Source organism: Mixophyes fleayi, chromosome 3, assembly GCF_038048845.1.
Source record: "Mixophyes fleayi isolate aMixFle1 chromosome 3, aMixFle1.hap1, whole genome shotgun sequence".
Classification (NCBI taxonomy): domain Eukaryota; kingdom Metazoa; phylum Chordata; class Amphibia; order Anura; family Limnodynastidae; genus Mixophyes; species Mixophyes fleayi.
The window spans coordinates 320,063,145-320,135,233 of record NC_134404.1 but is presented as its reverse complement, the minus strand read 5'-3'; the positions used below and the strand labels follow the sequence as shown (position 1 = coordinate 320,135,233).

General features: G+C 41.1%; 1 protein-coding gene across 2 annotated transcripts; it reads left to right on the top strand.

The window, feature by feature from the left end:
- Positions 1–31,068: 31,068 nt before the first annotated feature.
- SOCS5 (suppressor of cytokine signaling 5) lies at positions 31,069–53,558 on the top strand. Of its 2 annotated transcripts, XM_075204118.1 has the most exons (3): positions 31,069–31,327; positions 37,875–38,108; positions 51,674–53,558. In XM_075204118.1, the coding sequence occupies exon 3, from the start codon at positions 51,686–51,688 to the stop codon at positions 53,291–53,293; it is 1,608 nt and encodes a 535-aa protein (XP_075060219.1). In that variant the 5' UTR covers positions 31,069–31,327; positions 37,875–38,108; positions 51,674–51,685; the 3' UTR covers positions 53,294–53,558. The 2 variants fall into 2 exon arrangements, with proteins under 2 accessions (XP_075060219.1, XP_075060220.1); XM_075204119.1 differs by lacking the exon at positions 37,875–38,108.
- The last annotated feature ends 18,531 nt before the right edge of the window (positions 53,559–72,089 follow it).

Below are 72,089 nucleotides of genomic sequence, written 5' to 3'. Positions count from 1 at the left end.
GAATAGCAAATTATAGAGCGTTTTCCCTATAATCAGTGCGATAGGATAAACTTCTTCTTTCTCCCTCTGCAGGTGAATGCTAAGTAGACCTAGACAAGATTGTATCCAATACATATGAGAGTCAATTAGAGATATGGGACTTGTAGTTCAGTGTTATCAAATTTCTGCTTGATCAACTTTTTAGTGGATGTATAGCTTATTTTTTTTGCTCTATGTAGGAGAAATGTCTCTTTATACTATTGATTTTATATATACTATTTTTATGTTAAAGAGTAATAACATTGTATTTGTATTTTTAAGTAATCTTCTTTTTATTAAAGTTTTGAAGATATTTATTTTTTGTATCTAATTTTATCTATTTTTTTTATTATTTAGGCTTTAATACTTGATACACCTATTTAGTGCTCTTTGTTTCTTATCCCTCACTAGACAGCTGATTTCCTTGTATAATTATTTATATAGAGCAAACCTATGTTAATTAGCTGAGACCCATTCAGCGTCTGACTCATCGTTTCTCATGCTCAGTAGTGTGTTCATCCGTCTTACACTCCCAATCAGGGCCGTCTCTTCCATTGGGCACGGTGGGCAGGTGCCCGGGGGCTCTGCAGGCAAGGGGGGCCCATCCGAATCCTAAAAAAAAAATATTTTTTTTTTAAATACTTACCTTGCGGTCACATCAGGGGTGATCCGGCTCCCTCCCTGGTCCCCTCTTCTGTGCTGTGCTCGCAGTCAATGCTTGGCGTGATGTCACGCCCAGCATTCACTGCAACCACAGCACGGAAGAGGGCAGAAGAGACTCAGCGGCGCGGAAAAAAGAAGAGGATCGGACTTAAGGTAAGTTAAGGGGGCCCCTATATATATATATATATATATATATATATGTAAAAAAAAAAGTGATTTTATATATATATATATATATATATATATATAAAATCATGTTTTTTTTTACATACATATATATTTTTTTTACACACACACCCTATTTATATATATATATACATATATATATATATATATATATATATATATATATATTTTAATTATTTTTTTTTAGGGGCCCGGTACACTGCATTGCCCGGGGGCCCATAAAGTAGTTAAGGTGGCCCTGCTCCCAATCAATGAACAGATCTTTATCTTTTACAATAACAGTAACAGCAACAATGCGTATGTGTGAAACGTGCCTCAATATGACACATCTCTACATGTTCAACTTGTTAAGCAAGTTCCACAGATATTTATTCAAAATAAAATGTGTGACAGCAGAGACACGTGATAGCACCGCTGTTCCGTCAGCTTTAAAATAACGAGATATACAACAAACCACTGGTAACCTTAAAACAAAATATTAAACTGATAACTAAAGATTGGCAAATCGATTCGGTCTAGTGATTCACGGACATTTGTATATTGAGCTTGTGATTAACTGATATAAGAAAAGACCAGAAAATAAGTAGTCTATTTGTGATTGATAATATATGATATATTAATGTCGTATTCATAGAGAAGATAGCAAAGTAGTATAAGAATTAGAGATACATTTATAGTTATGCTTGAACAGTTATTGTGAGTCTCTACTTTTCTAAACTTTTCCCTTTGCCACTCCAAATAAAACATAATTTCTCTGTGTTCTGTCTATTGAGTCTCGTCTGATTTGGGGTCTCACGTCTCTCTGAATCAGGGTTGGTTTTATACTCTTTCTGAAGACAGTAGCTGAGAAGCCGCCATCCATGACATTCAAACAATATTGCTACGCAACTCAAATTACAATTAAGTATCAGTGACCAATCACAGGCTATTTACCAACATCTACACAACCTACAGGGGTTTACCAAACAAAGATAAACCAGGGAGGGCATCATTGCAAAATAGTTAATAGAAACAATGAAATCTATTTTTTTCCTGACATTTTATCACCATGCACTGAATATCAGATGTATTCTGCAATACTTGGGTGACTCTCCTAGCAGCTAAAGGTCTGAATTTGTATCTGATTCTGAAATGCTCATCCAGTCTGTCGTATAAAGGATTTCTGCATTACGCAGCAGATCTAATTGTATGATAACTCATGCATCATGTTGGAGGCTGCAGACAGTTCTCATAATTTCAGCCTAGCTTTTGTCACATGCCAATTAGCTGTAATCACCTGCTCTGCAAAAGCTTTCAGCCTGTGAACAGCAAATATAACGAAAAAGTCAATTTTTAAATGTTTAAAACGTGCATGTATTAAGTAAATTATTTCTCTGTCTTAAAATAAATTGCCTTCATTATTCCTACGTAGTAAAGCCTGTTCTGGAGCAGAGGAAACAATTTGCTGACCTGCACCATTTTGTTGCTATTAGCACTCTTGTATTCTGTATAAATACTGGATTTCAATGTAGCGCAAATAATATTGATATTTCATACAGAAGGTGTTTGCCATATCCTACAGAAAAATACATATTTGAAAATAAATGATTTGAAATACATTGTGCAAATATTATTACTTTTTAATGCTGAACGAATATTCTATTGTTCATGATCATGTTACCGCTGGGTAGCACTGGTCTGTTGTAGTCTATGGATGTTATCTAATTTTTCTCAAGCTGAACATGGGTTATAAATAGAGATGTTCACTTACCCCCATGTTCTGGTTTTGGTTTTGGATCTGTATTAACTTCGTGTTTTGGTTTTAGTTTTGGCAAAACCACCCTTGCGTGTTTTGTTTTTGTATCCCTATTTTTTTGCTAAAATCACATAATTTTGCTCTTTTTTCCCCTACATTATTATTAACCTCAATAACACTAATTTCAAGTCATTTGCAGTCTGTTTTGACCACCTCACAGGTCACAATATTATTTTCATACACTTTAAAACAAAGACTGCAGCGACCTGGCTGGATGCTAAGCGACAGAGCAATGACACAAACACACGGCAGTTCCTTGCACATCTAAGAAACATTTCCACACAGCAGTGGCAGAAAAGAAAAGTGGTGCAAGGTGGAATTGACCTTGGGCCCTCCCACTAACCCTTATGTAAGATATTGAAAAGGATATATACAGTTTAACAAAGCAAGCACTCCAGTGACAAGCAGTGCCACTTTTGTGGCTGAAGTGCTTGGTTTGTTTGGGCCTCCACACAGGGCTGGATTAAGGGAATGGAGGCCCCTGGGCTAAGGGGACCTCCATTCCCCCGTGAGGGCCCCCCCCCCCCCTCCGGCACTTACCTCCTTCCCCGGCGCGCAGTACGCTCTTTACTGAGGAGATCTCATGAGAGTGAGACTCACGAGATCTCCTCAGTAAGGAGACTACAGCTCGCCGGGGAAGGACCGTAGTGAAAGTGCTCAGCAGCACTGATCGCGCCGGGGGCGCCCCCGCCCCATCAATACTGCTGCTGAGCACTTTCAAGGGCCCCCTGGATGCCATAGGCCCCTGGGCTGTAGCCCAGTTAGCCCTATGGTTAATCCGGCCCTGCCTCCACAAAATAAGCAGACAATGAGCTAAAGGCACCTAAGGTAACAGTGGTGTTAATGAACTCTACTGTGGAAAGATGTTGTTGTCATCATCCTCAGCCTCATCCTCACCCTCATCAATTTGTACATCATCCTCTCGCATTATTAATTCATCACAGCTGGAATCCACCATTAGAGAAGTCTCAGTATTTCGATGTAATTGGCGGGAAAGGCCGATCGCTGACAAGGGTCCCGACTGTGTTGAAAACTCTTTCCGAGTACACACTGGAGGGTGGGCAGCTTAGGCAGTGCAAAGCGAGTTGGTACATGGGTCTCCAAATTCCTTTTTTTTTTTTCCCCCAATATGTAAAGGGACTGTCTGATGAGTCTATTTCTATGCTGTCATGAAAATAATCCTCCACCATGCTTTGGATGTTGATAGTAGGATCAGGTGGAGTTACGGCAGAGGTGTCATGCTTTTTGGTCAATTCTTTTAGACCAGATCAGATGTCAAAATGTTGTGCTGAGTCATCTGCATCATCCCTGGGTCTCTTGGGAAAGCTAAGTTTTTTCCTATCAGCAGTTGACTGAGAAACTGAAGAAGGAGACGCCGTCCTGTCACGTAACATTTGAGCTGTCATCTTGCTCATCAGGAGCTCCTTGCATCTCTTCAGATCTGGGTCAGTTGGAAACAAAGAGAAGACATAACTCTTAAATCTCTTAAACAGTCACCAAAATGTAGTGATTCAATTTCAAGATTTTGATAACTCTTTGATCCTGGCGAAGCGAATAAAGTGCTTGATCTACAAGTCCAACATACTTGGCGTAATTGCTTTGTTTCATCTCCTCCTTTAGTTTTTCAAGCTGCTTTTCCTAATTAAGGCAATCACTTGGCTCAAGCTAGCAGTGTCTGAACTCACTTCACAAGTGACTACTTCGAAAAGGCTTCAGCACCTTGCACAACATGGAAAGTATTCTCCACTGCGCTTGAGTGAAATACATCCCCCCTCCGTTCCCAGTGTCATGGTTTGTGGAGTAAGTGTGGATGGCTTTTCGCTGTTCCTCCATTCTCAGAATCATATATAGGGTGGAATAATACCTTGTTACCACCTCTTGATTCAGTTGGTGGCAGGGCAAATTAAATTGCTCTTGTAACTGCTGCAATCTCCTACATGCTGTTGCCGAATACCGAAAATGTCCAGATATTTTACAAGCCACAGACAACATCTTCTGCACACATCCCTGTCATTTTTTTGAAAAGCTCTGCACCACCAAGCTTATTGTGTGAGCAAAACAGGGAATGTGATGGAATTTACCCAGCTGTAATGCTCTCGCAATATTTGTGGCGTAGTCAGAAATTACATATCCTGAGGAGAGTCCAAGTGGGATAAGCCATGTTGCAATGACATCCCTTAGATTTTGTAACAGATTGGCAGCTGTATGCCTCTTAGTGAAGCCGGTGATACACAGAGTAGCTGCCTCTGAAAAATGTGACGTACTTGAGTACATGCTGCTGCTGTTCCTGCTGGTGAAGGTGAATCACCAACCCAGTGAGCTTTCACAGTCATATAATCTTTAGTTTGCCCCCTTCCGCTTGTCCACATATCTGTGGTTAAGTGTACAGTGGGTAGAATGGCATTTTGTAGCCCAATACTTACATATTTACGAACCTTCTGGTAGAGGTGAGGAATAGCTTTTGTAGTAAAACGGTGTCGTGATGGAATTTGGTAATTGTCAGGCGCCGTCTCCACTGATCCCCTGTCAGCCGGAGACGGACGCCTTCCTTTCTCCCGGACCGCAGCGCTGGTTGCTAAGCAACACTCGCGCTGCAGCTTCCGTTGTCTGGCCTGGCGGGCGCATGCGCCCTGTCTCGTCCCGTTGCCTAGCAGCAGGACGCTTCTTACCTCGCTGTCTCCCTCCGCCTCTGGCTCCTCCAATCATTAGCCTGCTGACCCTATTTAAACCTGGCTCTGGCGCCATTAGGGTGCCAGAGTAACAGGTTAAACCTGGTGTTCCTGGTTCCTGATCCTGATTGTGCTCCCTGTGTTCCTGCTATATTGTTGTGACCCGGCTTGGCGACTTCTCCTTCATTTTGTGACCCTTTTGTACTGCGACCTCGGCCTGTTGACTACTCTCTTGGATTCTCCCTGGTTCTGTTTATTCCTGTTTGGCTCGACCCGGACCGTCTGACCCTTCTACACTACACCGGTGACTCGCTAATAGGACCGTGACCTGCGTACCCTGTGCAGCAAAGTCAAAACCTCCTTGCGGGGGTCCCTGGTGAATACCAGGGGTACGTTAGACTCCGCACCTATTAGTTCAGTAGCGTTAATACCGGTTAGTGCCCTGCTATTGTTATCCTCAAAAGGCTAATGGCCTGACAGTAATTGAACACAAGACCTCAAGTAACTGTCTAAAACCAGCTTCATTATTAGTGGATATTGGACGCAGAACTAATACTAGCATAGTCGCCATGGCTTCTGTGATCCGCTTTGCGACTGGGTGACAGCTTTCATACTTGCAAAGGATTGTTTTCAACAGTCAATTGTAGTCTTCTTTTTGGTCTGCTTCTGGAATGAAGATTCACCCCCAGCAGCAGTGGGACTAACACTCAAGATTTCTTCTGAGGAATCCAGGATAGTGGAGGAGTCATCTAGCCTTAACAACTTGAATGCAGGACTAAACTCCGATCGCTACTGAGGATATTGATGAGGAAGGTGTTGTGGGTGTAGATTGCAGGTGTTGGAATCTAGCTGAGAGAAGGGACCCAGCTGATGCCGGACTGCTTGATGTTATTTTTTTAACATACGTTTCCGATTTTCCCAACAGCTTGCCATGAACTCGCTTCAAATGGCATAACATGGATGAGGTTCCTAGATGGTTAAGGTACCTACTTCTACTGACTGTGGCTTTACAAACGCTACAAATGGCTAGACAACTGTTGTCAGGATTTGGGTAAAAATAATTCCACACATAAGAGGTGGATTTTTTGGTCTTATGCCCAGGCATGACAAAGGCCTTCTTCTTATCACGTGCAAGAACTGCTTCCACTGGGGCAGGACTTACACAAAAAACATCATCCTAATCAACATCCTCATTAGCGCCCTTATCAGCTACACAAATATCCTCCTCATCCTGTTGCAATTCCAAAGAGGCATCCTCAATTTGTGTATCACCAGCTACACTTGGGCTTTTCAAGCACATATCTGCAGAAATGCTGAAAGGGGCCTTCTTTATGGGTACAATATCAGACAGGTCAGGCTTACACATAGCACTCATGAATAGACTCTCCTCAGGGATTTGTGTCATTTCTGACTCTGAACATACATTTTCCTCTAATGCCCTACTGTTTTCTTCCAGATAGGCTTTTACATGTAAAAGTATTTGGGCACCAATTATTGAGTCAGAATGACAAGGTCTTGCTTGGACATGGCTGACCTTACAAGAAGATGCCTCTGGGACAGTTGTAGAACTAACACTCATAGAGAAAGGCAAAGGCCTCATTCTTTCCTTGCCACTGCGTATGTAGAATGGCATGTTGGCAATTTTATTTTTTTTGCAGATAACTTTGCCTGGATTACAGGTCTTTTTTTCTCTACCAAGGAAAAAGGTGATTTTTTTACATTTTTGTTTTCCTAACTTAAAACACTATGCACTTTAACATAGGCTTTAGCAGATGACGTAGAGGGATTACTATCATCATGACTGGTGCCAGCAGCTGCTTGGTGCTCCTGGTCTCCTTTGTACTGCTGTGAATCCATTTTGATGACACAGTACAATGTGACTGCAGATTAAAACCAACACTGCCAGCCCTATTATTTCTATTTCAGCCAGGGCCTGATTAAGGGTTCCGGTCGCACTAGGCTAATACACTCGTAGCGCCCCTCCATACACCCCCCCCCCCCCCAAACCATTAAAGGAAATTTCAGGAGTATGTTTCAGCAAACAAATTAGACAGATTTTCTTACCTGTTCTTGCTGTTCTTTCTAGCTTGCTCTTGCAGCTTTGTGGGTAGGAGGAGAGGGGAGGAGAGAGCGACACTGTGGATAAGGGGGAGAGGCGGCTTTGAAAATCAATAGTAAAAAAATTTTTTTTTAAAAAAAATACTTGCATTCTGCCAGGATGGCGCCCCCACAGGTCCCAGCGCCCCAGGCTGCAGCCTGATCAGCCTATTGGTTGATCAGGCCCTGATTTCAGCAATGACAATTAGCAATGGAGCAAGGGAGCTCTCCTGTTTGTGTGTGAGCTATATAACACCACAGTACAATGTGATTGCAGATTTAGACCAAGACTGCCAGCCCTATTATTTCAATCTCAACAATGACAATTAGCAATGGAGTAATCGAGCTCTCCTGAATGTCACTGGAGACTTTGAGGAACACTGCTACCCCTCCTCTTTCTTTTCTACCTATGACGTTTCCCAACTGCAATAGAGACTGCCAAGAACCCCTGCTGTGTCCCTCTGTGAAATGGCGTTGGATCGCCGTGGAGGGCGGTACTTATAGAATCCAAATATCGTGAAATCCGACGATGCAACAATGACGTTTTGCCTCGTTTTCAATTCCGAGGGGGCTTGAGGCTCGGTACTCGGATCGCCGAAGTTCGGGTGTGCTTGGTTCTCGAGGAACTGAGCCTGAGCATCTCTGCTCATTATATACATTTATTATTTTCAATAATAAATTATTAATCTGATTATATAGAACCTGATTATTCATTTGCAATTCATAGAGCTTTTTTATATTTATGGTGCTTATAAATGGTGAACTATAGTATTTAGAATTATATTCTTTCATTGTATGTATGAAGTCAGGCACGTCACTTATTTTTACATAACAGTAAACATCATCTGTTATACTTCTATAAATTCAGGGTAAATTGTACAGTTACTTTAATTATATGGAGGCCGGATTGGTGGAAATGCCGCATAAGATTATATAAAGCCAAAATCACAGGATTGTCTTTTTCTCATTTGTTTCATTTGTATCTTCTAATAGGATGGAGAATGTAATTCTATAGGATGGATACTGTAATTCTAATAGGTTGAAAACTGTAATTCTGATATGATGAAGACTGTAATTCTAATAGTGTGTAGACTGTAATTTTAATAGGATGGAGACTGTAATTCTATAATATGGAGACTGTGATTCTAATAGGATAAAAACTGTAATTCTATAGGATGGAGACTGTAATTCTAATAGGTTGGAAACTGTTATTCTGATAGGATGAAGACTGTAATTCTAATAGGATAGAGACTGTAATTCTAATAGGATAAAAACTGTAATTTTAATAGGATGGAGACTGTAATTCTATAATATGGAGACTGTGATTCTAATAGGATAAAAACTGTAATTCTATAGGATGGATACTGTAATTCTAATAGGTTGAAAACTGTAATTCTGATAGGATGAAGACTGTAATTCTAATAGTGTGTAGACTGTAATTTTAATAGGATGGAGACTGTAATTCTATAATATGGAGACTGTAATTCTAATAGGATAAAAACTGTAATTCTATAGGATGGAGACTGTAATTCTAATAGGTTGGAAACTGTTATTCTGATAGGATGAAGACTGTAATTCTAATAGGATAGAGACCGTAATTCTAATAGGATAAAAACTGTAATTTTAATAGGTTGGAGACTGTAATTCTAATAGGTTGGAAACTGTTATTCTGTTAAGATGAAGATTGTAATTCTAATAGGATAGAGACTGTGATTCTATAGGATGGAGACTGTAATTCTATAGGATGGAGACTGTAATTCTATAGGATGGAGACTGTAATTCTAATAGGATGGAGACTGTAATTCTAATAGGATGGAGACTAATTCTATAGGATGGAGACTGTAATTCTAATAGGATGGAGACTGTAATTCTAATAGGATAAAAACTGTAATTTTAATGGGATGGAGACTGTAATTTCTAATAGATTGGAAACTGTTATTCTGTTAGGATGAAGATTGTAATTCTAATAGGATATAGACTGTAATTCTATAGGATGGAGACTGTGATTCTAATAAGATAGACACTGTAATTCTAATAGGCCAGAGACTGTAATTCTAATAGGCTAAAAACTGTAATTCTAATAGGATGGAGACTAATTCTAATAAGTTGGAGACTGTAATTCTAATAAGGTGGAGACTGTAATTTTAATAGGATAGAGACTGTAATTATATAGGATGGAGACTGTGATTCTAATATGATAGAGTCTGTAAATCTAATAGGCCCGAGACTGTAATTCTAATAGTCTAGAAATTGTAATTCTAATAGGTTGGAAAATGTAATTCTGATAGGATTTATAGTATTTATATACATGGAAGGTGGTGGAGATTTGGGCCATGGATCTCTGAGGGGGCATGGGGGGCATAACCTTCCGCCCAGTCATAGACCTGATCTAGCCCTGACATGAATGTGATTTTATGTTTATCTTTTAGGCTTACACCCTCCACCATCTCTGGTTTATACTTTTATCACTTATTAGTAACCTGAGGTCAGAGCCAGTGATGACATCATAGAAGGTGACACAGTTCCCATGGAGATCAGGACATTGTGATGTAATGATCATGATATAAGGACCAGAAGCTGCTCCAGTCAGTCAGTTGGGAGGTTGAATCCCCAGATCACTGACAGGACCAATGGATCTCTACATCTATGGGATTATAACATCTTTAAACGCTGATATAACTGCTACGTCGTGGGATCTGCTGCTCTGTGTTTGCTAATGAAGAGGTAAATGAGAAGATTGTAATTGTATCTGTATAGGCTCCCTTTCCCTTCTGTATAGATAAATCACAGTGTAAGCCCTAGCGGGGCAAGATTCATCTCATTAGATTGTAAGCTCCTACGAGCAGGGCTCCCTCCAGGGCTGCCATCAGAAATTGTGGGGCCCAGTATTAATTAATCTGGCAGGGTCCCCCCGCCCCCATCACAGTAATTGTTCCCCCCCCAAATCACAGTAAATGTTCCCCTCCCCCCAATCACAGTAAATGTTCCCCCCGCCCCAATCACAGTAAATGTTCCCCTCCCCCCAATCACAGTAAATGTTCCCCCTGCCCCATCACATTAAATGATCCCCTCACCCCCAATCACAGTAAATATTCACCTCTGCCCCCCTATCACAGTAAATGTTCCCCTCCCCCCCAATCACAGCAATTGTGCCCCTCTGTCCCCCCAACCTAAATAAATGTCCACACCAATCACAGTATATGTTGCCCTCTCCCCTCCTCCATCATAATAAATGCCCAAATAACTTCATGGAGCTCCCTGTCATAGTGATGATGTCACCGCATTGCGGAGGCAAAGGGGCGGGTCTGTCAGACTAAGGGGCCCAGTCAGTCCAGGGGGCCCGGACAAACAGAGAGGCCCCTTACAGTCGTACTGGCCGTACCACCCTGATGGCAGCCCTCACTCCCTTCCCCCTTCTGTATAGATGAATCAAATTGTAAGCCCTAGTGGGCAAGATTCATCACATTAGATTGTAAGCTCCTACGAGCAGGGCTCCCTCCTCCTTATGTCGTCTCTACAGGGATATACAGCAATATGCAGTTATATATATATCTGTGATCCAGAATGACAATCGATTGCCATATGTGGAGTCAGGAAGGAATTTTTTTCCCCTTTTTGAGAAAAATGAAATATCTCCGGGGGTTTTCTTCGCCTTCCTCTGGGTCAGTAACTCTGAAACCAGCTCCCTGGGAGCCCCAAACATGACCAGAACGATGGCTGCTATTACAGAAATACTGGTGAAATGGTCAAAATGACTGCACCTAGATATTTGGGGTTCCCTGGGCGCTGGCAGTGTTGCTTAATGAATAAAACTTCAGCAATATTTCAATTGCATCTTGCGTATTGTTAAATAAAAAAACATTTCAAAATAAAGTGTGTGTGATTTTTATTTAAATTAAACTGCACACACTGCACACAATGATCACTTTAGGTATAACTAGGTAACTGGTCCGTGTAGATCCACCAGGAGGTGATGATTGGATGAGGATGGATAGGGCTCCGGCTACATCTGCGGCTCCATCATAGTCAGATTGTGGATGGAGGAGAGTGACTGAGAGATCCAATAGCTTCCTACTGGTCTGCATGGTCACCCCCCCCCCCCATAAGCCAAGACTAGGGGATGCCCATAAGAGGCATACCCACTGGGGCCCTGGAATCCTATTGGAGGACCTGAGCACCACAGACACAGACTGACAGCTGATATACAGAGGAGGTTTGTTTATGACCAATCAGTGGATCAGCAGCACACGAGCCGCCCCCATGTCGCAATACTCCTTGGTGCGATCTCATGTTAGGAATTCCAGGAAGGTGGATGATTCTGTGAAATATCAGATGGAGATGGGGGATAGTTATCATTATAAATAAGATATTTTACCTGGAAAACCATTAACCAGATCATTCTGAAAATGAGAAAGGAAGAGTGTAAATAATTGCTGCTATTTGGTGATAATCTCATACACACAGACATGATCACAAAGTGTCGTCAGTTACTGTGAGGAGCACTGCTAAAAACTGTCATGAGGAAAAGAATGTCAGGGGTAGTAACTGGAAAGCCTGGGGTTATTTCTATTTCTATTTCAGTAGATGTATGGATGGATCTCGCAAGTTTTGGATTCCATAAGTACCACGCTCCACGGCGATCTAGCGCCATTTCACAGAGGGGGTAGCACAGTCTGTAGAGCAAGTTGGGCAGCCTCATAGGTAGAATAGAAAGAGGAGGGGTAGCAGTGTTCTTCAAAGTCTACAGTGACATTCAGGAGAGCGCCATTGCTAAATGTCATTGCTGAAATAGAATAATAGGTCTGGCAGGCTTGGTCTTCTAAATCTGCAGTCCCAATGTACAGTGTTATATAGGTAACACACAAAGAGGAGAGTACTGCTACAGGAGAGCTCCATTGCTCCATTGCTAATTGTCATTGCTGAAATTCAAATACTAGGGCTGGTAGGCTTGGTGTAAATCTGCAGTCACATTGTACTGTGTTATATAGGTAACACACAAGGAGGAGAGCTCCATTGCTAATTGTCATTGCTGAAATACAAATACTAGTGCTGGCAGGCTTGGTGTAAATATGCAGTCATATTGTATGGTGTTATATAGGTTACACACAAACAGGAGAGCTTCATTGCTCCATTGCTAATTGTCATTGCTGTAATACAAATACTAGGGCTGACAGGCTTGGTCTTCTGAATTTGCAGTCAAATTGTACGGTGTTATATAGGTTACACACAAAGAGGAGAGCTCCATAGCTAATTGTTATTGCTGAAATACAAATACTAGGGCTGGCAGGCTTGGTATAAATCTGCAGTCAAATTGTACGGTGTTATATAGGTTATACACAAAGAGGAGAGCCTCATTGCTCTATTGCTAATTGTCATTGCTGAAATACAAATACTAGGGCTGGCAGACTTGGTGTAAATCTGCAGTCAAATTGTACGGTGTTATATAGATTACACACAACGAGGAGAGCTCCATTGCTAATTGTCATTGCTGAAATACAAATACTAGGGCTGGCAGGCTTGGTGTAAATCTGCAGTCAAATTGTATGGTGTTATATAGGTTACACACAATGAGGAGAGCTCCATTGCTAATTGTCATTGCTGAAATACAAATACTAGGGCTGGCAGGCCTGCTGTAAATCTGCAGTCAAATTGTACGGTGTTATATAGGTTACACACATCGAGGAGTGCTCCATTGCTAATTGTCATTGCTGAAATACAAATACTAGGGCTGGCAGGCTTGGTGTAAATCTGCAGTCAAATTGTACGGTGTTATATAGGTTACACACAATTGGAGAGCTCCATTGCTAATTTTCATTGCTGAAATACAAATACTAGGGCTGGCAGGCTTGGTGTAAATCTGCAGTTAAATTGTACGGTGTTATATAGGTTACACACAAAGAGGAGAGCCTCATTGCTCCATTGCTAATTGTCATTACTGAAATACAAATGCTAGGGCTGGCAAGCTTGGCGTAAATCTGCAGTCAAATTGTATGGTGTTATATAGGTTACACAATAAGAGAAGCGCTAGATTGCTCAATTGCTAATTGTCATTGCTGAAATAGAAATAATAGGGCTGGCAGGCTTGGTCTTCTAAATCTGCAGTCACATTTTACTATGTTGTCAAAATGGATTCACAGCAGTACACAGAAGAGCAGGAACACCAAGCAGCTGCTGGCACCAGTCATGATTAAAGTGATCCCTCTACATCATCTGGTAAAGCCTGTGCTAAACTGCATAGTGTTTTTAAGTCAGGGAAACAATAATGTAAAAAAACACCTTTTTTACCTTTTGTCACGAAAAAAAGACCTTTAATCCAGGCAAAGTTATCTGCAGATAAAAATAAAATTGCCAACACACCATTTTACACACCCAGTGGCAAGCAAAGAATAAAACCTTCGCCTTTCTCTATGAGTGCTAGTTCTGCAACTGTCACTGAGGCATCTTCTTGTAAGGTCAGTCATGACCAAGCAAGACATTGTCATCCAGACTCCAAAAGTGGTGTTCCTGAGGAAAGTCCATCCACGAGTGCTATGTGTAATCCTGACCTGTCTGATAGTGTACCCATAAAGAAGGCCCCTTTCAGCATTTCTGCAGATGTGTGCATGAACAGCCCAAGTGTAACCAGTGATACACAAATTGAGGATGCCACTTTGGAATTGCAACAGGATGAGGGCGATATTTGGGTAGCTGATGAGGGCGCTAATGAGGATGTTGATGAGGATGATGTTGTTTGTGTAAATCCTGCACCAGTGGAAGCAGTTCTTGCTCGTGATAAGAAGAAGGCCATTGTCATGCCTGGCCATAAGACCAAAAATCCAGCTCTTATGTATGGAATTATTTTTACCCAAATCCTGACAACAGTTGTCTAGCCATTTGTAGCGTTTCTAAAGCCACAGTAATGTAAGCATGGATGTCTAAATAGGCGTGTATATGTATTACCTTCCACTTTGCTGCTGTTTCATCAAGTGTTTGTAATCTGCACTTTACATCAAAGGTACCTAACTATATTATAATTTTGTGGGATTGGCTGATTCGAAGCCCAGTGATGAACTTACTTTTTGCTGGGAATTACAATGGCTCTTTTTACTACATTGTCTGGCACCCTGGATTGGTCTGGGTCTGATAAAAGCACGCATCCCGGGGAGGATTTTTACAAGTGTAATAACTAATTTAGTTAGTATAGTAAGAGATATACAAGAGATGAACAGGAGGGGAACCTTCTACCTGCAAACACTACTACATGAGCACAACATTCCACAATCAGCCTGGGCTCTGATATCCTCCACCATCTGCATTGTCAACTGCCTGGACTCTCCCTGCTGATCTGTTTCTCACACTTATTTTGGCTGCTGCAGTTTTAATAGCACTTGCTGATTCCACTTATGCTGCTTGTTTTCCCACCTTTAAACCGCACTGTTGCCCCACTTAGCTTGTATTTTTAACTGGCTCCCTCTTGTCCTGTGAACTTGCATAACCAGCTCAGTGCACCTTGTAGTATGCCTTATGGTATACTCAGGTTAGCATCTACTCTCAAAGGCTTCAAGCGTGCCCTTAAGACTCATTTCTTTATTAAAGTCTATCTTATAACTCTCTCCCCAAGTTACTACCACCCTATTTGTGTCTCCCCCTTTCCTTTAGGATGTAAGCCCTCATGAGCAGGGCCCTCTTTCCTTGTGTGCTCCTTTTACTATTCCATCACCCTCTTTACCTCTTGGCCAGCTTCCCTAGCCCTATTTTCTTAAACTTCAGCCTACTTCTCGCTGATTTCTACATCACTTTCACTCATTGTCCCAGTAATAATTTGATTTGCATTACCATGTTACCTGTGTCTGTGTATATATTTTTGTTCATTTTTGTTCTTTCTGTATCATGTTGTGTCATGGCTCACTGTGTTTGGTATGTTATGTATGGCGCTGTGGACCTTTTGTGGCGCCTTATAAATTAAAGGTAAAATTAATAATAATTAGCTGTAGAATTACCCCAGTTATCCAAGAAACGGGTGGAGCGATCAAATGAACCATAACTGGTTCCATGATCCAAGGACAATGCCACCTTGCACCACTTTTCTATTCTGCCACTGCTGTGTGCCAATGTTTCCTAGATGTGCTCGGAACTGGCGTGTGTTAGAGTCATTGCTCTGACGCTTAGTATCCAGCTAGGTCGCTGCAGTATATGTCTGAAAGTGTATGAAAATAATAATGTGACCTGTGAGGTGGTCAAAATTGACTGCAAATGACTTGAAATTAGTGTTATTGAGGTTAATAATAATGTAGGAACATAAAAAGAGCAAAATGATGTGATTTTAGCAGCTTTTAGCAATTTTTCTTAAAAAATAAAGATCCAAAACCAAAGCCAAAACACACAAAGGCGGTTTTGCCAAACCAAAACCAAAACACGAAAGTTAATCCAGATCCAAAATCAAAATCAAAACCAGAACACGGGGATAAGTGAACATCTCTAGTTATAATATTTCACACTAATATTAATAAAGGAAAATACGACATGAAAAAGGTTCCATAGTTTTCATTAAATTTAGGTGCCAAAATTGAGAAACAAATGTACAGTCAGTTTCCAATTATACTTTATATCCCAGAAAAAAAAAACATTAGATCCACCGAGCACATTGTATTGTCTGATCCTTTTCCTAACTCCGATGTACAAATGCTATTTTTAAGTCATAATGCTGAGAGCAGGAGTCAGGTGTACAGAGCCAGATTTGCTGTCGTAATCGTCATCTTAATCCATCTCTCTATTGTTCTGAATTGTAAAAATTCCTGCATTTGTGTCAGTCCTTTGGGGGAAGTTGTGCTACATTGGGGCACACACTTTCCACTTTCTACAATGCAGTGGATATACAATGAAAAGAAGTAAGGGTGAGGACAGTCATATCCATATGTCAGTACAGTTTTATTACATACACTACCGTATATATATCCCCATTTTTCTAGTTTTTATTGTAATTTAAGCAATTCAAGACCAATGAATAACCTGAAAAGGTATAAAGGTAAACGCAAACGGTTAGAGGTTCTAATAGAAATAGTTTAGGTTAGCAAAATTTGAAAAATAATATAAGTTTCAGACTATATAAAAAGTAATAGGTTAACAACTGACAGTTATTCTGCAGCAATGGAAGTACATTAAGCCTTGATCGTTGATGCAGACAATTCCTACGGGTTGTTGATTACTTAAATACAAACCCACTTGCTGTATAAAAGCAGTGTAGAAACAGACTATTATTACATCCTTGGAGTCATTATTTAGACAATATTGTAGTGCAGAAATTAGCATATTGCCATCAGAATGTTGAGAAAAAAGCCATTAACAAAGGAATACAGATCGACCATTATAACCCTTAAAAGTGTAGGCCTTTCCTCTAGAGAAATTGCAAAGAAAGCCAAGGGGGTATATCTACTAAACTGCGGGTTTGAAAGTGTGGAGATGTTGCCTATAGCAACCAATCAGATTCTAGCTATCATGTTGTAGAATGTACTAAATAAATGATAACTAAAATCTGATTGGTTGCTATAGGAAACATCTCCACCTTTTCAAACCCGCAGTTTAGTAAATATACACCCATGTGTCAGTGAGTTTCCTGTACCATCAAAAGGCACTTTGGAACTGGAAGAAACATTGACAGGAGGAAGTCTGGGAGAACCAAAGCCACAACAGAATCAGAAGAGAAGTTTCTGAGAATCAACAGCTTGAATAATATGCAGCTCAACAACGTCAAGCACAGCATAACAGAGATCTCACTTTCAACAGTGACGAGAAGACTTACAGAAATAAGAAAAAGAGGATTTCCTGGGCCATCAAGCACCACTAGTGGAATATCGAAGACTGGAATAAGGTCAAATGGACTGATGCAGGGTTTTTGTACGCTGTTGAGTAGGTGTAACGATGGTTCCTTAGTGTGTGACATCAACTGTCAAACATGGAGGTGATGGTCTGGGGCTCTTTTGCTGGATCCACAGTTGGCACCTTGTACAGAGACTGGCGCCCTGAACCAAAAGGGCTACCACACCATTTTGCAGCACCATGCAATACCTGTGGTCTGTATCTAGTGGGTCAGAGTTTAACCCTACAGCAAGATAGTGATGTGTAGGCAGAACTACCTGTGTGGAAAAGAACAAGATTATATGCTTCAATTCATGGAATGGCCAGCAGATTCTCCAGACTTAAACCCCATTGAGTTAGTTTAGGATGAAGTGGACTGAAGGGTGAAAGCAAAGCAACCTACAAGTGCTGCACATTTGTGGGAACTTCTGCAACAATGTTGAAAAGAAATTTCCGAACAATATTTGATGTCCATTGTAGAATGAATGCCAAGTGTGAAAGTGTGTTCAGCCATTATATCTGCAAAAACTGGCTACTTTGTAGAGTCAACATTTAGATTAAACTTGCTGAACAAAACGATTCAATGGATTAATTTTTGTCTCCAATTCTTTATTTGTATTATGCTTTCATTTCAGACTACATTCAGACTGTAAATTTCAATAAGGACAGGAAATATGGGGGTGTTCTACAACTTTTGACTGGTAGTGCAGATCATTACATATTTTCATGCATGAGTAGTGTCAGGCCTGTCCAAACTGGTGGCTTGAGGGTAAACCCACCAGGCCATCCCCTGTAGCCCATGCAATAGCTAATTGCTGTTAACGCTTAGCTTCAATTTTTGCAGACACAGCAACAGGTGGCTTCATTTGTGAACAATTAGGTTGACAAATGGAAGTTGTTTGGTTTCAGTAAGACACCGCTGCGGCTTAACTGCGTGAAATCAGTTATCTCATTGGCTGATGTCCCAATTAATAATAATAATCACGATTAACTTTTTATTTATAAAGCGCTTAAATGCTAAGTAGCTCTATACATTGATGGGATAGTGACGCAAACAAATGACATACTATCAGGGCCATAACTAGGGCTGTGTGACAGGGGCGACCGCAATTTAGGAATACTTTAGGTACATTTGGTTAAAATTGGGGGCTAGGGGGGCGGCATTTGCCTTTCTCACCCCAGGCGCTAGAATTCTAAGTTACGGCTCTGCATACTATGACATGAATCAGAAGGTAACACGGGCCTTGTCCCAATGAGCTCACAATCCAAGAGGTGTGGGGGACACTTGATACATAAGGAAGCAGAATAACAGCTGCTGTTGGTTACTTAATATGAACTACTGTAACACCATGATAATGCAGCAGGGATGTTATATATCATGTTTAGCCTAGTGTAATTAGTCCAGTATCATAAGTGTGTCTTCTTATTCTGAATTTAATCTAGTTTATATGTGTTTTCTGTACAGAGTCAGGGATGGCATGTTGAAGTACTCAGAGAGGAGACTGTAACCCATCAGTCAGTGTGACAGGCAGGCAGTACTGTGATCTAGGTTTGGGGGTCTCCCTGCACAGGGGTCTCACACATACAGTCACAGCCTTCTCTAATGCTACCGGGTTATAGCTTCATCGTCTCTACCAAGCTTAGTGCTGATCCCGCCCTTGTTGCGCGTGGTTGGCAGCCAACAGCCCACCGATTGGCTAATATGCGCAACCCGAGCCACGCTGTCTTGGTCACTTCGGGTCTTGATTGGCTGAGGCTTCCGTGCCGGCTTGTGATTGGCGGTGAGCTGCCGTCAGTCACAGCTGTCTAGTCCCCTTCGTTATTTTCCGTGGCGGTGAGATTGGGGGGATGCTGCGCTGCCTCCATAGTGTGTGCGGAGGAGCCGCCGAGCACCGCTACCCGTAACCACTGCAGGGAGGTGGCTGCATGCGGGCCAGGCCTGGGACTAACCTCGGGGTGGTGGTAAAAGAAGAGCCGCAATTACTTGCTGAGGGCGGAGGAGGAGTGTAATTGGAGGCCGGGGTCCGGGCCTCTGGTCTGCCGGGAATGTGTGTCTGCTGGGACAGTGACAGCATCCATTACATCCACGGTGAGCAAGAACTGCAGCCAGGCTCCATTGTTCTGTCTTACATATAACATGGCTGCCAAACTTTTACCCGCACCTCCTTACTGAGCACACAAGTCACTGGGCCATCACTGCATACCTGTGTATTGTACCTAATCCCTGTGCAGCCCCCATCACTGCATACCTGTGTACTGTACCTAATCCCTGTGCACCCCCATCACTGCATACCTGTGTATTGTACCTAATCCCTGTGCACCCCCATCACTGCATACCTGTGTATTGTACCTAATCCCTGTGCAGCCCCCATCACTGCATACCTGTGTACTGTACCTAATCCCTGTGCACCCCCATCACTGCATACCTGTGTATTGTACCTAATCCCTGTGCACCCCCATCACTGCATACCTGTGTATTGTACCTAATCCCTGTGCAGCCCCCATCACTGCATACCTGTGTACTGTACCTAATCCCTGTGCACCCCCATCACTGCATACCTGTGTATTGTACCCCATCACTGCATACCTGTATATTGTACCTAATCCATGTGCAGCCCCCATCATTGCATACCTGTGTATTGTACCTAATCCCTGTGTATTGTACCCCATCACTGCATACCTGTGTATTGTACCCCATCACTGCATACCTGTGTATTGTACCCCATCACTGCATACCTGTGTATTGTACCTAATCCCTATGCACCCCCATCACTGCATACTGTACGTGTGTGTGGTACCCACATCTCTGCATACTGTACGTGTGTGTGGTACCCACATCACTGCATGCATGTGGGATGCACAGGGATTAGGTACAACACACATCATTGCATACATGTGTATTGTACCCCCATCACTGCATACAGTCATGGCCAAAAGTTTTGAGAATAACACAAATATTATTTTTCACAAAGTCTGCTGTCTGTTTTTGTGATGACAATTTGCATATACCAGAATGTCATGAAGAGTGATCAGATGAATTGCAATTATTTTCAAAGTCCTGCTTTGCCATGACAATGAACTTTATCCCAAAACAACATTTCCACTGCATTTTAGCCCTGCCACAAAAGGACCAGCTGACATCAGGTCTAGTGATATGTATGAACGATCAGTTCAAATTGAACTAATTTTCAAAGTGAACTAACTCATTCAGTTCTCCGCTCTTGCAAAGATTAGTTCATCAGAAACTAAAACAAGTAGGAGGAGTTAAACACTAGATAGTAATTTAAAGCACAGCAGCTGCAGCAGGCTCACTCATACTGGCTTTTAAGTTCCTAACTGTAAAAGGAAAGTAGAAAGAACAACACAGTTCATAAAATACAAATCTAATTAAAAAAATCTGAAATTGCACTGACTAGCTAAAGCCAATGTGTGTGTGTGCGCGAGCGTGCTCCTGTTACTCACCTTTCTGTGCTAAAATCACTGTCCTATTAGTCTTGAGTCTGGCTTTGGTACTGGACTCTGACCCCCCCCCAATCTGTGCTAAATGTGCAGTGATGCTACTACACCATCACTGCTCTTCAACTCTATCATGTAATACTCATGAGTCAGTACCTCTAAACTACCACAGGTGGCGCTGCTATGCTCAGACATTGTGTGGGGCTCTGGAGCTGATCATTGAACTATATAGTTAGGAGTCATTCTCCTGGCTAAATAGTTCATCTACTTCATTTGGCTCTTTTGAGTCATTTGAATCATTTAGTTCACAAGTCACAGGATACCTTCCCTGTCATCTCAACACACAGAGCTGGGTGCTGTATGTTATATACTGTAGTTATGTTCACACCACCATATATAGGGGAGATGCATTAAAGCTTCAAGAGAGATGAAGTGGAACAGTAAAGTTTATTTTTTTTTCTAATGACTGTATTTTAAATGCAAAAAAGTGACACTTTATAATAAACTGAATTTGGGTATTTCTCATTTGCTTTTTATGGAAGTAAAAAATAATAATGAAAATTTAATTAACTTTGCAGAGCTCAACATGTCACTGCTAGTGTGTTGCATAAGTGATTGCTCTTTTTAAAATATTAAACATGATCAGACATATTAAACATATCTGATCATTTTAATAGGACTATAACTCATCTAATGAGGTAGTAGTAGACATACCTACTGTATGTGTAATAGACTAGAGCTATGTTTCTAATCACTTCTCTCACCAGTGTTCCAGAGCCAATGAACAACTGAACTATTTGAACTAATTTTTTAAGTGAACTAGATCAGAATGAACTAATCTCCAAAATGAACTATATGAACTGATTTCCCATCACTAATCAGGTCAGTGATTCTCTCGTTAACACAGGTGACAGTGTTGACAAGGACAAGGCTGGAGATCACTCTGTCATACTGATTGAGTTAGAATAACAGACTGGAAGCTTTAAAAGGAGGGTGGTGCTTGAAATCATTGTTCTTCCTCTGTTAACCATGGTTACCTGCAAGGAAACACGTGCAGTCATCATTGCGTTGCACCAAAATGGCTTCACAGGCAAGGATATTGCTGCTAGTAACATTGCACCTATATCAACCATTTATCGGATCATCAAGAACTTCAAGGAGAGAGGTTCAATAGTTGTGAAGAAAGCTTCAGGGCGCCCAAGAACGTCCAGCAAGCGCCAGGACCGACTCCTAAAGTTGATTCAGCTGCAGGATCGGGGCACCACCAGTGCAGAGCTTGCTCAGGAATGGCAGCAGGCAGGTGTGAGTGCATCTGCACGCACGGTGAGGCGAAGACTTTTGGAGGATGGTCTGGTGTCAAGAAGGCCAGCAAAGAAGTCACTTCTCTCCAGGAAAAACATCAAGGACAGACTGATATTCTGCAAAATGTACAGGGATTGGACTGCTGAGGACTGGGGTAAAATCATTTTCTCTGATGAATTCCATTTCAGATTGTTTGGGGTATCTGAAAAAACGTTTGTCCCAAGGAAGGGTGAGCTTCACCATCAGTCCTGTGTCATGCCGAAAGTAAAACATCCCGAGACCATTCATGTGTGGGGTTGCTTCTCAGCCAAGGGAGTGGGCTCGCTCACAATTTTGCCTAAGAACACAGCCACGAATAAAGAATGGTACCAAAACATCCTCCAAGAGCAACTTCTCCCAATCATCCAAGAACAGTTTGGTGATGAACAATGCTTTTTCCAGCATAATGGAGCACCTTGCCATAAGGCAAAAGTGATAATTAAGTGGCTCGGGGATCAAAACATCGAAGTTTTGGGTCCATGGCCAAGAAACTCCCCAGACCTTAATCCCGTTGAGAACTTGTGGTCAATCCTTAGGAGGCGGGTTGAGAAACAAAACCCCACAAATTCTGACAAATTCCAAGCATTAATTAGGCAAGAATGGGCGGCCATCAGTCAGGATGTGGCCCAAAAGTTGATTGACAGTATGCCAGGGCGAATTGCAGAGGTCCTCAAAAAGAAGGGTCAACACTGCAAATATTGACTCTTTGCATGAACTTAATGTAATTGTCAATAAGAGCTTTGACACTTATGAAATGCTGTAATTTTACTTCAGTATACCATAGCAACATCTGACAAAAAGCCTACCCATAGTATATTAACCCCTCTTCCTCCTACTTACCCTCCATTCTGCATATAAAGGGCACTCTCTGCTGGCATGCATGTCATGTGGTGCACTCCCAACGTGTTGTATGATGTCACGAGGGAGAGAGGGGAGGGCACAGAGGAATACAAGGAGGAACAGATCTGTATGATCCACGGCACACGCTGTATGGTGGCTGGTCCCAGGAGAGGGACCGGCCTGTCAATCAATCCACACATTCCCTGGCCAGGGGGTTTGGGGTTTCCCAGGCAACTGGAAACCGCCCCTAAGTGTGCACCTAGCCTTGGACGTGTAGGATGCAATGTCAGAAATAAATGCATTGACAGCATAAAAGTCCAACTCAGTTATTCAAACACTTAACGTCTGTTTGTGTTGCTGGTTACACTGCATCCTGCCTCCAACTCCCGGGATAGGAGAGTGAAGGGGCGTTCTAACACTAAAGATATGTTTATGTAAATGTGGCTTATACAGATCATCATAAATACACAAATATACACTTGTTAGGTGGCATATATTTTGCACCTGCTAGAGGGCAGGTGCACGTACTTGCTGATTATGGTGACTTATCGTAAACCAGACGCATATACTGTAATTTACTCCCATTATGCACTAGATCCTTAGTTGCAACTTTATTGCCCTGTTCCTATCTACCCACCCCCTATTCTCCACCTACTTATCTACCCGCTACTCTCCTTTCTCTGTTAACTCGGCAGTCTGTGTTCCATACATTCCTCCTCCCAGGCTTCCATATAGGTGTCATAAACTTGTTGAGTAAAAGGTGGGATCGGTTCACCAGCTGGTGTTGGAGATGCAGCTGGTAAAGTATATTTATGAAGGATGACTAATTATCCCAACTTTTTCAGGGCTTTATTCATAACAACATATCAATGATACTATGTACCAAAATCTCTATAGGTTATTTGCCAACATCTGCACAACCTACAGGGGTTTACCAAATGTATTGAATGTATTGGTATACCACCATGTATTGAATATCAGATGTATTCTGCAATACTTGGGTGACTCTCCTAGCAGCTAAAGGTCTGAATTTGTATCTGATTCTGAAATGCTCATCCAGTCTGTCTTATGAAGGATTTCTGCATTACGCAGCAGATCTAATTGTATGATAACTCATGCATCATGATGAAGGCTGCAGACAGTTCTCATAATTTCAGCCTAGCTTTTACCACATGCCAATTAGCTGTAATCACCTGCTCTGCAAAAGCTTTCAGCCTGTGAACAGCAAATATAAGAAAAAAGTCAATTTTAGAGGACACGTTCCAATATAAAGGGTATAAGAAAGCCTCAATAATGTTTAAAACGTGTATTAAGTAAATTATTTCTTAAAATAAAATGCCTTCATCATTTCTACGTAGTAAAGCCTGTTTTGGAGCAGAGGGAACAATTTGCTGACCTGCACCATTTTGTTGCTATTATATTCTTGATTCTGTATAAACCTACATAGGCTTTATCTGTAAGCAAACATAATATTACTGAAATTTAATGCAGTGCAAATAATATTGATATTTCATACAGAAGGTGTTCGCCATATCCTACAGAAAAATACATATTTGAAAATAAATGATTTGAAATACATTGTGCAAATATTATTACTTTTTAATGCTGAACGAATATTCTATTGTTGTTCATGATCATGTTACCGCTGGGTAGCACTGGTCTGTTGTAGTCTATGGATGCTATATAATGTTTCTCAAGCTTAGCATGGGTTATAACATTTCACACTAATATTAATAAAGGAAAATACGACATGAAAAAGGTTCCATAGGTTTCATTAAATTTATGAGCCAAAAATTGAGAAACAGATGTACAATCAGTTTCAATTATACTTTATATCCCCGATAACAGACATTAGACATTGTCTTATCTGATCCATTTCCTCTCTTCGATGTACAAATGCTATTTTTAAGTCATAATGCTGAGAGCAGGAGTCAGGTGTACAGAGCCAGATTTGCTGCCGTAATCGTTCTCTTAATCCAGCTCTCTATTGTTCTGAATTGTAAAAATTCCTGCATTTGTGTCAGTCCTTTGGGGCTAGTTGTGCTACATTGGGGCACACACTTTCCACTTTCTACAATGCAGTGGGAATGCAATGAAAAGAAGTAAGGGTGAGGACAGTCATATCCATATGTCAGTACACAGGAACCTCATCCTTTCTACTGATTGCTGGTAATTTCTTTCTTGGGGACTTTTACTAAAGACCACAAATGGTCGGTCTTTTGGATCTGTGTTCAACTCCTTCAACCCAATCAGGTTAGGAGAAATTAAAATGTAAAAAGTTGCTTGTGCATCAAAAAAATAAGATGTAGATTACTGTATTTTGGGCATCCTGATAAAGATGAATGATACCCACAGCCTGTGGTGTTTCGATTCATTGACGTACATTCAGCAATGGTACGTAATCCAGCTCTGCATCCACTGGGAGGTAAATACAGTGTGGAAGTTCCTCAAAACAGCGATTGATAGATCACTATAAATATCACAATATCAGTGTTCATAGTATTTGTTGCAAAGGAAGGACGGCCTGGTGAAGCTAGCACAGGGCAGGCTGCTGGGGTGATGTTCATCATTCTGTTAGTATGAGCCCTTAGTTTGCCAATGGCCCGGCTCTGCTCCAGTGAAATTCTTCCTTTAAGGCTCACCCTGCCCTTGGGAGAACCAGTGCCCCCTACAGCCATCCATCTTTCAATCTATTTATCTGATGGGGTACAATTTATACAAATATAAAACTAAGATTGATCTATTTTTATTACATACACTACCGTAAACCCCAAATTTTCCAGTTTTTATTGTAATTTAAGCAATTCAAGACCAGTGAATAACCTGAAACGGTATAAAGATAAACGTAAACTGTTAGAGGTTCTAATATAAATAGTAAAGGGTAGCAAAATTTGAATATGTTTCAGAGTATACAAAAAGTAATAGGTTAAGAACTAACGGTTGTTCTGCAGCACTGGAAGTGCATTAAGCCTTGATCGTTGCTGCAAACCATTCCTACAGGTTGTTGATTACTTAATTACAAACCCCCTGTCTGTATAAAAGCAGTGCTGGAACAGACTATTCTTACACCGTCGGAGACATTATTTAGACAATATTGTAGTGCAGAAATTAGTATATTGCCATCAGAATGTTGAGAAAAAGCCATTAACAAAGGAATACAGACTGACCATTATAAACCTTAAGTGTAGGCCTTTCCTTTAAAGAAATTGCAAAGAAAGCCAAGGGGGTATTTTCGCTAAAATGCCGGGTTGGAAAAGTGGAGATGTTGCCTATAGCAACCACTCAGATTCTAGCTGTCATTTTGTAGAATGTACTAGATAAATAACTAAAATCTGATTGTTTGCTATAGGCAACATCTCCACTTTTTCAAACCCTCAGTTTAGTAAATATACACCCAGGTGTCAGTGAGTTTTGATGGTACAGGAAAGGCACTTTGTAAACTGGAATAAACTCTGCTAGGAGGAGGTCTGGCAGATCCAAAGCCACAACATAATGAGAAGAGAATTTTCTGAGAATCAACAGCTTGAGTAATATGCAGCTCACAGGACAACAGCGTCAAGCACAGCTTAACAAAGATCTCAATTTCAAGAGAAGAGAAAACTTAGAGAAATAAGGAAAAGAGGATTTCCTAGACCATAAAGCACCACTAGTGGACTATTGAAGACTGGAATAAGGTCTAATGGACTGATGAATCAAAATTTTAAATCTTCCGTTTATAATGCAGGGTTTTTGTATGCTGTTCAGTAGGCAAAAGGATGGTTCCATAGTGTGTGACACTGTCAGGAAACATGCAGGAAACGTGATGGTCTGGGGCTCTTTTGCTGGATCCAAAGTTGGTGCTCTGAACCAAAAGGGCTACCACACCATTTTGCAGCGATATGCAACACCTCTGGTCTGTGCCTAGTTGGTCAAGGGTTAATCCTACAGCAAGATAGTGAGCCATAACCAGACTGTCGGGACTACCTTTGAGGAAAGAACTAGATAGTAGGCTTTAAATTAACACAGTCTCCATTCTTAAACCCCATTGAAGAATATAACACACCGCACCAAGTAGGTCATTAAACTTCCTTCAATTGTAGAGCTGTATATGTTTATTATTATTATAGTAGATTTGTAAGGCGCCACAGTGCTCCGCAGCGCCGCACAGTTGGTATAACAGGGACATAAAAGGTAGACAAAATAAATGCAGAAATGAAAACAAAGGGTATGGAGGAACCTTCTCATTAGAGCGCTTCTAAGTGGAAGAGGGCACAGCTAAAACGAGTATATGTGTTTCTGAGTAAAGATTGGGATAGTTGTGAGGGTGCATTAGTGTGAATAGTGTTATCGAGGATAAGGTCACCTCTAAAATAAAGAGATGCATTTTCAAAGAGCGGCTAAAGATTTGAAGGCTGTGGGAAAATTTGATTGAGCGTGGTAGGGAATTCCATAAGTGGGGAGCAGCACGGGAGAAGTCTTGTAGGCAGGAGTGCGAGTTGGTTATCAGAGATGAGACAATGTGCAGGTCAGAGGTAGATCAAAGAGGGCGGGAGGGAGAATATTTTGATATGAGATTTGAGATGTATGCAGGGCTCTGTTGAGGGCTTTGTAGGTAAGGGTAAGTAATTTGATTCTGGAGGACACGGAGCCAGTGTACGGATTTGCAAAGTTAGCACTGAGAGAGGAAGATCAGTCTTGCAGCAGCATTTAGGATGGATTGAAGTGTGGATATATGGGTGTCAAGAATGCCAGATAGCAGGAGGTTGCAATACTGAAGACGGGAGATGAGAGAATGGATAAGAGTTTTGGTAGCATGTTGAGTAAGAAAAGCACGTATGTTTTTAAGGTGGAGTCAACAGTACTGGGAGAGAGTCTGGATGTGAGGAATAAAGGAGAGGGTGGAGTCAAGTGTGACACCATGGTAGCGGACTTGGGAGACTGAGGAAATTGGGGTGTTCTTGACAGTGAGGGAGATTAGAGGGCAGCTGGTGACTCTGGCAGGAGGGAAGATAATCAGCTCTGTTTTGGACATGTTGAGCTTTAGGTAGCATTGGGACATCCAAGTGGAGATAGCAGAGACAGTAGGTTACACAAGATAGTAGAGAAGGTGAGAGGTCAGGGGAAGAGAAATAGATTTGGGTGTCATCGCCATAGAGGTGGTATTGTAGGCCGAATGAGCGAATTAGTGCCCCAAGAGAAGAGGTGTACAATGAAAAAAGTAAGGGGGCAAGAACAGAGTCTTGTGGGACCCCAACAGATAGTGGGAGTGGAGGGGAGGATGTGCCAGAGTATAGAAACACTAAATGAGTGGTTCGATAGATAGGAAGTGAACCAGGAAAGAACTGTGTCACGAAGGCCAATGGAGTGAATGGTGTGTAGGAGAAGAGGGAGATCAACAGTATCAAAAGCAGCAGAGAGATCTAGGAGAATTAGTATGGAGAAATTACCGTTCCATTTTGCAGTAAGTAGGTCATTGGTCACTTCTGTGAGAGCAGTTTCAGTGGAATGCTGGGGACGGAAGCCTGATTGCAGAGAGTCGAGAATAGAATAATAGGAAATAAAGTGAGACAGGCGGTTTGTACACTAATCGCTCAAGTAGTTTGGAGGCAAAAGGGAGGAGAGAAATAGAGCGGTAGTTGTAGAGAGAAAAATATATGTATAGACATTTACTGATTTATAGTGAACGCGAAAGAAGGATGCACAGTGAAAACAATATAATAAAGGCAAAAAGGAGGAAAGTGTCTTTCATGGGGCAAAAACTTACTAATAGGTTAATTGGCTGATATCAAATTGACCCTAGTCTCTGTGTCTGTCTGTCTGTGTGTGTGTTAGAAAATTTAGACTGTAAGCCCCAATGGGGCAGGGACTGGTGTGAATGAGTTTTCTGTACAGCGCTGCGGAATTAGTGGCGCTATATAAATAAATGGTGATGATGATGATGGGGCATTCTAAATTACAATAGTATTGCATTAAAATCACAATGTATGTACGTTACTGCCTATTTTAACAGGTGTCTCATTTGGTTTTCATATTTTAATAATTCGTAACAGGTTTTCCCAATTTGGAATATGAACAATTTTTTATTTGTTTTTTATTTTAAGATATTCTAATGCAATACTATTGTTATTATAGTGCCCCATGAAAATCACACTTTACTACTTATTGCATTTATTAAACCCCATTGAATTGATTTAGGAAGAACTGGACTGAAGGGTTAAAGCAAAGTAACCTATAAGTGCAGCACATTTGTGGGAACTTCTGCAACAATGTTGAAAAGACGTTCTTGAACAATATTTGATGTCCATTGTAGAACGAATCCCACAAGTGTGTTCAGCCATTATATCTGTAAAAGCTGGCTACTTTGAAGAGTCAAACAATAGCACATTGCTGTTGACACTTGGCTTCAATATTTGCAGACAGCAACAGGTGGCTTAATTTGTGAATAATTAGGTTGACAAATGGAAGTTGTTTGGTTTCAGTAGGACACTGCTGCGGCTTAACTGCGTGAAATCACAGTTATCTCATTGGCTGATGTCACAATTAATAATAATTATGATTAACTTTTTATTTATAAAGCACTTAAATGCTAAGTAGCTCTGTACATTGAGGGGATCATGACACAAACAAATGAAATACTATGACATGAATCAGAAGGTAACACCGGCCCTGTCCCAATGAGCTCACAATCCAAGAGGTGTGGGTGACACTTGATACATAAGAAAGCAGAATAACAGCTGCTGTTGGTTACTTAATATGAACTACTGTAACACCATGATAATGCAGCAGGGATTTTATATATAATGTTTAGCCTAGTGCGGCGGTTCCCAAAGTGTGCGCTGGAAGAGAAACAAAAACAAAAAATAACTTGCCAATCCAGCGGCGCCCGGGACCCAGCATCCTCCTCTCTCCTGCCGCTTGTCACTGAATGTCAGGCGTGACGTCACGCCGGACATTCAGTGACAAGCTGCAGGGAGAGAGGAGGATGCTGGGTCCCGAGGTGGATGCTGGGTACTGGGCGCCGCCGGATTGGTAAATTGTTTTTTTCCCCTCTTCCTGGCCCTGGGATGCAGAGGGGGCACGGAGTGTGTGTGTGTGGAGATGCAGAGGGGGCACGGAGTGTGTGTGTGTGTGGAGATGCAGAGGGGGCACGGAGTGTGTGTGTGTGTGTGGAGATGCAGAGGGGGCACGGAGTGTGTGTGTGTGTGTGGAGATGCAGAGGGGGCACGGAGTGTGTGTGTGTGGAGATGCAGAGGGGGCACGGAGTGTGTGTGTGTGGAGATGCAGAGGGGGCACGGAGTGTGTGTGTGTGTGTGGAGATGCAGAGGGGGCACGGAGTGTGTGTGTGTGGAGATGCAGAGGGGGCATGGAGTGTGTGTGTGTGTGTGTGTGTGTGTGTGTGTGGAGATGCAGAGGGGGCAATATCCTAAATTATTCTTTTCCCTTGTATGCAAAAATAATACACAGAAATCCAACTAAATAAGTATTTCTGTCCTGACCTAAGTACTTATTACGTTTTTTTGACCCAACTACTTATAAAACGGGACTGCTCTGTAATTATTTTGGAGGGGTGCCTTGAAAATATTAAGGAGACTCTAAGGGTGCCACAAACTGCAAAAGTTTGGGAACCACTGATGTGTGTAGTGTGATTAGTGCAGTATCATAAGTGTGTCCTGTCTCTTAGCTTCTGTTGGTTACTTAATATGATCTACAGTAACACCATGATAATGCAGCAGGGATGTTATATATCATGTTTAGCCTAGTGTGATTAGTACAGTATCATAAGTGTGTCTTCTTATTCTGAATTTAATCTAGTTTATATGTGTTTTCTGTACAGAGTCAGGGATGGTATGTTGTAGGTACTCAGAGAGGAGACTGTAACCCATCAGTCAGTGTGACAGACAGGCAGTACTGTGATCTAGGTTTGGGGGTCTCCCTGCACAGGGGTCTCACACATACAGTCACAGCCTCCACTAATGCTACCGGGTTATAGCTTCATCGTCTCTACCAAGCTTAGTGCTGATCCCGCCCTTGTTGCGCGTGGTTGGCAGCCAACAGCCCACTGATTGGCTAATATGCGCAACCCGAGCCACGCTGTCTTGGTCACCTCGGGCCTTGATTGGCTGAGGCTTCCGTGCCGGCTTGTGATTGGCGGTGAGCTGCCGTCAGTCACAGCTGTCTAGTCCCCTTCGTTATTTTCCGTGGCGGTGAGATTGGGGGGATGCTGCGCTGCCTCCATAGTGTGTGCGGAGGAGCCGCCGAGCACCGCTACCCGTAACCAGCCGGTGCTGCGGCCAAGGCCTCTGACTAGCCTCGGGGTGGTGGTAAAAGAAGAGCCGCAATTCATTGCTGAGGGCGGAGGAGGAGTGTAACTGGAGGCCGGGGTCCGGGCCTCTCGGTCTGCCGGGAATGTGTGTCTGCTGGGACAGTGACAGCATCCAGTACATCCACGGTGAGCAAGAACTGCAGCCAGGCTCCATTGTTCTGTCTTACATATAACATGGCTGCCAAACTTTTACCCGCACCTCCTCACTGAGCACACAAGTCACTGGGCCATCACTGCATACCTGTATATTGTACCTAATCCCTGTGCAGCCCCCATCACTGCATACCTGTGTACTGTACCTAATCCCTGTGCAGCCCCCATCCCTGCATACCTGTGTATTGTACCTAATCCCTGTGCAGACCCCATCACTGCATACCTGTGTATTGTACCTAATCCCTGTGCAGCCCCCATCACTGCATACCTGTGTATTGTACCCCATCACTGCATACCTGTATATTGTACCTAATCCATGTGCACCCCCATCACTGCATACCTGTGTATTGTACCCCATCACTGCATACCTGTGTATTGTACCCCATCACTGCATACCTGTGTACTGTACCCCCATCCCTGCATACCTGTGTACTGTACCCCCATCCCTGCATACCTGTGTACTGTACCCCCATCCCTGCATACCTGTGTACTGTACCCCCATCCCTGCATACCTGTGTACTGTACCCCCATCCCTGCATGCCTGTGTACTGTACCCCCATCCCTGCATGCCTGTGTATTGTACCTAATCCCTGTGCACCCCCATCCCTGCATACCTGTGTATTGTACCTAATCCCTCTGCACCCCCATCACTATGTATGTGTATACATAAATATGTGTGTGAGTATGTGTGTGTGTGTGTGTGTGTGTATATATATATATATATATATATATATATATATATATATGTGTATGAATATGTGTATATATGTGTGTGTGTATATAATATACATTATATTAGTACCCACCTCACTGGATGCATGTATATTGTACCTAGTCCCTCTGTGCCTTCACTGAGCACTAACATCTCTGCAAGCACATGTATCACATCCACATCACTGATATCTGTATTGAACCCAATCTTCTCTACCCTGCACAGTACACCTCCAGCAAAGTACACAATGTGTTCCATGCAGTTTTCCCCTTGCACAGATCACTGGGTACATTTGTATTGCAGACAAACTTGCTCCTGTACTGCTCTCATCACTGGATAGTTTGGTATTGCACCACTCTTCTTCCTGCACCAATTCCCCTACATCAGTGGATATGTTTGTTGCACACAGTCTTCTTCCTTCACCCCATAGTGAGCATCCACATCACTGGAAACATGCATTGTACCCAATCTTCTCCCTGCAAAGAACACCCTTGGCACAGGGCATAATGTTTTGCAGAAAGTCTCCCTGCACCTTGCACCTAACAATCACATTGCTGAGTACATTTTATTTACACCCAGTTTTCTTCCAGCACAAAATATTCTATTGCATTTTTATATCCTTTCTCTGTAGCCCTCTTCCTGGGCCAGTCTTTTCATGACTTGTATTGTCAGTCGATACCTGTTATATTGATGTGCATTTTCCTACGTTCTGACAAAAGACCTTGCAACATAATTACCTTATATAAACATGTAGGTGGAAAGAAAAATAAATATGTATATGTATATATATATATGTGTATATATGTATATATATATATATATATATATATATATATATATATATATATATATATATATATATATATATCCCATAACTATGTTTTGTAAAATATAGATTATTTGGTTCTTTTGAGTTTAGACAAACATATTAAGTACATCATTTCTTTTGTTCTATGAATTGTTTCACTGAGATCTTCATTCTCACTGGCTGATGTTCTTAAAATGGAGCCAGACAAATAAATATATATAATATATTATACACACACATACTGTATATTATAATGGTAATGCTGTTACACACATTTTATCTTATCTGGGCTTATTAAGATTATAAATGTTCACAATACAATGACACAATCTATGATCTGACATATGCAAGTGGACTAGTAGAGAAGTAGATTTAGCTGTATTTGTGCGATAAGGCATCATGGAAATTACACAATTGTTCTGTATATACAGTTGAAGATGGATTCATGTTCTCCTATGCTACCTTACAGGAATTCATGTGTAGGTTCTCATAAAGTGTGTTAAAAATGTTTTTAAGGAAAAGAGGCATAAGCAATATTGTGAATGTAGTGATTATTTTCAACATTCTAATGTACAATATAATTTAAAACCATTTTATCAAACGTTAAAACAGCATTTTGCAAGGGATGCACTTAAATGAACATTTTCAAAAGAATGGATTTTATTTGTATGTTTTTTAAATATAGGACAGTGTCATGTCAGTATTGTTACGAAAATAAAATGTCCGGTTAATATATTAGTATTTTACTCATCAGACAGCAACCCCCTGACCAACGTTGCTGTTTGACTGAATCATAAAGCCCACTAAGCACTTTTTACCTTTTGCATTCTGCAGGTCCAATATGTAATATGTACTTAACCACATGTATCAAACTCCCATTGTCCCATAGATTGTAAGCTTGTGTGCAGGGATCCCTTGCCTCTCTGCATGTCTGTATTACCCAGTATTATTCTATTATTAAAAATACTTTATTACTGTGTTTGTTCCCAATTGTAAAGTGCTATGAAATTTGCTGGCACTATATAAACAAATGATGATGGATGCTTGCACCATTCAAGTTGGCTCATTTTCTATTGGAGGTCAGACAGTGATTTACTTTTACAAATGTCATTTTGTGGATATTTTTTTTTTTTTTTTTTTTACTTCACTTTGTGGGTGCAAATTCACTGTGTTCCATGAAAAAGTGTCACAGCCAGGGAGTACTTTGCACATACGCAAGTATGGCCATATTGCAATGTTTTGGCCTCTATTGTTGATCCCACACTCTGCTATGCAGGTAATCATTTTAAACTGGGTTTTCACCATACTCCATCAGATCTTGTTTGTGATAAGCCCATTGCTGGTCAAATTAAGCATCCAAAGTTTAAATCTGGCCACAAATTGGCTGAGTATTTTATTGTTTGTGTGTGTGTCCTGATTTGATGGATCAAAGTCCAGGTGAATTAAATGTACCTGTCTGGAAGATAAATTGACTTGCCCAATTGGCTTGTGTAAGGTCATTGGCTAACCTACAAGTAAAGGGGACTACCATGTCACCAGATGCCCAGTGTAATCTGGATGCTTTGTGCCTGAACAACCAGATCTATGTCATTTGGCCATATTGCTGGCTTATGTAGCCATTCAGTGACCGTACTGAACACGTGCCTACCGCTCTGTAGGTAGTATAGTGAAGTGTCACAAGGGGAGAAAAGCTGCCGCGATAACTAGAAATTTTCCTTCAAAAAATAAAACTAGAATAATGGTCCTGTTTGGAAGTTACTTCTGCAAAATATATATCCTTGGTTTGTTCAGATTTGTGATTTCTCTCCCAGTATTCCGAGTGGAAACCAAGATGAATCTGCTTGGGTAAATCAACTAATCCCTCTGTCATGTATGTCAGCCTGCACAGAGGTAATGATGCAGACTTAATTGTCTCGCGGTTGCTTTTGTGCCATGGAATTTTTAAAAAATGATTGATTTATTTTTCTGTAATGCTAAAAAAGAAAATGTTTGACCCGGACAAAAGTTCTGTTTTAAAAGTAAATGTAAAATATACATTGATGTCCCTTTAGGCTTGAAATGCAGAAATGGGAAACCTTCTATATATTTGGAATAATTTAATTGTGTATTTTAATAAATTAACTAGCTCAGTCAATGCCTGAGGTAGTTACATTTCTGGGGCCATGGATAGGGTGGGCTCCTCTGTTCCTGTGTGAGCCTGCACAGGTGACATTGTGCTATGTAAGCATTGCTTTACAGCTTACAACTGTATCTGTGATTTTGTTTATTGATAAAGATGTCTAAAGCCCCAATTGTTCTAAACTATGCAACAAGCCCGAAAGCTATGTCCATGTCAACAAAGGGGGTTGGATAATGAATGATCTCTCGTACTGTAATGACTAGGTTAGTTTAGTTGATGACCCCCTTGTAGAGAATGAGGTAGCTGATGTCCCGTTGTATCCTAAAAATAACCCAATAATGAATGAACCTGCTATTTATGTCTGAAAACAAAGTGGAAGTAACCACTAAATTCTAATCATTTGATAAGTTTAACATGATCTGTGTAAAAAGCATTTACAAGATGATCTGTTTAGGGCAGGTCTAAGAGATAGAGATATATATATATATATATATATATATATATATATATATATAATATATAGGCAAATCAGCCACAACATTACAAGCATCTGCCTAATATTGTGTAGGTCCCCCCTGTGCTGCCAAAACAGCTCGTACCAGTCGAGTAGTGGACTCCACAAGACCTCTGAGGGTGTCCTGTGGTATCTGGCACCAAGACATTAGCTGCAGATCCGTTAAGTCCTTTTAGTTACGAGGTGGGGCCTCCATGGTTCGGACTTGTTTTTCCAGCACATCCCACAGATGCTCGATCGGATTGAGATCTGGGAAATTTGGAGGCCAAGCCAACACCTTAAACTCTTCGACTTGTTCCTCAAACCATTCCTGAACAATTTTTTGCAGTGTGGCAGGGCGCATTATCCTAGTGAGAGGCCACTGCCATCAGGGAATACCTTTGCCATGACGGGGTGTACTTGTTCTGCAACAATGTTTAGGTAGGTGGTTTGTGTCAAAGAAACATCCACATCAATGTCAGGACTCAAGGTTTCCCAGGAGAACATTGCCCAGAGCATCACACTGCCTCCCCAGCTTGCCTTCTCTCAGTAGTGCATCCTGGTGCCATCTCTTCCCCAGGTAAACTATGCACGTTCACCTGATGTGATTCATCAGACCTGGCAACCTTTCCATTGCCCCATGGTCCAGTTCTAGTGCTCAAATACACGTTGTAGGTGGTGAACAGGGGTCAGCATGGGCACTCTGACCGGTCTGTAGCTACATGGTACTGTGTGTTTTGACACCTTTCTATCCTAGCCAGCATTAACTCTTTCAGCATTTTGTGCTACAGTAGCTATTCTGTGGGATTGGACCAGATGGAATAGTCTTTGCTCCCCACGCACATCAATGAGCCTGGGCGTCCATGACCCTGTTGCCAGTTCACCAGTTGTTCTTCCTTGGACCACTTTTGGTAGGTACTGCATACTGAGAACACCCCACAAGTCCTGCCGTTTTGGAGATGATCTGTCCAAGTCGTCTAGTCATAACAATTGTTAGTCACTTAGATCCTTATGCATGTCCATTTTTACTGCATCCAACACATCAACTGCAAGAACTGATTGTTCACTTGCTGCCCAATATATCCCAACCCTTGACTGGTGCCATTGTAACAAGATAATCAATGTTATTCACTTAATTTGTCAGTGGTTTTAATGTTGTGGCTGGTCAGTGTATATTGATTGTGTATCTATCTGTCTAATCGCTAGTCAATATGAATCTGGATAGCAACTCTAATAAAAAAAATAAATAGGGGAAACTGTTTTTGTTTTGCTTGTTTTATATATAAAAAAATAAATATCTGTATATATTTTCATATTTAGATTTGCTCAATAAGTGTAATTTGTTTTATGCAGTTGTTAATGTAGGTCTGTTCTTTTCTCTATAGCAATACAAGTATTTCACTTACTATATGATCTGAGTTTGTGTCCACCATCATCAGTCATTGTGTTCAAAGGACCACTAAACCCCAGTATCCTAACAGGCCCTTAAACAGGTTAAAAAGGCAAGACCACTATTATTATATCAATCCAGCAGTGCAGGTCTGTGAGCCACTAGTACTCGTTAACAGACAATGCATTTAGCTGTAACGAGTGCACTAAACCATAGCAACCAATCAGATTTCAATTGTCTAACTTTGCCTAGACCATTAGAAGCTGCTGATTGGTTGCTATGGATCAGTGCAATTGTTTGCACTTTGATGCAAAGTTTATGAATGACACCTACTGTCTGCCTGTTTAGCTAGAGAAAAACATCTGCCGCAGAAATGAGAGAGTACGGTGGAAATATGTAGTTAATTGTAAGCTTACAATTATATCGTTCAACACAGTAGTATGCAGCTTTTTATATTGTTTAATAAACTGTAATTGCAATGAACCATAGTAACCAATCAGCAGCTTTTATTGGTCTAGGGCACGTTAGACAATCTAAATCTGATTGGTTGCTGTGCTTTGGGGCTTTACTTGCATTGTACGATGGTGTTAGCCAGAAATATTGCTGGGGATCAGAAGTAACTGTTGTATCTTCTGTTACGTGATTATGCAATATGTTTAATTCCCCATCTGGTGCAACCTGCATTAACAATTAATCAGATTACAGTAAAAAAAAAAAAAAGCTGGCTGACAATTTTCTGCAGTTCTGAGATCTGTGGGCAGATGCTGTAGCATTTGATAATCTTGCCCATGCTTGCAAGTGATATCAAAGTTTAACTAGACACGAACTATAAAGAGAAATGCATTCACTGATTATATGCAATGTTGTGTGTTTTTTGTTTTTTTCTAATTTCTCGGCTCGGTTTTATATCCTAATACTCTAGGTTCAGTGTTAAAATTGATTTTAAATCTTATCATAACATTGTGCTCATATATATACTATGTTGTGTTTGTGTGCAGGGCTTATTGTAGCACGAAGGGTGCTTTTGCACTAGAAGATCTCTTCTGCTCTTGACTTGCACTTGTCATCTCGCTGCCTTGGAGCCATAAAACCCACATTACACTCGACCACAGCAACATTTCAGCACTTGGTAATGAGTGGACAAACAAAAATGTGTTAACGGTCACATATCTTTCAACTGGATAACTTCATAAATATTCCATAATGAAGAATGCAATGAAGAAATAATTCCGGTAAGTATATACAAAAAGTGCCATTGGAGCCCAAGCAGGCTCTAAGTTTGGTTTTTTTTGTGTTTGTTTTATTTTTATAAAGTTGCTCATTTGTGATATTATGTTTGGACAGCTGCACCTATATTTAAGATGCTGTAGAAGTCTTATTTTCCGTATGATGAACTTTTTCTAGCAGTAAGCACAGCCTGACTGGATAGAAGTTTGATTACATTGCCCTATTTTACTACAGAAAACAGTCTACCCCAAGCCTCAACCTGTTGTATATACTGGGCTGTGCAAATGTTAATGTTAGGTTTTGTTTCAAAGGATGTCTTTTGTAGTTGATCAAATTGCTACAAACCAGTACATTTCCTTGTCTCCTCCTTTCATTCAGCGATAAGGTTGCAGGTAATGAGGGACTTTCTGGTCAGACTGGTACATCTATCTGGAACAGCCTGTTCAGCCTGTGCTATGGATGGAAAAGGCTGCTGGACCTAAATACCATTGACTTGTGGGAGGGAAAGTGCCAAGTATTTAAGTATTGTCAAGACCACAGGTAGTCCTTTACGGACCCCGTCTTTTCTCATATAGTGGGGCAGAGTCATGAAGTGTAAATTATTGTAGGGTGCAGTGCAATTCTAGCCTTATTTTAATGTACACAGTGCCTTTTATTATTTATATTTCCTTTGCACTTTTGGAATGAATAGGTTTAAAAAAAAAAACTAACTGTACATTATAGTCCTTATACAAACGTCAGTTGCAACAAAATATGAAACTGATTTCATTGGACCAAGTTTGAATGCAGGAGTGTTTTTCTGGAGCAGTCAGGAAGCATAATTTTGTGTTTTCTTGGCCCATCTGTACTCATTATGTACTATAGAAACTGGTCCTGCCCACTTCCATAAATCATTTTAATAGTGTGGATTATTTTGTGTGTGTGTGTGTAGTGCATCTTTTCTCTTTGTTTATATGTAGAAGGTTGTATCCGCTTGCGTGACCCATGCAAAAGTTTGTTTTGTTTTTCCTGTAAAATGTTTCATATTTAAATGTTTTGCAGTAGAGTGACTGCGTGCTATAAGATGCATCTGTTTTCCTCTTGTTCAGTAATGGAATGCATCCACTCCATGAATGATATTAAAGGCTAACACGCCTAGATTTAAGGTGGCTACCCTCCAGTAATGTGAAATGTCATGGCTTCATGACACTTGCAGGATACTACCCAAAATCATCGCCCTGTGTTTTAGTTGAGATTTTTTTGAATAGTTATAATACAGTAAAATTGTATGTGTGAGAGGTAGTATGAAATCTGGTTACAACATACGATTTCACAGAGCACCTACAGATGTAATTCATACAGAGCCAACATGCCGCTGCTTCTTACCATACCAACATTTTTGGGGGTCTAAAATTGCGACAGACATGAAGAGGTGTAAATTGATATTCATTTAAGAATTCTTGCTCTCCAAAGAAAACATGAAAGAAAAATGTTAGAAGGGTTTTAATCTTGACATATTCCCGTGGTAATGGCTGAAGACAATGAGTCATCCTTGGGGGTGGGCACTTGAGGATAAGGGAATAGGAGAATAGGAGAGACAAGGATGGCGACAAGTGCAGATGTTGACCGCCCCTTACCCCTCAGTATCGCTCTGTCACGCCTCCATTCCGCTATCTCCGTACTGAATTTAATGGAAACTTAATGAGTGACAAAGATTGCTGTGACCCGTTTAAAAAGTCAAGTGGAGATGAGTTTAGAAAATACGGGAACATAGACATTGGTGGGTGGTGGTGAAGGATGCCGGGTATTAAATTAAGGTTGATTTATGTTTTGCTTACCTTGTGTTGGCCTGGCTTGGAAGGCGAAGGGCGCTAGGAGCGTATTAGCCTAGGGCGGCCTGAACCCCAGCATGTGTAGGAATGAAGAGAGCACTACTAGATTGCAGAAGACATCAAGCGACATACCAGATAGGATGACGCTCCGGACCCACCTCAAGGGGCACACCGGATAGGATGAAGCTCCGGACCCACCTCAAGGGGCACACCGGATAGGATGAAGCTCCGGACCCACCTCAAGGGGCCTACCGGATGGGATGAAGCTCCGGACCCACCTCAAGGGGCCTACCGGATGGGATGAAGCTCCGGACCCACCTCAAGGGGCCTACCGGATGGGATGAAGCTCCGGACCCACCTCAAGGGGCCTACCGGATGGGATGAAGCTCCGGACCCACCTCAAGGGGCCTACCGGATGGGATGAAGCTCCGGACCCACCTCAAGGGGCCTACCGGATGGGATGAAGCTCCGGACCCACCTCAAGGGGCCTACCGGATGGGATGAAGCTCCGGACCCACCTCAAGGGGCCTACCGGATGGGATGAAGCTCCGGACCCACCTCAAGGGGCCTACCGGATGGGATGAAGCTCCGGACCCACCTCAAGGGGCCTACCGGATGGGATGAAGCTCCGGACCCACCTCAAGGGGCCTACCGGATGGGATGAAGCTCCGGACCCACCTCAAGGGGCCTACCGGATGGGATGAAGCTCCGGACCCACCTCAAGGGGCCTACCGGATGGGATGAAGCTCCGGACCCACCTCAAGGGGCCTACCGGATGGGATGAAGCTCCGGACCCACCTCAAGGGGCCTACCGGATGGGATGAAGCTCCGGACCCACCTCAAGGGGCCTACCGGATGGGATGAAGCTCCGGACCCACCTCAAGGGGCCTACCGGATGGGATGAAGCTCCGGACCCACCTCAAGGGGCCTACCGGATGGGATGAAGCTCCGGACCCACCTCGAGGGGCCTACCGGATGGGATGAAGCTCCGGACCCACCTCGAGGGGCCTACCGGATGGGATGAAGCTCCGGACCCACCTCGAGGGGCCTACCGGATGGGATGAAGCTCCGGACCCACCTCGAGGGGCCTACCGGATGGGATGAAGCTCCGGACCCACCTCGAGGGGCACACCGGATGGGATGAAGCTCCGGACCCACCTCGAGGGGCACACCGGGTGGGATGAAGCTCCGGACCCACCTCGAGGGGCACACCGGGTAGGATGAAGCTCCGGACCCACCTCGAGGGGCACACCGGGTAGGATGAAGCTCCGGACCCACCTCGAGGGGCACACCGGGTAGGATGAAGCTCTGGACCCACCTCGAGGGGCACACCGGGTAGGATGAAGCTCCGGACCCACCTCGAGGGGCACACCGGATAGGATGAAGCTCCGGACCCACCTCGAGGGGCGTACCAGATGGGATGAAGCAACAGACCCTTGTGTTCATGTTTAACTTGTGGAGCTCTTCACATGAGTGCTGAATTTTTCCTTTTGAGTGTCTTAATGGATATAAAAGGCTAGATTTAACTCCGTTAATTGAATCTAAGCTAATTTAGGCTGAAAGTGAGTGTCAAGGTTGGAAGTAGAACAATATACCCAGGATGACATGGCTCGGGCTGTCTAAACGGCACATTCCAGGTTTTTCCTTTTGTATCAGCCACAAATGGAATATCTCTGCCTGAACACTTCTCCTGTAAGGGGAGATTTGTGCATTTGTAGTGGCAAGTGTTTCAGACAGCGATAATAAACAAAAGTTATAGTGCTCATGAGACAGTCAAATTAATATGTGTATATATAACGCACAATTCTTTATTTTAGTCAACAAGTATAACAGGATTAAAAAGAATCACCGCATAAGAAAGTTTGGGGATACATTGTCAAATAAAATAGTCCTGATTATCAACTTTTATTTATAAGGTTTATTAGAGCACTAGACAAGCGACTGATGGGGATTGGGAGGGTTGTTGGTCATTTCATAAGGGAATAAGAATGTTGGTGAGTCTGGATGGAATAGGAGTGTTAAACACAGGTAACGGAGTAGGAATCTGGTAGGTCTTGTCTCAGTGCATACAGTCATACTATGTAAAACATAATGTAATGCCTGATGTCAAATCTCCATTTCTGAGTAGCCACAAAACTGTTGTGCTCTTCCTGCAGCCTGGAAAACAATGACCCCAGAAAGTGAGGTTTAGGTAGTATAGGTAACTGCCATGGCTGGTAGACCTTGTCCAGCCAGACATTATAGGCCCACCTTCTTGCTACACAGCTTTGGCTCGCAGCCCTGGAGAACGGCAGTCGTTTATAATTGTGAAACAAGTAATTTCGCTAAACACAACAGAAGTTTTTGGATCATGTTTCATAGTACTGTTCCTGAGGTTGTTAAATAGTAGTTTATCACTCTTGTTTGCATTCCTGGTTTACAGTCACATTTCCAGTTCCAGTAATGCTCATTGGCAGCAATGTCTCTGCAGGTCGTCAAGTTACATTTCCACTGTATTATACATGGGGAAACATTTATAAATCCTGCTAACTGCAATGAAGTTGCTGTGACCCATAGCATCCAATCAGATTATGGTTTGCACTTGCACCCTGCACCAGTTTGAAGCCTCCCCCCATTGTCCGTGGTGAAAGCCCACAGAATGGAAATAGAAGTTTTAGATGGAGAGCTATGGTCAGCTTGTGTAGACTATAATATTAAGAGAGTAAATACACAGCTTGTGACGGAGTGATATTACCATGGAAATCACACAGGCAGAAAACCAGGTTATACAAGATATTTGTAACTATTTATTTCATTTCATTTTACCCTGATGCAATATTTGTGAGCTGTTACATGGAAGTGCTTTTTATCTGTTTCACAGTCAGTTTAGGCACATCTAAGAGTAAAGTTCATTGAAGAATGGGCCCACTATACATTGGAGCGCTCCTACTGAAGGCAATAGGCAAAAAAAGCATACAATTTTCTGTGTGTTTTTACAGTGGTTAGCATTGCTGTCTTACAGCACAGGGGTCATGGGGTATATTTACTAAACTGCGTGTTTGAAAAAGTGAAGATGTTGTCCTTAGCACCCAATCGGATTTTAGCTGTTGTTGTGTAGAATATACTAAATTAATGATAACTAGAAGCTGATTGGTTGCTATAGGCAACATCCACTTTTTTTAAAACTGCCGTTTAGTGAATATACCCCCTTGATTTCGATATTGGACTAGGGCTCTATCTCTGTGACGTTGGTATGTTCTGTCTGTGTTTGGATGAGTTTCCTCCCACACTCCAAGAACTTCAGGCCCCACTGGGGCAGGGACTGATGAGAATGACATATTCTCTGTACAGCACTTTGTAATACGGTGGCAGTATACAAATAAGTGATAATAACAGTTTTGTGTAACATTGTATTGTAAGATCGTCCTTCATAGGGATAAATGATCTGCATATATAAGTGCAGCTAGACCATGTCATCCTGTAAAGTGTTTGTATATGTTAGCCTGTTACTGTATATCCAGCTAGGAAATGAACTCTACCCTAGGCATGGGCCCATGCCAAGTGTACACACCAAAGACCACTTTATTTTTTTGTACTTTCATGCTGCATCATTTGCCTATAGTCCTTATGTTTTAAATATTTTAACTTGTAGATTTTTTTTTTTTCGCTTTATATATTATTTATATTGTAACTTAAAATGGTTTACTCCAGTCCTGTATTCCTTCAATCAACTTATCCAGAAGTAAACCCTCCTTTGTTTAGAGGATGTGCTATATCCAGGGATTTTACCCACATTTGGTCTTCAGTCCATCATCATCATTTGTTTATATAGCGCCACCAATTCCGTAGTGCTTTGCACAGAATTTTTGGCATTCACATCGATCCCTGCTCATGTGAGCTTAGTGTTAATTTCGGCAGCAGCTAATTAACCTACCAATATGTCTTTGGAGTGTGGTAGGAAACCCACACAAACACGGGGAGAACATACAAACTCCACACAGATAAGGCCATGGTCACCTTCGACCAGTCATACTTATAAAACTGCAGCTTCCTAATGCTATTTCAGTGAGACCGATTTGGGAAGAACTAATGGTTACTTTAAAGCCTAATTCTGCCTGGAGCTGCAGTTATTATCTGAGAGCTAGATGCTTATCAGCTATATAATGCCAGTGTCCTCACCTGCCTGTAATAATGGGAAGAGCTTAAAACGCCTGACGTGTGGGAGAATGTAGCATAACTAGTCTCCAAATGAAGGTTTATTTTAACTGTCTTTTATTTACAAATATAGATCAAGGCAGGGTTCAGCCTCACCCCTCATTAAGCATGTGAGCCTGTTTGGAATCTGGTGTGAGAATTCCCAGAAACCCTACTCCACTTTAAATGTCTGATTTGATTCCTGCGTTCAATTAAGGAATTTCGAAATTCTATTTTTAAAGATATATATGAATGTGTTTAATTTAACCCTGTGCACTTGTATTTTTGGTTGAAAGCTAATATTTGCTTTATCATTTAACAACAAGCAGAAGTGTTGCAGGACGTGGTCTTCAGGTCTCCCAAATGTCTCTGAAATGAAGCTGAAATGGCTTATCTAATTTACCACACCTTCCCTGCAAGGGGGGGCTACTAGTGAGTAGTACTCGAGCATCGACTTGGATGGCTGTCATGTCATTAGCTAACAGTATCCTCTACCAAGTAGGAGAGCCTTCTATTCAAGCCTGTGTACTATCTGTCCAGCGGTATAGTATACAGCACACAGATTTCAGTATAAGTCACTCATATGACTGGACAGATAGCAGTGATGGGCAACAGACCTGATTTATTGACAGACTTGTTTGTTACAGCTTGTAACACTAGTTTAAAATACCCACTGATATGTTGTTACAGTTCTCTCCCATCATTGATTGAATGTATTGTTTTAAATTATTACCGATATTAAGGGTAATGTGCAGTTCTTTTGAAGGTTAGAAGACAGCCCATGCGGTCCCTGAAGTGAATTGGGTTGTAATAAATGGTACTCTGATATGATTTGACACACTTTGTTTAAACCATTTGGGATTAGTTCTAAGTGTTTCCTTTCACATGTGGCCTGTTTAAAATAGTGCAATGATCTAAAAAATCATTTTGAGGGCTTGTATGTAGCTTGGAGCGTAGATTTGAATGATTTGCCTGGATAAAGATGAAAGGAAAACTAAATCCAATAATTATGGATGAAACGTGTTCTTAAAATGCAGTGTTCAGACTTATCTTTCTGTTCCACTGTGACTGTGTAAAAGTGGTAATGATACAAGATGATAGAGGCATGATATGTCCGTGATGTCCCTGACTGTGTGGAGCCAGTAGTCATTTGGTCTATCCTTCAGTCCCATGTAAGGGATATCATAATAGACTTGATTTTTGAACTTCAGACCCTTCAAAACCTACAGATACCAGATACTTTTATTTGCTTATGTTCTTTGATTATGAGAATGTATAATTCCTGAATTTAGAAACAATCCACCTTGCACTAGAATGTATCACAGCGACAAAATGCGTTTACTAGAAGAATCGAGAGCAATGTCTGAAGACCATGTAGATGTATTCCTGAAATCTTGGCACTTGGCTCATACCTTGGTTTAACTAACACTAATGTGTCTTTCATGGAAACCTGAATGTAGCTGTTTATCCCTTGTTATTTATAGCTACTATTGGGATATTGTTTAGTGTGTAAGTTAAGGTTATGCATGTCTATATTTATTACTGTTTTATGCTGTTGTAACTATATTTTGTCTATTTATAAGAAGTATAGAGTGTCTGTGTGTAAAATGTTTTTTGGAAGATGGAGATAAATTTATTCGGTAACCACAGTGACTAAACGCTTTTTATGCACATTGTGTATATCTAACAAATGTACTTTCCCATGTTTCTGCCTTTTGGTTATTTTCACTCTGCAGTTCCATCATTTTACCGTAATGCAGTTATTATCAGGACCAGTTCCAACAATATATTTATATTCCATCCTGAAGTAAACCTCCTCTGCTCGCTATGAGGTTGGGTCCACCTCCTGTGTGCTTGTGTCATTGTTTGCTCTCTGGATGGTCTCTGCAAGGTTTGTGCAGCCTGTTTCCATGTGATCCACAAGCTCCTATACATAGGAGCACTGGGACATTTTTGGCTTCCATCTTGTTGTCGTCGCCAAAGGTTTCTAAGAACCGCTCGAGTAATAACGAAATAGGTTAGTCCGTTACAAAACTGAATACTGAAGATGGTATCTGTGTTTATAACTGTAATTTAGATATTTCTGCTCATGTGTCACCTCCCACCCCCAGTTTAGGTGGTAAAAGCTCTTGGTACAAAAGTGTTTTTTGTTTGTTAGTTTTTTGTTTTGTGTGTGCCTCTGAAGTCCAGAAGATGCTCAGCCCTGACCCCTCTCTACACCCTGAGGGACTGTGTAAAGTGCTCAGGGTAAATGTATTCATAATACAGTTGCAATGGCTCAGGTTTGCACGGGCTGCTTTATTCACTAAGTGTCTGGCTCTGGAGAGTGACCATTCACCTCGGAGCCAGGGGTGAGGTTATTTGTTGGTGAACTGATGGAATCCAGGGTATGATAACCTCTAGGTTCCGCCAGTTGGGAAATGGTTAATCTATTCTATAAATCAAGCACTCTTTTATATAGTATAGCTATTATAGTGACATTACAGTGTGAAGAGCTCCTGTACAATGATCTCCTTGGGTGGTGGGAGATGAAATTACATAGAAGTGTAATTGTAAAGGAACAGCCTTTTCTTTAATACATAAGCATGCATTAACTTTAAATGGCACAAACCTCATATAGTGTTTACATAAAAAAGATGTTATAAGCATCAATTAAAATTAAAAAATATATGATGTAAATAAATATGCCTTCTACACAGGGCCGGATTAACCCGAGGTCTAACTGGGCTATAGCCCAGGGGCCTCGGGCATCCAGGGGGCCCTTCAAACTCCTCAGCAGCATTATTGATCGGTCGGGGGCGGGGGCGCCCCCGGCCCGTTCGATGCTGCTGAGTACTGTCAGTGCAGTCCTCCGTCCCGGCGCGCTGTAGTCTGCTTACTGAGGATATCTCGCGAGAGTTCATGAACTCTCGCGAGATCTCCTCAGTAAGGAGCTTACAGCGCGCCGGGACGGAGGACTGCACTGACAGGTAAGTGCTTGGGGGGGGTCCTCGCGGGGGGTGGGGGGCGGCGGACGGCTCACATTGGGGGCCTCGCGGGGAATGGAGGGCCCCTTAGCCCAGGGGCCTCCATTCCCTTAATCCGGCCCTGCTTCTACATTAAGCTAAGCACACAGACCTTTTTAATATCATGGTTCTATGTGTACAGATGTGCTGTGATTGATGGCAACCAGGTATCTTTAATTTTATAAACTTTTTTTACTATGAGTTATAGCACATGTGTATAATCATGCCTCTTAATAGCTGTATGCTGGGATTTCTAATGACCGAATGCTAAATGCATTTATATAAGACGGAGAAACTTGAATGAAAGACAAGTTGGCCTATTTTGTTTATAAAAACATAGCCACATTTCCATTTATGTATTAGTAAGCACTCTTTCACATAGCCAGATGTGATGTAAATGTGAGATTGGAGAGTAAAATATACAGTCTGCAGCCAACAGCCACAAGTAGAACATTTCAGAGAGAAATGGAGATACGTCGGATTTTCAGCCGCTCCAAGCCAAGATAATCCAGGAAGTTAAACGGCAAACTCTTCACTTTAAAGTTTTTCTGTTGCTTTTGGAAAGTGCAAAAGACAAAATGGTATTAACCGACAGAAGTGAAAATATGGTACGTTTTTGACGCTTTGCATTTAAAATAAAAAAATAAAAAAAAAATTCAGGAACAAATCCTGTTTTGGAATTTGACAGTTTCCAGTTTAATTTTTTCAGGCACCTTATTTTAGCTGTTTATTTAAGTTACTTAATTATCGCTCTTCAATCTACACTTTGCTTTTGCATCAAACATTTTCACTGTGGGCTGGGGTAGGTAGGTACCTCACATAGCCCTCAGTAGTGTAACTTTGTCATTGATTCACCTGTAGGTGCGGAATATTTTGACTTTGGAAGATGTGGAAAGTTCCCTCTCTTTAGTAGAATGTCTAACAGTGACTGTAGGAGGAGGTGCTTGATGATTATCTCTGTGTATGTCAAACATATGTGTTGGTTTTGTGTGTGTGTGTGGTTCTTTTGCCCCCCCCCCCCTTTTTTTTTTAACTCTAAGTCGGTGATGGACAACCCAATGAACTTCCAAGGCCCACACATTGCCCTTGGTTTCAGAACTCATCCCAAAATGCACCTACGTGCCCACCTGTTCCAAAATTCTACCACAGGCCACAATTGCTCCAAATATACATGCAGTCAGACCCCCACTTGTATTCAGAAACCCCTCCACATACTACACAGATACCCCCCAAGGCTTACCTGCTTGACCAGAGTCCGCAGAGTAATGAGGGAGAGAATGTGGTCCAGAATGCACTTTAGTAACTCTTCCTCTTCTGATTGGTTGCGCTGCGTCACCTCCATGTGTGCAAAGGAGGTCACATGGCAAGGAAGCCAGCTGCTCCCATTCACTTAGTCTGTGCGCGTCGCAGAGAATAAGTGAGGTCAGGAGAACGACGGGCCGCCTGTTGCCCACCACTGCTTTGAACTCTATATTAAATATATTGTACGTGTATTTGTTGTCACAGTTGGAAATGCACCTATAGCATGCTTTCATAACCTTTTCTAAAAATGATGCACATGCAAATCTTGGGTTAGATACTATTATCCCATGTTCTCCATCCCTATGTTTGAGAGACTGGGAGCAGTATGATCAATGGCGGGTTGTTGTCAGCAAATAGTGAGATAATGTTGCTGACAACTTAATCGCTAACAGCGCTTAATTCAGAAAACCACGCCCAATCTTCATTGCTGCAGTTATTTAAGTAAGAAAGAACAATCGGCATGTACAAAATGCCCCATGGGAATGATTCATATCTTCTAGAAGACACATGCTGTAAACTCTGCATAAACTGAAAAGAGAATAAAGGCAAAAGTAAATGCTCAGTTTAGAAGTAAACATTTAACAAAGATCTATTTTGGAACTTGGGGTATTCGCGCATGGAGCGCGGTCATTGAGTGTGTTCCAGGAGTTCGGGATCCATTTCATTGTTTGTTTGCTTGCACTGTAAGGCTCATCAAGTGCTTGAGGCCAAAGTATTGACCCACGTCTGTAAGGAGTTTGTGCTGTCTATCCAATGCTTGTCTATATTCCTGTCAGACGCATGCACTGAGATTCATTCCAGATATATAAGGGAAGACGAATGCTAAAGAAAAATGCTGATTGTTTGAGTCCTTGGATTAAGGATTAAAAACTATACAAACATTTTGGTTTACCTAAAGAACGTTTTCACACAGGTCCTGTGCACCCTGGTGACCTCTGTTCCAATGTGTTATGTTCCACACTGAGGGCAGAGGAGAGTTCAAATGTTTGCTTGTGCTGGATGGAAACAGCAGATTAAATTGTTGGTTACGTAAGAAACGAAGAAGAGGATGAGCAAGAAATACTGGTAATATATTGTAGATAATGTTGAATTATTATAGGGATTTTTAATGTGCTCTGCATATAAAGGCTAACTTGTTAAATGCTCGGTCATTCTCTCTGTCTTCACCTGGTGCCATGAAAGCGAGCGTGAGGATTGGGTGACCGCTTGATAGGGGGTGGGGATAGAATGTTGCACAGTTCATCAATAATTTCACACTGGGTAATATCTAGGATAATGTAGATAGTCATGAATGCTTTTTACAACTCAGGACAGCTGCAGCTCAGACAACCCTATCCCAAGCCGTAACTCTTAGGGTGTTTCCCCACAATTTGCCTACCTGCTGGACGCCATACAAAATATGCTCTATTGTAAGTTTCAACTTGTGAATACGTTAGTATTTGGTTTCACATTATTAAAGGATATACAACTAATCTAAATTTCTCCATGAATTGCTGAGATAAGGAGTGAGATTATAACCTGTAGAATGTTTGAGAATAAGATGTGTCCATAGGTAAAGCTCATTGAGAGCCGATTGTGCATCAGTCTGGCTGGGGATTCCGTTACTTTATATGTAAAATGATGGACTTTGCTGTTTAAATTGCAGGATTATTTTGTTTCATAAACCTTAGTGCTATAAAGGCGTAGAAAGAGCTGGCACTACAGTGGTTGTTTATTTGCATTTTGTTTTAATAATGCATAATTCAAAGTTAATTTGATTTGTGAGGTTGTGTAATAGACCTGATGTGTTTGCAGAGCTCACAAGTTGGCACACTACAGCAGTGCGTTCTCCACATTGCAGCCCGTGGGGGTGTTCTTCTGTACTAAGCATTATTTAAAGTGGGCTGCAGGGGAGTTTGTTGATTTTTGTAAATCTTACCCAGTAGGCACTGAACACATTAAAATGTAACAAATATTCACATCTCCTTTCATTATAGAAATGATTTTATCTGTTACTTTTAAAGATGTTTTACTCCTGAAAATCTTCATTTGACTGGAGAATTGGCAGATGGTGTAACCATATTGTTAGACCGGTCTCTTCTATTGGACAGCTATACAGTGTCCAGGCAATGTTCAGTGCTGCAGGGTTCCTAGGAATCCCACACAAAGCAATGTTGGGCATTATCCTGACTTTGGGCAACCAGCCCTACATTAAACCATCATGTTATTACACTGTACTAGGTTTATGTATTTATAATTGCATTTTTCATAGTGGCATAAGGATATGTAATTAATCATTTCTGCACCTTTTTTTCCTTAGTTAATAGATTTAATAGACCCATAGGGTTTATTTTGCACATCTTACACCCTAGCTAACTTTCACCATTAACTAGATGCACACACGCTTCAAGGGGCACGGAATAACATGTAGACGTACATATACACCACCCCACTGCAGGATCAGAGCGATTCATTGTACAGTAAAAACACTTTTAGTGTTCAAACCTGCTGATGATGTGGGATGCACCTTATACTTTGACTGTCCCGTAAGCGGAGAAGGTAACTAGGTAACCAAATCAGGTTCCCATTCCTTACTGTGTATTTAACCAAATGGTTTTGTTTGCAAAATAGACTTTATGGGTCCATTACATCTATTTAAAAAACTGTCCACACAGACCGGAGTTGAAAGAAAACCCCATGCAATTGATAAGATTTTCTATGTATCTATCTTAGCCCTTGTAACCTATCCATTGCTTACCAAGAGAGTTTGAAAGAAGTCTCTTATTACCCACCCCCCCTACACTTCCTTTTCACTACAATACAAATTGTCAGGCTGCCACAACCACGGTTATCTGTACTGTGTTGTAAAATTTAATGCTTTAAAACCCCACTCCCCCATGTAAAGCTGGATCTCTGTCAGACTCTGCCATACATGTGTGTAGCCAAATGTTTAGGTTCATGGTGTTCACTCGTTTGGGTCAGATGGGTGATTCCAGCGGGGCACCATTAGGGAGGTTAGGTAATGCTTTCATCATCCAGACAGTTTACTATATGTCATGGTCGACTTCTGTATTAAGATACCTTCTTAGTGCCACAAAGAAGCTAATAAGTCTAAGTGGGTGGCTTTTCAACCATATAGCGGCATAAAAATACATAGACCAATTAAGTTTAACCTGTTCTTACTCATCCTATTCTTTCAGGGGTGACCAACTACTTTTTGCGTCCTTATCTGTTTATTTTTTGCCATTTCATTATGTCACTTTTAGATTCATTTGTAATGGTGCCTTTCTTTAATTTCAGGTGAGCTGATCAATGGATAAAGTTGGGAAAATGTGGAATACATTCAAATATCGTTGTCAGAATCTCTTTAGCCACGATGATGATGGTAACCAAACCAACATTGTGGATGTTAATGCAAACCGGTGTCTGAGTGGTGGGGATAAAGCAGAAACGTCTGCTGGTCAGGACTCCATGCAGTCAACTAGTTTCTTGCAGGGAAACCTTTCTTCTGAACTAAACAGGAGTCCCTGTAGTAGCTCGAATAGGAGGAATCCAAACTGTGTATCTGAAATGCCACAACTAGTTGAGATTAGTATTGACAGTGAGGTGGGTCTAGGCGCTGGGACCCGCCTGGCACGCAGGGACTCCTATACTCGTCATGCACCATGGGGAGCAAAGAAAAAACATTCATGCTCCACCAAAGCTCAAAACTCTCTTGAACCGGAAAAAAAAATTGGTAGGCAAAGGAGTGGACTTCAAAGGAGAGAAAGACGACACGTAGTAGGATCTGTTCATGACATGGAGGCTGTATCCAGTCGAGCTTTAGGAAGCCACAGTTTACGCCAGAGACTGAATGAGACTGTGGGATTGTGCTTTCCGATTAGAGCATACAACAGGCCATCAAAGCCACTCTTCACTACCAAGAGGAAGATTCATCTCTCGGAGCTAATGCTTGAAAAATGCCCCTTTCCTGCTGGGTCAGACCTGGCCCAAAAGTGGCACCTGATTAAACAACACACAGCCCCAGTGAGCCCACACTCTAGCATTTTGGACACATTTGAGCAATCCCTGCTTTCTACTGAAGACGAAGAAGATAGATTACGCGAGAGGCGTAGGCTTAGCATTGAAGAAGGCGTCGATCCTCCTCCCAATGCCCAGATCCACACGTTTGAAGCTACAGCACAAGTTAACCCAGTATATAAGCTTGGACCAAAACTTGCTCCTGGCATGGCTGACGCGGCAGGGGACGGGGGTGCGGCATCACAAGTTGGATGCGAGTCTGAAGAAGACGGCCCGACTCTCTGCTTGCAGTCACGTCGCCAGAAGCAACGTCAGTTTTCAGGAGACAGCCATATGCAAACTAATAGACAGGGAGCCTGGAAAGTTCACACACAGATTGATTATATTCACTGCCTTGTGCCAGATCTGGTAGAGATCACAAGCAATCCCTGTTACTGGGGTGTCATGGATCGCTATGAGGCAGAAGCCTTGTTGGAGGGCCGGCCAGAAGGCACCTTTTTGCTCAGGGATTCTGCACAAGAGGACTACCTATTCTCTGTGAGCTTCCGCCGCTACAACCGATCTCTGCATGCTCGCATTGAGCAGTGGAACCATAACTTCAGCTTTGACGCGCATGATCCCTGTGTGTTTCACTCCTCCACTGTTACAGGACTCTTAGAACACTATAAAGATCCCAGCTCTTGCATGTTTTTTGAACCCTTGCTTACAGTACCCTTAAATAGAACACTTCCTTTTAGCCTGCAGTACATCTGCCGGGCAGTCATTTGCAGGTCTACCACATATGATGGAATTGATTTACTTCCCCTGCCATCCATGTTACAAGACTTCCTTAAGGAATATCATTATAAGCAAAAGGTCAGAGTGCGGTGGCTAGAGAGGGAGCCGATTAAGTCTAAATAATAATAAAACCTTTCTGTTCTCCTGTCTCTACCTTCCGAAATATCACCTCATAGACTTAGGATATGCGCAATGTGTATCAGTTAACAAAGCACATGTAACTATACTTAGAATTAATATAGTATGGCACTTCAAGCTTTAAGTGTATCCGTAATCTGTAATATGCCTGTAAGGAAAAAAAAATAATAATTGTGCATTCTTTGGAACTGTTGAGCAGAATCTTTAAACTGCATGTTCTTAGGAATGCTGACTGCTGACCCTAATTGAACTAATGCTTGTATTTCCTTCATTTCATTCTAAAGTGGGTGTCTGTGCTTTGTGTTTTATTTTTTTTTTCTTACTGCAAATATCTACAAAAAGCCGTACAATAGTTTCAGTACTTGTCGTATGAGCGCTAAATATTGCCCACTTCATAGAGTCCCATGTGCCCTATAAAAAGCTAGATAGACGGCATGTCTTTGCAATCCTGTTGAGAATAAATTTGATGCCTTTTTATGAAGCTAAAGTCGGTAAAATATTACTTTAATGTAGCCTGTGAAATGAATTCTGTTTGAAAAATATTTTTAAATCGAGCTATGAAATTGGTGAATATGCTCCGTTAACTGGATTATTGAGGTTTTAGATGATGCCTAAATCAAAAATGCAAATTACCTTCTGTAAAATGTCTGCAGATAACATTTACAGATATATATTGGTGTGTAAAGAAATCTCATCATATAATGTGATTCTGAACATGTTCGTTCGTTTCTTGCCAATTAATCCCATTGAAGTACGCTCTAGTCCTGGTCTGGCCAACCTGTGGCTCTCGAGGTGTTGTGGAATTACAAGCCCCAGCATACCTTTGCCAGCAGATAGTTGACATGACATGCTGGGACTTGTAGTTCCACAATACTCGGAGAGCCAGAGGTTGGGCAGGCCTGCTCTAGTCAGCCTCTTTGTGGAGTCAAATGGCTGATAACAGATAATGACTTTAACTCTTTTGTACAGCAAAATGTAAATTCAATGTCTCAAGCTCAGCGTAGACATTGAATTCTCTACATATGGATTTGTGAATGTTTTAGTAACTTTTGTTTGTGTAAGGTAACAGGTTTAGTGCTTAATTATGTTGAATATTTTAAATACAGATTTAAGTCGGTAGTTTTTGACAGATAAAAATTCCCTTTTAAATAGATTACTGATTACTGCCTATGCAGATCTTCTGGTGCAATAAGGCTGTCCATGTTGATCATTACGATTCGTCTTCAGTGGAATAGTGTTTTTGTTTTTTTGGGGGGTTCCTCCTCAGAAAGTCACATGAATAATGTAACTAAAGGGTTACTATACTATATGAAACTGGCAACATGGATGGTGAAATGATCCCCTGTGGGGTAAGGCGGTATAACTTCTACAGTGCATCCAGGGTTTCTGCAGTTGCTTTCATAAATGTAGGCGTGGTAACAGTTCGTGTTCCACTTTATTTTTCACTTTTAGCCAAGTTTAAAATAAAGTGTCTTAAAAAAAATGTGGAATAGTGCAAGAATCTGTTCAGATGTACTTCAAAGGAGTCCAAAGGCATTGCTAGTTACCATCAGTTACAGTAGGTCATGTCCTGTACTACTGATTTGTGGTATCGTGTATTACAGGTTGATGATGAATACTGCCCATTACCATGTGTTAGCCACAGTTTCTTAACTCCAAAATATAAATTGAAGGTAGGGAATTTGAGACATTATGTCCCAACTAGGACAGCAGCAGTTAGAGAGCTTCAGGATGCTTAAAGGGGACCAGTCTCCTACACATAGTGCTGGCAGCCATTTTTTTTGTCAGCTCAATGAAGAACTGCCTCAGTGATGTCACTGGTTCCTCAAGTAATGGTAGGAATATGGTGTAGGTGATAGATCCTCTTTATTTATGCTATATTGTGACGGCTCCTGTAGCGTGCTGCTGTGGCTCTTCTCGGTGTACATCATTTGGTCTTAGTGTCTTCCATGGCCAGAAAATAACCCATTGGGGGAATAAACATTAATTTATGCCTTGACATGGATTATCTTTATAAAGAAACGCACTGCTCCAAAGCTATGCCTACAGGTGCTGTTCATACACACACGGCTGCTTGTGCTGAGGTGCCTTCCAACCCTGCAAGCACAGCGTGACCATCACTCAGAGTATGGGCCATTCATCCCTTTGGAGAACATGGTACATCCACCATTCATAGAAGGCTTGTGTGTATTCTCCTTGATGACCCTTACACTATGATATGCAGTGTTCTCCCCAGCCATTAGCCGGGTGGGGGCAGTTGTAATACTTTGCAATAATATTGAAAAATGTTGGAGGTTATTGCCCACACCTGCCAGGACTGATCAGACTGGTGGTCAGTGGTGTAACACACACTGCTGGCTGTAGTGCGCACATAGTGCCTGTTCTAATAGGAGGAACAATGGTTTATTCTGTTATAATGGGATTCTGTTCGGCTCCAAGAGCCAGATGACAAGTTAATCCATCCGGGTGGAGCACCCGGGAAATAGGTGCTGGGGAGAACACTGATATGTAAGCAGTGCTTTACCATTTACCATCTCCGCACAGTGGTCCATGGCCTTGTGAAAGCACCTGTGATGTCCTTACTTATGTATATAAAAGTGTCTGTATGTGTGTATGTATATAAGTACGTATGTGTATATATGTATGTATATAAAATTGTGTATATATTATGTATGTGTGATCTATTTAGTTATATGGTGGAAGAATAATACAATATATTCTGTTGACTCCAAATGCACAGCTATCGAGTGAATTGAGAATAAATGATGGTGCTTGCATGCCATTTACCATGCTTTTATCAGTGAGCATCGCTGAGAGCTGGCTTTCCTTCGTTTCGTAAGAAAATACTTTTGTGTGTATATCCGAAATTCCCTTACAATTAACAAACCTGAGCTGCAAAGAGCAAGTCGTTAAACAATTTGTATCCCAGTGGTTCAGCTTTGTGCTATGGCAGTGTTTCCCAAACCCAGTCCTCAGGGCTCCCTAACAGTGCAGGTTTTCCATATCTCCTTGGTGGAGCACAGGTGTATTCATTATTGATCGACACATTGTAACAGATCCACAGGTGGGTATAATTATTTCCCTTGTCACCTGAAAAACCTGCACTGTTAGGGGTCCTGAGGACTGGGTTTGGGAAACAATGTGCTATGGTATATTCTGTGCAGTGAGGTTCCCATAAGAACAGATACCATACAGATTTCTTGCATTACTTCACTTTTTATCCTCAGTATTCCAGCCATTCATGAAAAAGCATCAGTTTTATTTTAAACACAGGTGTAGGATCTCTTACCCGGAAAGCTTTTATCCACAATGGGAAGCATATGAACGATTAGAACTGTTCAGTGCTATTCCCCCCCCCCCCTATGGTTACTGTGAGAAGCACTGATAACCAAGTTAACGAGAATGCCAGGGTCAGTGTTGGAGGAAAATCATTTTTAATGTAATTTAGTATGTTTCGGTGATTCATATTACAGGGGGAAAAAATTCCCCCTTAAGAGAAATTTGGATAAAAGATCCCATGCCTGTACTTACTTGTGTTTAATGTACTGTGCATTATTTACAATTGTAAATATTTTTTTATTTTTTTTTAAGACTGCATTGGCACTTTAAAGTTTAACCCCTTTGGCTAATGAAAGGGTTAACAATGTACTCGATCACTGTCTGGGACAGACGCTGCAGTGGCATTTGACAGTGTTGCAAATGCTCTCTAGCCGAGCATTCTAAAATGTTCATGTGTTTTCATCCTTGTACGTGTGTGTTTTGTCTGAGCGTGGGTACTCGCTGGCTCTTTTAAAGTGTACACTTTGCCTGCACTCAGTAGAGGCAGTGATTTTGTGGGCTGAACCAAAGTGCTTTGTGCCTCAGTGACATCACTAATTTGTAGTGAATTGATAGACTGCGTGAATATTTGGTCTGCCTGCAAAATAGTCATCTTCACTGTGTACTCTGTAATAAGCTTCTACATGAACTAGATAACTAGAACACACATTATGTGCTGAGATGGTACATCTTTATGCAACCCTAACATTTACAAGAAGTGTTTTTGCTTCCTGTGCCTTGTATAGCTTTTATTTCAATCCCTTTTAGTACGTTGACTTAGCAAACATGCTTTGCTTCCAATTCCACATAATTGCTGTAACTGAACCCCCTACATCTAGTGATATTTCAGTCACCTAGAATAGAATTTTGGGAGAACACATGACACTTGGTTTAGACGCTACATATTTGTATTAAACCTTGTGTAGACAATTAGAATTGTATCGTTTCAATCAACTCTCCCCCCAAAAAAAATGTTTGTTTTTTGTTTTGTTTTAATCGGTTACATGACACTAAAGGGTGAAACTCAAATGGTTATTAATTTGTAAAGTACTGATTAAACTTGAAGTTTTGTTTTCTGCCACAAATGAAAGATACTATTTGAAACCTCTAAACCTACATTGTGTGCTACAGGAAACTTGTCTATCTGGATAATAAAATGATCAGATCCCCATATTAATGCTGAAAAAACATGTGACCTGCTTGTAAATTGTATACCTAGGATCCCATCAGTACCCATTTCAAACTTCTGCCTCTCTTCTTCCTGCAAATGTTAACCCGCAAACCTCTCCCGCCAAATGTGTTGACATGTGTTGGTCGCAGAACTGATTTAGAAACTGTAGTTAATACTGTTTGCTTCATCCTACGCTGTCTTACCCATTAAGTTTTAGTAATCGTTATACTGATCCTTGCCACTAGTCAACCTCAAACACTAAATTGTCCCTATTGATGGCCAACCTACTTGGAAAGAATGCCTGCCCCCCCTTACTGAAAGTCACCTGGGAACAGGTTACCGCCTAATTCAGTAACGTCCATCTCAATGATTTGTTTCAGTTGGGTGAACTTGAAATATAGGCTGTCGAGTTCATTCTTATCTGACCTTTTAGAGTTTGTGAATATATATGGGGCAAACTGCTTGAATACCACCCTAAAATTAAGATGTCAGAGAAGTGGGATTATTGAGATGCAGCATTTTCTGTACGATGGATTATAAAGGCACACTGCTTTCTGAATTTATTGAATAGAAATATTACAGCATTAATATATAATCTTGTTGCGTTTTGTGTTATGAAATGTAAGTGTGTGTGCAGAGTTTTTGTTTCTGTCCTAATAGCAATCTGCTCCTAAAGCCCCCGCTGTCATTTTTAATCCAGTCAATATAATGGCTTAGGGTTTGTATAATGATACGACATTGTGAGTGAGCGTGGAACCACAGTAGGTGGGGCTGAGGTTTGGGTGGTATAGAAATGGCCGTGCAGACACCAAACACCAATTTTTTCAGAGCATGTACTAAGGAACTATGCCTAGCTTATGCAATCCCCTCTAATAGACACAATAATGTTTTTGGATATTGGTGCCTTTTTATTTGTGTTAAAAAGTGACTGGGGCTAGAGCAGGTGTTTGTAATGTCCTCCAACCACCGCACCTTTAGTGCGGTATTCATGCAGTTTGACACCACATAGCTCAATTTGCCATAACATTTTGTTTTTAATTATTATTTTTTCTTAGTACATGTTTATGTGCTTTGTCAACACGCTCAATTGGTCCATGGTTTAGATTAGTATATTTCTGTAATTAAATGCCCAAAGCTTCCCAATTTTACCAAAGTGTAGGGTTTATCTAATTAACCGTTTCAGCACCTGAGGGGTCTGCATTAGTTTTCGCGCAAAGGGAGTATTTTTATTTTTTTTTGTCTACCATTTATGTACATACCAAAGTATTTTAGACTTACTAATGCGTTATATGCAATTGTGCTGGAACAGTTCTTTAAGTGTGCACTTTAATGGCCTTCGTCATTGTAAAGCGTGAGTTGCTGACAAAACTCTGGCTTCTACAGATAACCCCTTCACTAGCAAGCTGCCGTGTAAAAGTATTTTAGAAGGACGACTAACCCTTCACGTGCTGGAGGGGGCTGCCACGTACATAGCCCTGCAGGGCAGACTTTGCCCTTCCAGTAGTGAGAGGACGTACAAGGTACTCTACTGCTTAGCAATTCTAGAGATTCCAGTGTTTGTAAAATGTGTATGTGAATCTGTAAATGGTCCTGAAGTATATATAAAACTATACGTGCTAGTATCATTTGTATTTGCAGCCCTTGTGAGCATACAGTACATATAAACCTGTAAGATGTAATTATAGAACAGTACTCTTAGCAATTAGCTGCTTTAAAAAAACAAACAAAAAAAAAACCAATCACCAGCATGAAATTGCACCAGATCTGTATACTATCTATCAATATATCTTTGTTTGGCTGTCTTTGTAATTACCACACACTGACGTATTGGTGCGTTGGAGTGAAGCCTCACCTAAGCCAGGAACTGTCCTCTTGTCTGGCTGCTCTCCACGTGACTGCTGGATGGAGGCAACACGCCCTCTTTAATTGCTGTCTTGCAAATGTCGCTGTGATGCTGTAAAGTTCAGAAATGTCCAGCAAAATACAAATACTAAATGAGTAGTCACAATAGGGGCGTTGTTTGCTTTCTGAATTGCAGTGATTAATGCTCATGTGCTAATTTTTTTTTTTTTTTTTACAAGTGATGAAACATTGAAGCAAGATATCTTTAAAGAAAATACTGATTTCAGCAATTGCTAGTAAACCCTTTTTAGGATTTCAAAACAAATAAAAACTCTTAAATAACTACTTCAGCAACTGAAATATTTGCTAGAGATTTTTTTTTTTTTTTTTTTTTTTTTTAAATTTTTTTTAAGCAGCAATCTCTTAGAATATATATTTTTTTTTCTTTAAAGTTACCTTTTAGGTCTGCATCTGGTCATTTTTCTTGGCTATCCTCCTATAAATTATCCTCTTTTCAAAAGCTCTCTGGTTGGCAAACAAAAATGGCTGCCAGACACAGTCTGTCTGCTACACAGACTCTCAGCATGACATGTGATGAGAGGATGTCCCAGTGCAGACAGAGCTCAGAGGGGAGTTCCAAAGCCTCTCTGCTCACTAAATCATGTGACTGTTGGTACCAAGGTGCTTCTTATAGACTGCCACAGTGATTTATGTTTAAAACACCTTTTATTTTTTTCATGGGATTGCTGCTTGTAAGTTATACAGGCCAATAATGAGTGTTTCAGAAGGTATTTTGTGTGATTGGTGTAACAAATGGACCAGTGAAATGTATATTTGGATACAGGGATATGGTCTAGCTTTTACCAGGCCCCACAACAACATTTTTAACATGCCATCCTCTCCTTTTTAGCCACCTCAGCTTTCTTTAAATTGACCAGTCATTTTGTAGGCTGAATCTGTACTTATGACCATGCATCCTGTTTATTCCCTAGGGAGCAGCGACACCACGAAGATTCTTTATGGCCAAATATACACAAGGGACTGGTTCATTGGCTGCCTTCATTCTCGCACACATACATGTTTATTCCATCCCAAACACTGGTGTGCTTAGCTCACATGCGTGAGCTATTTACAGTACGTTTTCCCTTTAGTAATTGCCAAGTTAGAGTGCTGGCTGAGGAAATCAGTATGCAGTAATATTGAGAACGTCCTCAGTCACCTGTTTTCTTTAGGGTCCTGCCCCCTATGCTACTGTCATACAGGCTGCTATTGTTATTTACTCCATTACTTTTATGAAATTCCATGTAAACTCTGCCCAGGACAAACCTTTTATCTGGTTTATAATTTGTATCTTTAAGAATAAAATTAGTGACCTTTTATCTGGGCTGGCGGAATGTAATTATACTTTTTGTGAGATATCTCAACCAATATGTAGCACAGTGTAGGGCTCTCGTCTATTAACATTGCACTTGGATGCAAAATTGACACACAACCAAAGCAACCAATCGGCATTTAGCTTTTATCTAGTGCAAGTTTGTCAGGGAGTCCAGTTGTGATGGTTTAGTGTAAATTCTGCAGGTAAAGCATTGTTAGTGAGCCCTATTGTTGGCAGACTTGTTGTCACTGTGTACAGGTAACTGGTACACTTTTTTTAAATTTCCCCATCCAATTTTTTTCCCATTGAACCATTTTCTGTTTAGATCGTTTGTAATGTTGCTCTGCTAAAAAAAAAAAAAAGAGCCAATTTGATTATTTTTTTTTTTATTAAACCATGATACAAACACTATTGCAATAATGCAGCATTTTTTTTTTTAAGAGACATGTCCTTTTACTCGGATGCTTAGCTTTTATGCTGCCATTTGTGTTTTAGTGCACTTTTAAATCCTTTAATGTGGTGTCCATGAACATTGGCATTACAATTTTTAGAGCTTATTTAAGGATACAATACAGGTTTTAGAGAAGTAACGAATACAGATTTCCATTAATGGTATGCAATTTCTGACCGAAAAATAAAAAAAATTAGAATGCTTGAAATAATTCGTACACTCAAAATTAGAATTTCACTGGAGGGAATTTATTTTGCACTGCTGGTCTACAGATCAGCCAAATAAGTATAACAAAACTATTTTTATATTAGAGGCTTACTGTAAGACAGACTGGAGAGTATCTTGTGTCAATATTTTTATAAATAGTAGTAACTGAGAGCATAATGGGCTTTGACCTGCAGTGGAATTGCTGGGTTTTTTTGGTGTTTTTTTTTCTCCCCCCATGATCTTGAAAGAATTTAAGGCCTTCAGAGTCCATTGTGTTTGATAATGAGTCATAATACAATAAAACCACATAAGAGTGGGTTATGCATACCAACCCATGTTTATTTTAAAATGATACTCGTGGCCATGTTTTAATTGTTGTTTTTTTTTTTCTTGCTTAAGATTGGTCTTTCCAATACAGTGTTAAAAGTAGCAGCACTGCCTCCTGCTGTTACTGTATTGACAGATGCCCCAGATGAAAGGTTATTGCAAACTTTGCATAGGTCAGAAATTAAATGTATTTAAAGTTTGGTTTCATAGACTGAAGCACAACTCGCCAATCAGGTCATAGAAAGGAAAAGTGACATGACTGTATTACCCCCAGTGATGTGGCATCGTGGGGTGTTACTCTTCAGAGGTTTTCTAACCTCCTCTTGTAGACCCCCACCTTCAACTCAAGAGGTGACTTGATGTCTGTATGTGCCCCCTGGATTTTCAACGGGTGAAGAGTAATTCTGGATTTGACAGTACGATAGACAATTGAAGCTTATTGCATGTAAAAATCTTTTCTTGGGTAACTTTATGTAAGCCCGAAAGCTAGGTCCAGTGATGTTTTTAAAAACCGCTACACTCCTGAAATTAAAACGGGCTGTGCAGCAGACACAATGAAAAGCAAAGCTTCCTTATTTTTGCAAATACATGAGTTTTGACTAATCACTTATGTGGAATAGTGCTACTTCAATTGCAAACAGATTTGCCCAGTAGTTGCAGGGTAACTACAAAATCCCCCCTCCCTCCACCCCCAGGTACTTTATCTAAAAAGAAAGAAAAGTTTACAAAAGACTAAACTTAAGTTATTTGGATTTGTAATTATTTGTTGTTGCAATAAAAAGGAACCTACTTGAAAGATCATCCACCATAGCAGATGTTTTAAAGACTTATCTAATGGCTTAGCCTCAATCTGATCCCTTTCTTAATGGAATCATGCCACACTTTTTTTTTTATTTGTTACAATCTGAAAAGACATCAGAGCTGGGATTGTCACGATTCCTGACCCCAAATGCCTTATACAGAACCTCGGTGCAATTTCTGTCCTCATTTCTTTCTTTTTTTATTTTCAACACAAATGTTATACTTCATAAGCCAAGTTTTCATGTTTCACTACTGTAGAAATCGTAACATTTTGTTTAAAGGTTTATATATTGTAAATGTTTTAACATCCATACTTTTTTGTTCTTGTAGAACCATAGTAAGTAACCAGAGGCTCTTTGGCTGGTGGCACTAGAGCTCCTAGCTGCTGGTGGTTGTGCTTCTGAAACACCCTGAGAGCCATTGGTTGCCTACTGTTGTGGTAGAAGCTTTGGTTTGTTAAACCCTGTTCTGTCAGTTCATAGTGGATCCTGATAAATATCCTATAACTCTGATAATGTTAACCTTTTAGAGGCCACAAGTTTTATTTTACTCAAAAGCTGACATTCTTGGTGCTTGACTTCTATAATCCTGTCTTAAATCTGAATAAAGTAATTATGTATCTGTTTATGGTTGTCGTGTTTTTCTTTGGACAATTGATCAGAAAATTTGAGTTTGCGGGGTCGATTTTTTTTTTTTTTTTGGGGGGGGTTTGTTGTGTTTCTGCTAAATCACATAAGTACATCATCTGTGAAGACTCATACATATAGAAAGGTTTTATAGTAAGGAAAATATGTCTTGGTACCTTGGTTTGGAAATAAAATTGCTGTGTAGTTACGATTAATACATTTTTGACATGGAAAATCTAGAATAATTTATACGGTTATTAATTTATACTTCTTTCAAGATTGCGATCCCATTAATTGTGTATGTCCAATTGAAGACTTTGCACTTGTCCGAGGAAGAACACTTGTGGTGGAGGAAAGCAGTCATAACAGGGGTAGGCCATTGCTTATTGGCACCCTTTTATGAAGCTGGTATGCTGGATGTTGAATGTTCGTAATTGTTTCTGTGTCTATTAGTAGCTGTTGAGATGGCACCAGGTGACTCTTTGCTGTGTCGATCTTAACCATGTTTTTGCAGAAACACAGTCCACAGAAACAGAACTATCCAAGTTTCCTGTTAGCAGAATGTTGTCCAATTAAGATCCAAATAGAGACGTGTAGAATGGAAGTGTTAACCCAGAACAAATAATCTGAGGGTCTGATGATGTTGACGTACCTAGGAATATGGAGATATGCATATTATAGATTTATTGATTCAGAAAGTCTCCATAGTTTGAAAGAACGGATTGTATTGCCTCCAAGCAGAAGTGTCTTGATTGAGCCGTCTCTGATCAAGGACTGTTCGGGAAAACTGATGCTTTCTTTAGAAAAAGCTTTGTGTAGAATAGCTTGGAACAGAAGGCAGTGCCTTTGTTTCACATTAACAGGAGCAGTTGTCTGTGTAGTATTTCATGGTGCATTCAGTAAGGGGTTCTGCTGGATTTAAATGAGGTACCACCAAATTTACGAAAATACTGTTTCCCTGGCCAATAAATGTATGCTTTTCTGAATTGCTACAAGAAGATGATTAAGGAAAACCTCTAGTTCTCCTATCCTTCGGCAAACAATGTGATTCCCTTTCAGTAATTTTCTGAATCATTGCGTCTAGTTTTTCTCCAAGCAAAAAATCTTCAACAAATGGCAGTGCAGGGCTGAGAAAGTAAATGTATCTAATGAGGCTTCACAAAGGAAATCAATTCCTGTTTGCATAGTGTCAATACTTTTAAGTAAATATTGTCTATTTATTTTAATTATTTTATTGTGTATCCAAGAAGGGTCTCTGCCCCAATAAGTGTCCAGGAGACTGAAGCCACAGCTTCTTTGGATTTCAGTATTGTACTTGAGGAAACTTTGTGGAAAAGAACCCCTACAAATGGGCTTACCTGAAATGAATGCTCTTTGTCTTTTTGTGGGTGGGTTTTTTTCGTTGCTGAAAGGACTGAATCTCCAACTCTGCGTTTGCTACTTAGAAGTAGCAAAGATGACGTCTCCAGGGAGCCACCAATGTCCCTCTGCACGCGCTCCCGAGGTAAATCGCAGGGATCATTGGGACTCGCCGTGAACAGGTAACCCACATAGGTAGAAACAGAACCCTGTACACATGTACAGAACATACACACACTTGCCTTACTCGGCTAAGAGACAGACAAGACACTAAAGGGAAGGAGAAGTAGCCTTATTTTATACTTTCCCAGAGGGTTGTATTTTCTGCTCTCTGCTCAGCTAAGGCGTTAACCCCTATATTAAAGCTGCCTTGAAGTTTTGAAAAGGACGTTTAATATAAAAAGAATAAATTAAAACCCCAATCAAAAAAAAGCTCTCCAGGTCAACACTAGGCTTATTTCACATACCAAGAAGTCTTTATTGCTTGGATCTACCAAAATTACACAATCTGTCTATTTTTTCCCCTTTGTTTTTACTTTAGCCCCTCCCTCTTAAATATTTGGAGAATGGGGTTTTGGTTATTATTTTAGATTTTCTTTCCAGCAGTATTCCGACCAGAAGACACCACTTTGGAGCCTCTAATCAGAACTGGGTACAAAAAGCTTTCTGTTTTCATGTCTGTTGGGTACCCAGTATTACAGACTAACTACACCACCTTATTTGTTCCATAAGATCTTCACCGTGTTAAACATTCATACAATATTTGCATTAAATCTGAGCAAATGTTTTTATATTTCAAAAATTATTTTTTGCATAAACATTATAAAGAGGATAAACATCAGATGTGGATGTGTTTATATTACATTGTATATGGATAATGCGACTTTAGCATTTACTAATAACGCAAGACAATGGTCTCTTGTGTATATGACATTACTTTATTATATTGTGTACAGTTAGGGTAATGTGATTTTAGTATACTTCTAACACTGTCAAGCCACATCTTTCAACTGGATGCATTTGTGTTACATATACACACATTTTCTACTGTCATTAGCTATTTATATAAGCACTACTAATTCCACATTAGTGTCTTCCTCTGGTTACTATAAGCAGCTCTGGTAATCAATTTAATGAGGAGGGGGATGCCAAGGATTTGTTTTGTGTGTTCTAGTACATTTTAGGTATGATGCTCCTAATTATAGGTAATGTAACAAGGAGTCAACAGCACCAGGTAATGTTATAGAAAATCTCTAAGATTAGTCTGACTATAGACTTCCAGACCATTCATGCTACTAGTTCTGGAGCGTGCGCCCAAACACTGATATAAATGAATAAAAAAGAAAAAGGGAGAAGTGTAAATTGGGGCACTCCAAGATGATTAGAAGATAAACAATAAAATCATAATACTTTATTGGGTATACATTAAAAACTGAGGGTGGTCTATTATTGAGAGAATTACATTTTCCAGACAAACTTCTCAGGAAAAGTTCCAAACATTCTGTATAATTGATCCCATACATGTAACGTGCAAACTAAACTGCCTTGTTTATTAAATAAAGGTTAATGGGAACAAGGTCCTTGTATGTGATGTTTGTGTTTCTACTATAGTAGGTGCATTTTGCCATCAGAGGATTGTGCTTTTCGTCATGGAATACTTTTAAAAAGGAGTTACGTGATACAGTTGGGTAGGGCATGTTTATGTATTACATAGGAAAAATAGACAGTGCCTGCAAACAAAAACCAAAATAAGCGTCCTTTGCTTTTGGCAAAACACATTCAACCTTTACATTCAATAATGTCTAAAATCTATTCCATCCTAGTCCTTATACAAATATCTATTCAATAAACACCTGTCTAATCCAATGTGTCCATTCGCAGTTCTATCCATTTCAGACTTCTGCACAACAGAAGGGTATGCTGCTACTAATCCATTTATAGCCTGTGGTCCTAAGTGGTGTAAATAAGGGCCTGGGCACCTTACCTTTAGTTTCTAAATTACAAAAATAAAAAAAGCCCCAAAACAGCCTTGGCACTCTGTCAACCATCTGAAAATGCACCCATATCTCTATTGCTCCAAAATTCCAGAACTTTCACTTTCAATAGAATGCCTCTGCAAGCCCTCTGAGCCTACCTGTACTCACACTTCCCCACCTGCCACTCCCATCTACCCACATGTCTAAAAACACATGCACAGCTGGCACCCACAGAGAAAAGAGGGCAGGTACTTGGTGCAGAATGCATTGTACTTCCTCCTCCGACGATTGGCTGTGTTGCGTGACCTTACTGGAGTGTGCAGAGGGGGTCACGTGACATGGAAGCCAGCTGCTCCCATTCAGTCTTATGTTCTGCTTTATAACAGATCAAAGAATAAGTCGGAATAGGGGCATAGAGCTGGAGACCTCTGGTCAAGGCTGCCTACCACTGATATACATGGGCAACCCAGCCACAGCACTGGCACTATCTCTGAATGATGAGTAACCATATTTGTGTACATACCGTACACAGAGCACATCATGTTAGAAGACAGCCCATCAACTCTAAAAAGGTGTAATATTTACCTAACAGCCTGTGTTTGTATGCTGTATATATCAGCCCGTGGGATGTCCACCATGTGATCCTAGGATTGCTCTCACTGTTAGATTTAAGTGAAACCTATTGAAAATGCTTTGTTGTCCAACATACAATAATGTTAGTTCCACCAAATTAATCTATTTCAGCTTTTCATTATTTCTCCTACAACACTGCCTGGTTTAGCCGTGGGTATTGGTGGGGGAGAAGGGGGGTCATACAATTTGTATTTATTCTCTCTTATACTTTTGACATTGGTAAAAATGCAGTTTCCCCCTATACCAGGCCTGTCCAACCTGCGGCCCTCCAGATGTTTGTGAAACTACAAATCCCAGCATGCCCTTCCAGCTATCAACAGGTTGTCTACTGGCAAAGCATGCTGGGGCTTGTAGTTTCACAACACCTGGAGGGCCGCAGGTTGGATAGGCCTGCCCTATACAATGCAATTGCACTGAAAAAAATGCCTCACTCACATCTTATATTGCCTCCAGTTGGCCCAGCTCTACCCATCAGAACATGCAACATTTTGCATCAGTGCCATTGCTGCAATTGACACGCAAAGTCCATCTGTATCAAGTAAAATGGATCCTATTACCCAAATATAGGCATCACAAACGGGTAGATTTACTAAAGCTTCCAAAAATAAAAGTGGAGGTGTTGCCCACAGCAACCAATCAGGTTCAAGCTATCATTTATCTAATACAGTCTAGAAAATGATAGCTGCAATCTGATTGGTTGCTATGGGCAACATCTCTCCAGGTTTGATAAATCTAACCCTAAATGTTATTTGTACTGTGTGCTGTTTTGGACTTTAATGAATGACCCTTAAATAACCAGGAATTTGTGAGATGATCCTGCAGGTGTAGAGCAGAAGCAGATCCACTTTATTACCCTCTTGCTCATATTAAATGTTGAGAAAATAAAGATAAAAACAGACCTTAATGAACAACTAGATCATCTCCATGTTACTAGCTGATGTTTTTACTCCAGACATTTCCACTGATGAATTACTCACTTAGGTTTGGCTACATTCATGCGGTCATGAGTCATATAAAGCTTCTTTTACCTCCCAATCCACAAATCACACATAGTGAACGATTGTTCAGTTTACCACATGGTGGGATCACGATCCTGTCTTCTGGTACGTAAACACAGGTGTTCGGACACGCTGCCTATGATGATATCTGGAATTCATATACAAATGCATGTGTGTGAACATGTGATCCTGATCCATTCACATCTGTTGCATTTATCAACTGCATAAAAATAATAGTGCAAGGTGCATTCGTAAGAACCAACTTGCTGCCATGTGAATCTCGCCTACTTCTTGGGAACAAGAAACGATATAAAGTGACTGAGTTTTTTTATAAGCTTATCAAATAACCATAGCAACCATTCCACAAACCATGAACATTAACAATGCCACCTAGCTGCGTAGTAAAATATCAGTTCACTAGAAATATCTGATGTCACTGGTGTTCTATACTTAACACCACCAAGAGCCTTTCCCGCTAGGTGTGAGGGCAGAGGGGCCAATAGATGCAGGCGGCTAATAGAGAGTGGAACCAACCAGTACATTTTGGTTTATAGGAAAGAAATACTTTGTTTTATTTATATCTTTTCTATAACACTTTCTTTGTCTTTTAGAAATGACTGAGAAAAGCAGTTCTTAGGGGTAAAGCTATAAAAATAGGAGCCCGCATGATAAAAACAATATCTTAATCATCAAAAAAAAACCTTGAATCTCAACTAGCTACTCTAGTGGCTCAAAACCAGTCACGCCTCTCCAAATCACTACAGAAAGAATTGAACGACGTAAGGAAACAACTAAACATTGTCTTTATTTCTCACATGAATACTGCCTTAACTAAACTACGTCAAAAATTCTATGATCTAGGGAATAGGGCAAGTAGGTTATTAGCACGTAAGCTTAGAGGCAAACAGGCTCGTAATAGATTTAAAGCACGGTGGCTCAGTGGTTAGCACTTCTGCCTCACAGCGCTGGGGACATGAGTTCAATTCCCGACCATGGCCTTATCTGTGTGGAGTTTGTATGTTCTCCCCGTGTTTGCATGGGTTTCCTCCGGGTGCTCCGGTTTCCTACCACACTCCAAAAACATACTAGTAGGTTAATTGGCTGCTATCAAAATTGACCCTAGTCAATGTGTGTGTGTATGTTAGGGAATTTGAACTGTAAGCTCCAATGGGGCAGGTACTGATGTGAATGAGTTCTCTGTACAGCGCTGCGGAATCAGTGGCGCTATATAAATAGATGATGATGAAAGCACTCCACGATTCTCGTGGCACTAAATTCCTTTGTAGATTGCAAACCTCTTTGCTGACTACTTACCTAAACTATACAACCTGTGTGATAATAGCAGTACTCCCCAGCCCACCTCAGACTCCATCTCTGCTTTTTTGGCACATTTAAATCTCCCCACCCTAGATAATCATAGCCTGACATCTTTTATTCTCCCCTTTTCTCAACAAGAAGTGGAAGCAGTCATAAAAAGTCTCCCAAAAGATAGGGCCCCTGGTCTGAACGGATACACTAATACCTTCTATACCACCTTCCAGGAAACCCTTGGTCCCCTACTTACCTCTCTGTATAATAGCATGATGGATGGAGGTAGCTTCCAGGCTGAAATGCTTGAAGCCCAGATCATCATGATCCTGAAACTGGGTAAAGACCCCTCAGAGTGCAAATATTATAGACTATAGCCTTATTCAATACCGACCTGAAGATTTTTGCCAAACTTCTCGCCACTCAATTAAACCCTTTTCTTCTTCACCTCATCCACCCGGACCAGGTAGGCTTTATACCTGGTCATCAGGCATCTGAAAACACTAGACGTATCTTAAATGTGTCGGACTCTGTACAGTCTACCCCAGATGAGCTGGTACTGCTCTCCTTAGACACAGAGAAAGCCTTTGACTGGCTCCACTGGCTTTATCTGAGGGAGGTTTTAGACCATATTCTCCATTCAATATTAGCATTATACCAACAGCTAGGGCTTTTAGTAACGGCTTCCTGTCCTCGCCCTTTTCTATCTCTAATGGAACTAGACAGGGGTGCCCTCTGTCCCCCCTTATGTTTGCCCTTGCCATTGAACCACTGGCCCAAACAATATGTTCTGCACCTGACTTCCCAGGGATCACTTTTTACTTAACTTCCCATAAGCTATGCCTGTTTGCAGACGATGTGTTTCTATTTGTTACCAACCCTGAGACATCGTTGGTGGCCCTGCAACTCGTTTTAGACCGATATAGTGCTGCTTCTTTTTGTAAATTGAATGTCACTAAATCAGAAGCATTGCCTGTTAATATCCCCCCTCTCCCATGCATTTTTGCAGCAGATGTTTCCTTTTGTGTGGGTACAGAAATCCTTATCCTGTCTGAGTATCCAGATTACCTCTAAGATTACAGACATTTTTTAAGCCAACTATGCCCCATTACTCCATCATCTTTCGCTACTGACCAATGGTTGGATCAGCTACGAGGTCTCCTGGCTGGATCTTATTGCCTCATTTAAAATGATGTTGCTTCCAAAATTAATGGATATCTTTCGTACTATCCATTATGATGTACCCAAACGTTAGATGTATCTTCTCTACAAACTGATGTCATTGTATGTATGAAAACAAAAACATCCCATCCTGGCTTACCAACATATGACTCTCCCCTAGCAACAGGGGGGGTTGGCACTTCCCAATCTAGCCCTCTACTAAGAGGCTTGCATTTTAACTTATCTTAGAGATTGGTCTCTTCCACTTAATGCAACTCTGTGGGTAGATCCAGAATGTGGCTCCTACTCGACCTTTCGCTTAGTAGACCTGCTCTGGACCCCTAAAAACGCTCGCTTCTCTTCCCCGTGTCGTCTCCTCTCCATCTCAGATGCTCTGCTGGTTTGGGACAGATTAATGAACCAACATCCTGAACTTCCACTACCAACTTGTAATATCTCCCTTCAGGCCCTCTCTAAATTTTTCCCGGATCTTAACCTTACCACCGGGTGCTCTAGGGATTTGATCTCTCTCAAAGATCTTTATGCTCAGGACCTTTTTCTTCCCTTTTCTCTTATCCAGGAACGTTTTAATATCCTTGCCAAAGATTTATTTTAAATAGGCTCAAATTTGCCACTGGATAAGCTCGGCCTCCAATACACCTCACTCTCTATCTCTACCTCCCTCCCCTAACAGGGGAGGAATAATCTTTTGGTATTAATACCTCCAGTCTCTCACTGTCCCCACAAAGTCCCCATCCCAAACCAAATGGGAATTGGACCTTCTCCTTAACCTTGCTACTTAGGTTGAACATGAATGTTTCTTCCTTTCGAATGTTTATTATTATTGATAAATTATGTTGTGTTACAATACTCATTGAGCAACTATTTTCCCTCCCACCTGATGGGGGGACCCAGTGCGTCTACCTCCCCTGCCCCTTAGCCTCTTCATTGTTTAATCCCGTTTTTATGTCCTGTACCCCATATCCCTGCAAAATTTCTTTAAAAACTTTATTGATGAGTATCTCTTAGGGAAAATGGCAAAGATTTACAATCCGTTTGGCAGGGAATTTGTGGATAGTCTATTAACAAGTAGACCACAAGGTGGGTCTAGAGTCAATAATATAGTCAGTAGTGATAGTCCATCCTTTCCCCTTCTATCCTTCCTCTCCCTACTCCCTTAGTCTTTTACCATATCAGCTAGCTCCTGTCCAATACCCATCCTTACCAC

Bases quoted from the DNA above. Each gene is read 5' to 3' on its own strand.
- SOCS5 (XM_075204119.1), top strand. From the start codon at position 51,686: ATGGATAAAGTTGGGAAAATGTGGAATACATTCAAATATCGTTGTCAG.